Source organism: Bufo bufo, chromosome 1 (genome assembly GCF_905171765.1).
Source record: "Bufo bufo chromosome 1, aBufBuf1.1, whole genome shotgun sequence".
Classification (NCBI taxonomy): Eukaryota; Metazoa; Chordata; class Amphibia; order Anura; family Bufonidae; genus Bufo; species Bufo bufo.
This window is the reverse complement of record NC_053389.1, coordinates 826332637-826398829: the sequence shown is the minus strand read 5'-3', so window position 1 is coordinate 826398829 and position 66193 is coordinate 826332637. Positions and strand designations below refer to the sequence as shown.

The 66193-nt window shown below is 42.3% G+C and overlaps 2 protein-coding genes across 2 annotated transcripts; both read left to right on the top strand.

Moving 5' to 3' along the window:
* Positions 1–13915: 13915 nt before the first annotated feature.
* On the top strand, positions 13916–24945 carry LOC120989766 (olfactory receptor-like protein I9). Its single transcript, XM_040418072.1, has 3 exons — positions 13916–14050; positions 15715–16579; positions 24875–24945. The coding sequence occupies exons 1-3, from the start codon at positions 13916–13918 to the stop codon at positions 24943–24945; spliced, it is 1071 nt and encodes a 356-aa protein (XP_040274006.1).
* An 18597-nt stretch (positions 24946–43542) lies between these two features.
* On the top strand, positions 43543–44289 carry LOC120989762 (olfactory receptor-like protein I9). The gene has a single exon (XM_040418059.1). The coding sequence runs from the start codon at positions 43543–43545 to the stop codon at positions 44287–44289; it is 747 nt and encodes a 248-aa protein (XP_040273993.1).
* The last annotated feature ends 21904 nt before the right edge of the window (positions 44290–66193 follow it).

The window sequence follows — 66193 nt, the reverse complement described above, 5'->3', positions numbered from 1 at the left end:
TTTTATGGGGGATCTGTGGATGACACACTGTTATAAGGGATCTTGGATGACACTGTTATGGGGGATCAGAGGATGACAGTGTCATCCACAGATCTCCCATAACAATGTCATCCTCTGATCCCCCATAACAGTGTCATCCAAGATCCCTTATAACAGTGTGTCATCCACAGATCCCCCATAACAGTGTGTCATCTACAGATCTTTCATAACAGTGTGTCATCTACAGATCTTTCATAACAGTGTGTCATCCACAGATCCCCCATAAAAATGTCATCCACAGATCCCCCATAACAGTGTCATCCACAGATCCCCGATAACAGTGTGTCATCCACAGATCCCCCATAACAGTGTGTCATCCACAGATCGCCCATAACAGTGTCATCCACAGATCTCCCATAACAATGTTATGGGCGATCTGTGCATGACACACTGCTATAGGCGGCTGTAGATGACACACTGTTATAGGGGATCTTGGATGACACTGTTATGGGGGATCAGAGGATGACACATTGTTATGGAAGATCTGTGGATGACACTGTTATGGGTGATCTGTGAATGACACTTACGGTGGATCTGTGGATGACACACTGTTTTGGGGGTCTGTGGATGACACTGTTATGGAGGATCTGTGGATGACACACTGTTATGAGGATCTGTGGAGGACACATTGTTATGGGGATCTGTGGATGACACTGTTATGGGTGATCTGTGCATGACACACTGCTATAGGCGGCTGTAGATGGCACACTGTTATAGGGGATCTTGGATGACACTGTTATGGGGGATCAGAGGATGACATGCTGTTATGGGAGATCTGTGGATGACACTGTTATGGGGGATCTGTGGATGACAATTATGGTGGATCTGTGGATGGCACATGTAACAGAAGCCCTCTGTTTGTCTGTTGGAATATTGTGGATTTTGGGGTACTTTTAATGTATAAAAAGAAAATGTCGTTTTACTGTCTAGAGTTGATTAGGTTACTACAGTGTCTAACCTAATTATCTCCCAGTCAGACGGGAGACATTGTGTGGGACTGTCCTGACTTGTGTGATTATTTCCATTGGTCTGTGTGGTTGTCACGCAGTTCTCAATCAAGTCCACAGGAGAGGGCCCCTTCCATGGAGACTTGTATATAAGGCCAAGGGTGGCACCAATAAATGTTGTTCTTCTTACCCTTAACTCACAGCCTCGTCTCGTGTTGTAGGGAACAGCTATATCACTACTAGCTCTTGTAAGAGCTGCATAGCTACTGGAAATCACAACTCGGCTTGGAACTCTCTGGAGCAGCTCTACAGCGCCACGCTGACCAGGGGAGAAGGACGTCTCCAACGGTTAATACCGTTACATTTAGTGGCAAGCAGTGGGATGCAGGTCGAATGGAAAGCCGATGTGAGCAGTTAAAAAGGACGACCCTCAAGGATCTACTGGAAAGCCGTGGAGGGATTGCCAGCAGTCTACCTAAGAGGGAGCTGATTGCGGAGTTACAGCAGCTGGATCGGAATTCTGCCATGGCTGAGACCCCTACCCCATTTGGAGATGAAAAGGCTCGCATAGTGAGGGAGCAGTTGGCGATCAATGGGCCAAACCCCTCTGAGGAACGGATTGCACAGATTTTTGCCCAGGTAGCAGCGGAAGCTCGAGAATAGAGGGAATACGAGCTGCAACGAATTATTGCCCAGCGATCACTAGAGCCACCCCCAGTCACCCTTACTCCGGCCATCACAGAAAAGCGGAAGGTACCGTTTGCTGCATTTAAACTGTTCCGGGAGGCAGAGTGGGAGATCGATAGCTATTTGGCGGACTTTGAAAGGCAGTGTGTACTTCACCAGGTACCCCCAAAGGAATGGGTTACCATTCTATCCGGCCAGCTCTCCGGGAGAGCAGCGGAAGCCTTCGGGGCCATCCCAGAGGACGAGGTAAAACATTACCACCTTGTCAAAGACACCTTACTTAAACGGTATGCCCTAACTCCTGAGACATACAGGCGGAAATTCCGAGATACCAAAAAACGGGGATGTGACACCCACATGGAATGGGCTAACAAATTGCACTGCACCGCTACCCATTGGATTAATGGATGCCAGGCAGTATCTGCCGAGGAGGTGCTACAATTTTTTCTCTTGGAGCATTTCTTCGATATTCTACAGCCGGACTTAAGCAACTGGGTAATAGACCGACGTCCCCACACCCTCACAGGAGCGGCCCACCTGGCCAATGAATATGCGAATTCCAGGCGACTGGATCCAGCATTATCCCGACCTAATCCTCGAGCAGATCCAGACCCGCTCCTCGACCGGAGTTTAGGGCACCTGTTCCGCCCGGCCCCCCTCGTTTTGCTGGTCCTTCCAGGAATAGTTCAGAGTATTCCGCAAAAAACAAGCCTCAATGTAATGACCGGCGTCATGCACAGGGAGGGAAAAGGGAAAGCCCTGCACAAGGGAGAGGGTAAGGTGGTGACCCCTGACTCACCTTGCAGCTGGCACCTGACTGCCCTGACGTCCCTGGACGGGTTCCTCACCCGTGCGGCGATCACGTGCCTAAACCCTGGCTTTCCCTGAAATGAGCCCTAGATAGTGAACGGGCCGGTGGGATCGCTAGTCCGCACCACTGAACTAAGAGGGAAACACCAGGGATAGGACAGACAATACAGACAAACACATACACCCAGGTGGGCGACCACAGCAGTCCACAAAGGTCCAACAGGGATCCGGAGGGTAGCGTTCTGGACCAACAACCAGAGAACGCAGCAACACAGCTCCAGAGGGTCAGAATAGATGTCCAGGCAGGAAGTTCTATATCTGGCAACCAGAGAAGTGTGAGAGGGGAATATAAGGAGGTTTGGGAGTGCTGGACAAGGAACAGCTGAGGAGAAGGAGCTACGGATCCCTGAGTGTGCCAAAAGGGTTGCAAAGCAAACCCAGAAAGCTACCATAAGGAAACAGCCCTATCTTACATAGAGCGCGCAGTCAACCGCTGCGACCTCCTGACCCCGGGTACAACGGAGTCAGGCATGGCTCTTGACACCCTCGTGACACTCATAAAAAAAAAGTTATGGCTTTGGGAAGGCAGCACAAAACGAAAACGCAAAAACGGAAACCCCTCTTGGTAACATAGTAACATAGTACATAAGGCGGAAAAAAGACATTTGTCCATCCAGTTCGGCCTGTCATCCTGCAAGTTGATCCAGAGGAAGGCAAAAAAAAAAACTGTGAGGTAGAAGCCAATTTTCCCCACTTAAGGGGAATACAAAATTCCTTACCGGCTCCATTCAGGCATCAGAATAACTCCCTGGATCAACGACCCCTCTCTAGTAGCTATAGCCTGTAATATTATTACGCTCTAGAAACACATCCAGGCCCCTCTTGAATTCCTTTATTGTACTCACCATCACCACCTCCTCAGGCAGAGAGCTCCATAGTCTCACTGCTCTTACCGTAAAGAATCCTCTTCTATGTTTGTGTACAAACCTTCTTTCCTCCAGACGCAGAGGATGTCCCCTCGTCACAGTCACAGTCCTGGGGATAAATAGATGATGGGAGTGATCTCTGCACTGACCCCTGATATATTTATACATAGTAATTAGATCTCCTCTCAGTCGTCTTTTTTCTAAAGTGAATAACCCTAATTCTGATAATCTTTCAAGGTACTGTAGTTGCCCCATTCCAGTTATTACTTCAGGTGCCCTCCTCTGGACCCTCTCCAGCTCTGCTATGTCTGCCTTGTTTACAGGAGCCCAGAACTGTACACAGTACTCCATGTGTGGTCTGACTAATGATTTGTAAAGTGATAGGACTATGTTCTCGTCACGGGCATCTATGCCCCTTTTGATGCAACCCATTATCTTATTGGCCTTTGCAGCTTAGTTTGCTGTTTATTAAAATTCCTAGATCCTTTTCCATGTCAGTGTTACCGAAAGTGTTTTACCCTTTAGTATGTACGGGTGACTTGCATTATTCCTTCCCATGTGCATAACTTTACATTTGTCAGTGTTAAACCTCATAGAAACATAGAAACATAGAAACATAGAATGTGTCGGCAGATAAGAACCATTTGGCCCATCTAGTCTGCCCAATATACTGAATACTATGGATAGCCCCCGGCCCTATCTTATATGAAGGATGGCCTTATGCCTATCCCATGCATGCTTAAACCCCTTCACTGTATTTGCAGCTACCACTTCTGCAGGAAGGCTATTCCATGCATCCACTACTCTCTCAGTAAAGTAATACTTCCTTATATTACTTTTAAACCTTTGCCCCTCTAATTTAAAACTGTGTCCTCTTGTGGTAGTTTTTCTTCTTTTAAATATGCTCTCTTCCTTTACCGAGTTGATTCCCTTTATGTATTTAAAAGTTTCTATCATATCCCCTCTGTCTCTTCTTTCTTCCAAGCTATACATATTAAGGTCCTTTAACCTTTCCTGGTAAGTTTTATCCTGCAATCCATGTACTAGTTTAGTAGCTCTTCTCTGAACTCTCTCTAGAGTATCTATATCCTTCTGGAGATATGGCCTCCAGTACTGCGCACAATACTCCAAGTGAGGTCTCACCAGTGTTCTGTACAGCGGCATAAGCACTTCACTCTTTCTACTGCTTATACCTCTCCCTATACATCCAAGCATTCTGCTGGCATTTCGTGCTGCTCTATTACATTGTCTTCCCACCTTTAAGTCTTCTGAAATAATTACTCCTAAATCCCTTTCCTCAGATACTGAGGTCAGGACTGTGTCAAATATTCTATATTCTGCCCTTGGGTTTTTACGCCCCAGGTGCATTATCTTGCACTTATCCACATTAAATTTCAGTTTCCAGAGTTCTGACCATTCTTCTAGTTTTCCTAAATCCTTTTCCATTTGGCGTTTCCCTCCAGGAACATCAACCCTGTTACATATCTTTGTGTCATCAGCAAAAAGACAAACCTTACCAGCGAGGCCTTTTGCAATATCACTTATGAAGATATTAAACAAAATCGGTCCCAGTACAGATCCCTGTGGAACCCCACTGGTAACATTACCTTGTTTTGAATGTTCTCCATTGACTACAACCCTCTGTTGTCTGTCACTCAGCCACTGCCTAATCCACTCAACAATATGGGAGTCCATGCTCAATGACTGCAGTTTATTGATAAGTCTTCTATGTGGGACAGTGTCAAAAGCCTTACTAAAATTTAGATATGCGATGTCTACTGCACCTCCACCGTCTATTATTTTATTCACCCAGTCAAAAAAATCTATAAGATTTGTTTGACATGATCTCCCTGAAGTAAACCCATGTTGTTTTTCATCTTGCAATCCATGGGATTTTAGATGTTCCACAATCCTATCCTTTAATAGGGTTTCCATTAATTTGCCTACTATTGATGTCAGACTCACTGGTCTATAGTTGCTCGATTCCTCCCTACTACCTTTCTTGTGAATGGGCACGACATTTGCCAATTTCCAATCTTCCGGGACGACTCCTGTTACTAATGATTGGTTAAATAAATCTGTTAACGGTTTTGCCAGCTCACCACTAAGCTCTTTTAATAATTTTGGGTGTATCTCATCAGGCCCCTGTGACTTATCTGTCTTCACCTTAGACAGCAAACTTAGAACATCTTCCTCTGTAAAGATACATGCATCAAACGATTTAATAGTCATTCTTTCTAGTGGAGGTCCTTCTCCTTTTTCTTTTGTAAAAACTGAACAGAAGTATTCATTAAGGCAGTCGGCTAGCCCTTTATTCTCTTCTACATACCTTCCGTCCTTTGTTTTTAATTTAGTTATTCCTTGTTTTAATTTCCTTTTTTCATTTATATATCTGAAGAATGTCTTATCCCCTTTTTTCATAGACTGAGCTAGTTTTTCTTCTGCCTGCGCTTTAGAAGTTCTTATAACTTGCTTGGCCTCTCTCTGCCTAATCTTGTAGATTTCCTTATCTTCATTGCTCTGGGTTTTTTTATAATTACAAAATGCTAGCTTTTTATTTTTAATGATTTGGGCCACTTCTGCTGAGTACCACATTGGTCTCCTCCTTTTTTTGCTTTTACTGACAAGTCTAATGCAATTTTCTGTTGCCTTCAATAATGCACCTTTTAAGTAGTCCCATTTCTCCTGGACTCCATGTAATCCGTTCCAGTCTGATAAGGACTCATTTATGACTAATTTCATTTTTGAAAAGTCTGTTTTTCTAAAATCTAAAACTTTTGTTTTTGTGTGGTGGGACTCTTTCACAGTTCTTATATTAAACCACACTGACTGGTGATCACTAGATCCCAAGGTTTCGCCTACAATGACATCATATACCGAATCCCCGTTTGTGAATACCAAATCCAAAATGGCCTCCCTCCGGGTTGGCTCCTCAACCACTTGTTGTAGAGATAACCCCAGTAGGGAATTTAGAATATCTGTACTCCTGGTAGAACTTGCTATTTTGGTTTTCCAGTTTATATCTGGAAGATTGAAATCTCCCATAATGATAACTTCTCCTTTCATTGTCATTTTAGCTATTTCTTCAACTAGTAGATCATCTAGTTCTTTAACTTGACCAGGTGGTCTATATATCACACCTACACGAGTTACTGCATGGTTAGCAAACTGCAACGTAACCCAAACTGACTCTATGTTGGCCTCACCAACTTGTATTAGGTTAGATTTAGTGCTATCTTTCACATACAGGGCCACTCCTCCTCCTTTCTTGCCTTCTCTGTCTCTTCTGTATAAAGAGTACCCTGGTATGGTTATGTCCCAGTCATTTCTTTCATTAAACCATGTCTCCGTAACAGCCACTAAATCTACATTCTCAGATGCCATTATTGACCCAAGTTCATTGATTTTTTTACCTAAACTGCGAGCATTTGTAGACAGGACTCTGAGCTTATCATTTCTTAACCTCAGTGCTTCTGGCCTGTTCTGGCATTGTTTCGGGGGGCAATTGGACTCTTTTATTTTCACTCTTTTGCCCCCCCTTCCTAGTTTAAATACTCTTTCGCAAATTCTTGGAGTTGTTCACTAAGTACATTTGTTCCTTTGAGAGAAAGATGCAAACCATCTTTTTTGTACAGTTCCTTTCTATTCCAAGTAGAGCTATCATGAGAAACAAAGCCAAATCCTTGCTCTTGACACCATTTACCAAGCCATATGTTGAACTCCTTTATGCGCCTCTGCCTATCATTCTGAACATTATGCACAGGCAGAACTTCAGAAAATGAAATGGTGGATGCAAAATCCTGTACGTCATTACCAAGTGTGATAAAAGATTTTTTCACCTCTGACACTTCATTGCAAGCCAGGTCATTTGTCCCTAGATGGACAAGAACATCCACGTCCCCTTCCTGCTTTGCTTGCTTAACAATATTAATAATACGTCTTCTATCTCTTCTAGCAGTAGCCCCAGGGAGACATCTCACAAAACCATTTTCTTTAAGCTCCACACTTCTTATGATTGAATCACCCAGCAACAGCTGCATCCTTTGAGACTTCACTTTATCTTTTTTGTTGCATACATTAGACATAGGAGTCGATGGTTTCTCACCCTCTGTGCTTGAGTCCATATCCATGTTGTCCTTACATTCTGAGAGTGCTGCAAATGAATTATGGAGAACCACCGACTGTGGGACATGTCTTCTATCCACCACTCTAAGACTTCCAGAACCTACATTAACCCATCTGCCATTTCTGGGGGTCCTCTGTGGCAGTGGCATTGCAGCAGTCCTAGCTGGAGTTTGTTTAACAGATAATTTAAATATTTCAGCTTTCAAAAATGCAATTTCCTGCTGCAGTAAGGAGAACTGTCTACAGATCTGACAGCATCCGAATCTCCAAAGAGTGGAACATGAAATAAATGCACAACAATTCCTGCACTGAACCAAGTCTGCCATTTTAAAGAGGAGAAAAAAAATAAAAAAAAATAAAAAAATAAAAAAATAAATTTGTAACTTTAAATCAAACAAATCAAACAAATCTTACCTTTTTTTTTTGTATTGTTTCCACCTTCCAGCCTACCTCCTGACTATCTCCTGCAATATCTCTTTACTAGTACTTAATGTAGTACTTGAAGCTAGTACTTTCAGCTAATGAATCATCTGCCACTTATCTGCCCAAGTCTCCAATCTATCCAGATCCCTCTGTAGTAGTATACTCTCCTCTGTAGTATATATACAGTATACTGTCCTCTGTAGTATATATACAGTATACTGTCCTCTTCAGTGTTAATTACTTTACACAGTTTAGTGTCATCTGCGAAAATTGATATTTTACTATGCAAGCCTTCTACAAGATCATTAATAAATATATTGAAGAGAATAGGGCCCAATACTGACCCCTGAGGTACTCCGCTAGTGACCCAATCTGAGTGTGTAGAAAGCGTTAATAGTATTAAAGGGAACCTGTCATCAACTTTATGCTGACCTCACTGTGAGCAGGATCAAATAGTGACAGAAATGCTGATCTCAGCGGTGTGTCACTCATGAGCTAAACGTAAATGGTTGCCGAGAACCAGCATCATAATCATTGCGGCCCAGGCCTTGAAAAGAGTCAAATCTACTTGAGAAGAGTCCTGGTTATTCATCATCTCCTGCTCTCCTGTCCATCTGCTGATGATTGTCAGTTCCCTCTTAGAGAGAAAGAGAGAAAACTAGGTAGAAGACTGTCAGTCATCAGCAGGTGGGCGGGAGAGCAGGACTTCATGAATAACCAGGACTCTTCTCAGGTGGCCGGGACTCTTTTCCAGGCCCAGTCTGCAATGATTTTGATGTTGGTTCTCGGCAACCACTTACTTTTAACTTTTAAATGGCAGACCGCTAAAATCACCTGTCTCTACGTTATTCTGCCGTTAGTATGGACAGCATAAAGTTGATGACAGGTTCACTTTAAGACTAAAGTTTAGTGGAAAAATATTATTGACCATTTCTGTCTCTGATCTTGTTCCGGTGCTTGTTCCTCTGTAATGTCTGATGTTACTACATATTCTTCTTTCAATAACAAGAATAGTGAAGCACTTTTACAATATGTATCAAAGGAATAATTAAAATGAATTCAGTATTAACTAAATCTATTCACAGGGGAAGCTGAGGAGCCCTCTCATGAACCTCCAGATGTAAATCACTCTTCACATGAAGGTATAAAATGTCCGTATTAAGACGCTTTATCTAATTATCTGAATATTCCACTGGCTGCGCTCTGCACCTCTACGTGTGAGATTTATTTCTTTTATATTAGTTGAAATGATTTATGCTTCAAGGATTTAAGATTATTATAGATTTTTATCTCCACGTTTACAGCATGAAGGTTCTACACAAGACAGATAAAGCTGAGGTGAGCGTTCATGTCACTCACAATCTTCTCACATGAAATCATCTTCCTGAAGAACATCACAGTGAAGCAGCTCCAATAGATAAGTGCAGGATCTGCTCCCAAATATTGTTTCACCATGGAAACCCAAGGACACAGATATAAAAAATGTTTGCCCCTTTATACTGCATGTACAGTAGATACTGGATTTCTCCATTCTCCTTTAGGTGTTCACTTACTTTTCGATTCATCTATCAGTAAATATTGCTGACTCTTTCATATGTCCATAATGATGTAAGTGTTTGTTCTGTCAAGATGTCTGTGAAAGGTCCATGTTTGGTGCGAGTGTCATTTACTTGACCTCCGTGTGTCAACCCTGTCACGAAATCGGCTTGTGACTGACGAAGATAGGCACTGAGCAATAGGAGTTGTCATCAGTGAGCCGTCTATTGGAGGTCACACATGAAATTGCAGGTAAAGTTACAGATATTCCAAGTTCCCATACTGAAGCAAATGCTGGAGGAGTGAACGCCTTAGCTTGTTTTCACATCTCCCAACATCTGACTACTACCCCCAGTCTCATAGATATCCAGAAACACATCCCCGCCCTCACTCCAGCGGAGAGGAATGCTTTGAAGCATGGCCAGACACCTGTAGAAGTGTAGAGTTCCCAAACCTAACATTTCCTGAGGGTCTCAGAGATCATAAGCAGTGGCGTAGCTATAGGAGTCTCAGCGGTCGCAGTTGCGACGGAGCCCCTAAGCAGTGCATCCTATAAAGGGAATACTAATAAGCACTTCAATAATGGAAGCGCTAACTATTATGTAGAAGGAGGAGGCGGGGGTGAAGCCCTGCGAGTGCTGTACTTACCCCTCCTCCTGCTTACTCTTATCAGGTCCCGCACTGCTGTGTCCTGGCTGCCTGCAGTGTCAGGACGTACAGAGCGCACTCTGACCTGACGCTGCAGGAGGTCAGATGATTATGCAGTTCGGGATCTGAGAAGAGAACCACGACAAGGAGAGTGGCGGCAGGAGACAGGAGAGGTAAGTTATTTTATTATTTTACAGTCTGATCTGAGGTCTGATATGGAGGTCTTATTGGGGGTCTGGAGAGGTTTATTGAGGAGTCTGGAGGTCTTACTGGGGGTCTGAAGTGGTTTGACTGGGCCTGGAGAGGTCTCACAGGGGGTCTGGAGGTCTGGAGAGGTCAAATAGGGGTTCTGGAGGTCTCATTATGGTTCTGGAGTTGTCTCACTGGGGGGTCTGGAGTGGTCAGATTGGGGGGTCTGGAGATCTGACTGGGGGTCTGGAGAGGTCTAATGGGGGTCTGGAGGTCTGACTGGGGGTCTGGAGGTCTGACTTGGGGGTCTGGAGGTCTGACTGGGGGTCTGGAGAGGTCTATTGGGGGTATAGACATCTGATTGGGGGTCTGGAGAGGTCTAATGGGGGGTATGGAGGTCTGACTGGGGGTCTGGAGAGGTCTAATGGGGGGTCTGGAGGTCTTACTGGGGGTCTGGAGAGGTCTATTGGGGGTATAGACATCTGACTGGGGGTCTGGAGAGGTCTAATGGGGGGTCTGGAGGTCTTACTGGGGGTCTGGAGAGGTCTATTGGGGGTATAGACATCTGATTGGAGGTCTGGAGAGGTCTAATGGGGGTATGGATGTCTGATTGGGGGTCTGGAGGTCTAATGGGGTTCTTAGACGAGGTGCTGCTGAAAGAATTATCTATGGTGGTCTGGTCTAACAGGAAAAGAAGAGAAAAGAGAATATCTACATCAGAGAAGAGAAGTCACTGAATGGAAGAGGTACATATGTGGCGCTGTATAACCCTGTATGTTCGCTTGTCCACTTTTTCTTTGTATGAGCGCTGCCTTCTCTGCTCTGTTTACATGCTCATCACTGCAAATGCTACGGCGAGCGGGTGAACAGAGCAGAGAAAGAATCTCTCATATGAGCGCTGCCCTCTCTTCAAACAGCTGATCGGCGGGGGTGCTGGGGGACCCTGCCGATCTGATATTGATGACCTATCCTGGGGATAGGTCATCAGTAGTAAAAAGAGGACAACCCCTTTAACAGTAGGACTGGAGGGAAGGGGTTAGGTTGAGATTTTGGTATAGGGGGGCGTTTAAATTTTTGCCTCGGGCAGCAGAAAGGCTAGGTGCACCAGCGCTGAGTGAAGGAAGGGGGGGAGGGCAAGCTGAACTCTTGCACCAGGGCCCATGAGCCTTTAGCTACGGCCTTTTATTGTGGGCAGTCTACCACACCTGTGCAATATTCATGCTGTCTAATCAGCACCTTGATATGCCACACCTGTGAGGTGGGATGGTTTATCTTGGCAAAGGAGAAGTGCTCACTAACACAGATTTAGACAGATTTGTGAACAATAATTGAGAGTAATGGGTCTTTTGTGTATGTAGGAAATGTTTCAGATCTTTGAATTCAGCTCATGCAAAATGGGAGCAAAACCGAAAGTGTTGCATTTATATTTTTGTTTAGTGTATATTGAACTCCCTAGATTGAAAAGGCACAATTGATATTGCAGTTACAATTATCTCAAATCAATCTGGATCCTGCAACAAACAATATGGTGCATTTGAATAAATATATATATATATATATATATATATATATATCTATATATATATATGGCTAATTAGTTGCCTAATATACAAACAGAAATGTATACAATACAAGAAATTCAGGATTGATCTGTCTGGAAGAAATCAGCATCAAGGTTCAGAAATGAAGTAAGATCAGGTCCTATTTTTCCTCTGATCTCTCCTCCTTTCTCTTGTGTGTCTCTATAGTCTTGTTGCGGCCTTCTGGATTGATCTGATAGATTGATCTCATGTCCCCCTTGCTGGCTCCTGCTAACTTTTATCTCTCCCTGGAAGGTGGGCTTGGTTTAGTCTTTCACGTGACTAATGAGATCATAGTTCCACACTTTGCCACTTCTCTCTTACTCACCACCACCACAAGGGGACACTAGCGTGCTATGTAAAAATTTGTGTAATTACACTTAATTCTCCTATTTTCCCCTAATTTGACAAAAAAGATAACCTTTGACCAAAGTCTTAGACAGAGCTTTAAATAAGATAAGAAAGACACTGATGTACCAATCCGTCAGACATCTCGTCTGCTATAAAGATATATGAGTCTTAAACAAACTCTACCCCAGCACTTAATTTGCTTATCTCCACATTCTTCAGACCTGAGGTAATTAGCTCCAACCACGACTCTTTAACGCTTAACAAGATACACCAGTATCCCCCCTAACTTTATATACTCAATGGATATATAATTTTGGATTACAGTCTTATATTTGACTTCAGTTTCTTAAAACATACAAATATAGGATAAATCATAAAATATCACTCACATCAAGGTTACTATAATTATATAATGAAAAGTAAAATTATCTCCTTCTATTTATTGGGAGAAAAAAAAAAAAAACTTTGCACATTCAGTCCATTGTTGTGCAAGGGTCTGCAGTCTTATTGTATGTCTCTGCCTCCCCTAACTCTTTGCTTGCAATCCTCTGTCTTGAGAAATTCAACTAACTTTGGCCTTTTAGAAACTAGACAAGATGGCTACCATAATGTTCATATATGAATCTGCAATGTGATCTGTTTAGGCCTTCACAATATGGATTCCTTTCTGTCCAATGGTTCTGACAACTGAAATAGCAAAAAATTTTAGAGTGGCATAAATAGCTATGGCTAAACGCATGGTTGATGGTAACAAATACTATGTTCAAAAACACACTGTTCTGTTGCTTACGAAAATTGTCCATTATTGGGGGCAGACAGTGTTTAGGCAAACAGTATGGGAAAAAACAGTGACTTGCTGGGACCAAGTGTCCAAAAATGTGGTGTTAATGGGAGTAGAATGCCTGCCTATATTTATACACACACAAGTTTTAATTGGAAGAAGAAAGAGTGACTTGTTCTGAATGAGCATGGAAAAAATATCTCTTATAATTAGAAGCAGGAGCATTACAGTGCAGATGTGGAAAGGGTAAGGTAATAGTGACATGTGGACACAATACTAGTAGTAGCAGTATAAGCATAGCAAGGAACAGATGAGGCAGTAGATGTGTGTGTTATGTTGGGTAATAGTAGTTGCTGTGTAGTGGTAATGGCAGTGGCAGTACGGGTAATGGAAGTGGCATTAGGGGAATTAGCAGTAGGGAGTAGCAGCTGCAGCGTGGTGGCAGCAGCAACTATACTTGTATGGAGAATGATGGTAGGTAGGTAGACAGCAGAATTTGCATGATGGAGGCAATAGCAGCCAAACAATATGGAACATGATGGTAGACAAGCGGACAGTAGCATCAGTAGTCATAAAAAAGGAAATGTTTGTGTGGCTGTTTAGGCGTAATAGTAGTAGTGGTGGCTGTGTAGAAGCAATGGAAGTGGGAGTATCAGCTGCAGTGGTGGCGGCAGCAGCAGTAGCCATACATTACGGAGCATGATGGTAGACAATCAAACAGCGGCAGTAACATGATGGCGACAGGAGCAACCATACGGTACGGAACATCATGGCAGGCAGGCAGACAGCGACCGTAGAATATCTCAGCAAGGGCAGATCTGTTCATTGGCCTCAGCTGGAGAAGTGTGAAAGTATTCACGGATCCATTTCACAATGGCATCTGCAGCTCTGAAAACCTTCTCTGAGATGATACTGGAAGCCAAGAGAGAACAGAGAGAGCATTCTAAGCCAGTTCAGGCCACTGTTTCAAATCTGCCTACCCAGATGCCCATGGGGTCAAGAAACAAAGTATGCACTTGAGAAAGGCCAGAGTCTAGGTAGGACTGTACCTGACTGTTTGTTGATTTGCACCAGCATGGTGCGGCACATAAAAAAATAATAATTCCATCATGTTGATAATACTAAACTTTCTGCTGCTCCTTATGGAAGCGGAGTTGTCAGGTGGCAGGAATCTGCATACTGAAAGTTGAGGCAAGCTATGTACACAGTGTTTCCTGGTAATAAATTTATTTGGCCTCCGTTTTGGCAACATGGAAACATTCCCCCATTTTGCTTTGATGGCGAGGGTCAAAAAGTAGGGTTGAGCGAACCCGAACTGTAAAGTTCGAGTTCGTACCGAACTTTACAGTGTCCGGCACCCGAACCCGAACATTTCAGTAAAAGTTCGGGTTCGGTGTTCGGGTAATATTAATATACCATAGGATCGGAGTTTTCTCCAATCCGATGGTATATTTTAACTTGAAGCATCCCCATCACCACCTCTATGTTAGAATATACCATCGGATTTGAGTTAGATTGTGAAAACTCAGATCCGACAGTATATTCTAACACAGAGGCATTCCCATAGTGATGGGGACGCTTCAAGTTAGAATATACTGAGAACTGTGGACATAACGGCCCCCTGCTGCCTGGCAGCACCCGATCTCTTACAGGGGGCTGTGATCCACACAATTAACCCCTCAGGTGCCGCAGACCGCCCTCCCTCCCCAGTATTAAAATCATTGGTGTCCAGTGCGGCCCCCCTCCCTCCCTCCCCAGTATTAAAATCATTGGTGGCCAGTGCGGCCCCCCCCCTCCCTATTAAAATCATTGGTGGCTAGTGCGGCCCCCCACCCCCTATTAAAATCATTGGTGGCTAGTGTGGCCCCCCATCCCCTATTAAAATCATTGGTGTCCAGTGCGTTCTCCTCTTTCCCCCCATCATTGGTGGCAGTGGAGCAGCAGTTCCGATCGGAGTCCCAGTTTAATCGCTGGGGCTCCGATCGGTTACCATGGCAGCCAGGACGCTACTGCAGTCCTGGCTGCCATGGTTACTTAGCACTTTTAGCAGTATTATACTTACATGCGCTGTCTGTGGCCGGACGGGCTCTCCTCCTACTGGTAAGTGACAGGTCTGTGCGGCGCATTGCTTATAGCACAGACCTGTCACTTACCAGTAGGAAGAGCGCCGGCCGGGCACAGACAGCGCACGTAAGTATAATGCTGCTAAAAGTGCTAAGTAACCATGGCAGCCAGGACTGCAGTAGAGTCCTGGCTGCCATGGTAACCGATCAGAGCCCCAGCGATTAAACTGGGACTCCGATCGGAACTGACGCTCCGCTGCCACCAATGATGAGGGGAGGGGGGTTGTTAACCAATGATTTTAATTAGGGGGGGAGAGGGGAGGCCGCACTTGACACCAATGATTTTATTAGGGGGGGCCGCACTAACCACCAATGATTTTGATAGGGGGGGTGAGGGGGGGGGGCACACTGCAATACAGGAAAATGGTTGGGGGAAGTATGACATATTGTCGACTCTTACCAGACTGAGACAACAGTGCAAAATCAGAAGTCAGCAGTGGAGTCAGAAATCAACAGTGAAGAGGTTTTTGAGACTGGACAATCCCTTTAATGTATAAGAATTTAATTTGGCATCAGCTCAGTTTTCAATACTTTTTGATCTTCTTGCAGGAAAACAATGTTACTGCCATCACAGAATTTTTCCTCTTGGGATTTCAAGTCAGCCAAGATTTAAGAATTTTGCTTTTTTGCCTACTACTCTGGGTTAACTGTTGCACACTATGTGGAAACCTCCTGATCATCATCCTGGTGTCCACCAGCAAGAAGCTCCACACTCCAATGTATTTATTCATCTCACAACTGTCCATCAATGACATGTTATTGACAACAGTTATTGTCCCCTTTATGCTCCACATTCTACTGAACAATGGGGGGACCATTGGTTTTACTGACTGTATCATTCAATTTTATTTTTTCTGTACTTTGGAAATATTTGAATGTCTACTCCTTACGGTGATGTCTTATGACAGATATGTGGCCATCTGTAATCCCCTCCATTACTCCTCTATCATGACAAATGAATATTGCGTAAAACTACTCATATCCTGTTGGTTGGCTGTTTTGTTCATAGCAGCTATGGACACTGTAACAATATTAATGTTAAAGTTTTGTAAAAAAAATGTTATTGACCATTTTTTCTGTGATATTGTTCCATTGCTAGAAATTGCCTGTTCAGGTACTCAGTTTGTGGAGTTAGAAGTTTCTGCACTAGGACCCCCTGTACTTTGTATCCCGCTCATAATAATAATAGTGTCATATAGTAATATTATTGTCACAATATATAAGATTCCATCCAATATCAGTAGACGAAAAGCCTTTTCCACCTGTAGCTCCCATCTAATTGTGGTCTCCATATTTTATTGCACTTTGTTCAGTGTCTATGTTGTCCCAACAAGTGGACAATCATTGACCATCAGTAAAGTCCTATCTCTGATATACACTGTGGTGACTCCTTTCATAAACCCCATAATATACAGTATGAGAAATAAGGACATTATGAAAGCTATTAAAGAAACCATTAGTTCAGACCCCCAGAAGTTGAAGTCGCAGAGTGTGACGAAAAAAAAAAAGTAAAAATAAAAATGTGTTTTCCATAATAAAAAAATAAGGTTTCAAGTAAAAAAAAAAAACGCCCCTTTCACAAAATAAAACATAAAATAGTCAAATAAAATAGAAAAAATAAAATAGAAAAATAGACATATTTGGTATCGCTGCGTTTGTAACGTCCGTATAACATGACCTAACCCCTCAGATGAACACCGGCAATTTTTTTTTATAACCTTACATCACTAAAAATGCAACACCAAATGATCAAAAAGGCGTATGCCCCCCAAAATAGTACCAATAGTACCAATCAAACCGTCATCTTATCCCGCAAAAATGAGACCTAATACAATCACCCAAAAAAATTAACTATGGCTCTCAGAAAATACAGACACTAAAACATGATTTGTTTCAAAAATGCATTTACTATGTAAAACTTAAATAAATAAAAAGTATACATATTAGATATTGCCACATCCATAAGAACCTGCTGTATATAAATATCACATGAGCTAACCACTAAAAATAAAAAAAATAAAACAGTTAAAAAGCCATTTTTGTCACCTTACATCATAAAAAGTGTAATACCAAGTGATCGAAAAGTCATATGCACCCTAAAATAGTACAAATCAAACCGTCATCTTATCCTGGAAAAAAATGAGCTCCTACATAAGACAGTCGCCCAAAAAATAAAAAGAAAACTATGGCTTTCAGAATATGGAGACTCTAAAAAAATATTTTTTTCAAAAATGCTTTATTATGTAAAATTTAAACAAACAACCAGAAAATGTAGTCATATTTGGTAATGTCGTGTCCGTAACATCCTGATCTATAAAAATAGCACATGATCTAACCTGTCAGATGAACGTTGTAAATAACAAAAATAAAAACAGTGTCAAGACAGCTATTTTTTGTTACCTTGCCTCACAAAAAGTTTAATATAGAGCAACCAAAAATCATATGTACCCTAGAATAGTATCAACAAAACTGCCATCCTGTAGTTTCCAAAATGGGGTCACTTTTTTGGAGTTTCTACTCTAGGGGTGCATCAGGGGGTCTTCAAATGTGGCATGGCAGCTTAAAATTAACCCAGTGAAATCTGCCCTCCAAAAACCATATGGCGTTCCTTTCCTTCTGTGCCCTGCTGTGTGCCCGTACAGCAGTTTATGACCACATATGGGGTGTTTCTGTAAACTACAGAATCAGGCTAATAAATATTGCATTTTGTTTGGCTGTTAACCCTTGCTTTGTTACTGTAAAAATTGAATTAAAATGGAAAATCTGCCAAAATAATACCTTAAGGGGTGTAGTTTCTAAAATGGGGTCATTTATGGGTAGTTTCTAATATGTAAGCCTCACAAAGTGACTTCAGACCCAAACTGGTCTTTAACCACCTCCCGACCGCCTAACGCACGGATGCGTCCTGGAGGCGGTCGATTCATTCCTCATGGACGCATCCGTGCGTCATCTCGCGAGACGCGAGATTTCCTGTGAACGCGCGCACACAGGCGCGCGCGTTCACAGGATCGGAAGGTAAGCGAGTGGATCTCCAGCCTGCCAGCGGCGATCGTTCGCTGGCAGGCTGGAGATGTGATTTTTTTAACCCCTAACAGGTATATTAGACGCTGTTTTGATAACAGCGTCTAATATACCTGCTACCTAGTCCTCTGGTGGTCCCTTTTGCTTGGATCGACCACCAGAGGACACAAGCAGCTCAGTAATAAGTATCACCAAACACCACTACACTACACCCCCTCCGCTGTCACTTATTAACCCCTTATTAACCCCTGATCACCCCTGATCACCCAATATAGACTCCCTGATCACCCCCTGTCATTGATCACCCCCCTGTCATTGATCACCCCCTTGTAAGGCTCCATTCAGACGTCCGTATGATTTTTACGGATCCCCTGATACATGGATCGTATCCGCAAAACACATACGGACGTCTGAATAGAGCCTTACAGGGGGGTGATCAATGACGGGGGTGATCACCCCATATAGACTCCCTGATCACCCCCCTGTCATTGATCACCCCCCTGTCATTAATCATCCCCCTGTAAGGCTCCATTCAGACATTTTTACAAATCTTACAGTCTCATATTCCACTAACTTGTGTTAAAAAATAAAATATCACATAAACTCACCATACCCCTCACGGAATCCAAATGCGTAAAAATTTTTGGACATTTATATTCCAGACTTCTTCTCACGCTTTAGGGCCCCTAAAATGCCAGGGCAGTATAAATACCCCACATGTGACCCCATTTCGGAAAGAAGACACCCCAAGGTATTCCGTGAGGGGCATATTGAGTCCATGAAAGATTTAAATTTTTGTCCCAAGTTAGCGGAAAGGGAGACTTTGTGAGAAAAAACAAAAAAAAATCAATTTCCGCTAACTTGTGCCAAAAAAAAAAAAAATTCTATGAACTCTCCATGCCCCTCATTGAATACCTTGGGGTGTCTTCTTTCCAAAATGGGGTCACATGTGGGGTATTTATACTGCCCTGGCATTTTAGGGGCCCTAAAGCGTGCAAAGAAGTCTGGGATCCAAATGTCTAAAAATGCCCTCCTAAAAGGAATGTGGGCCCCTTTGCGCATCTAGGCTGCAAAAAAGTGTCACACATGTGGTATTGCCGTACTCAGGAGAAGTTGGGGAATGTGTTTTGGGGTGTCATTTTACATATACCCATGCTGGGTGAGATAAATATCTCGGTCAAATGCCAACTTCGTATAAAAAAAATGGGAAAAGTTGTCTTTTGCCAAGATATTTCTCTCACCCAGCATTGGTATATGTAAAATGACACCACAAAACACATTCCCCAACTTCTCCTGAGTACGGCAATACCACATGTGTGACACTTTTTTGCAGCCTAGGTGGGCAAAGGGGCCCACATTCCAAAGAGCACCTTTAGGATTTCAAAGGTCATTTTTTACAGATTTTGATTTCAAACTACTTACCACACATTAGGGCCCCTAGAATGCCAAGGCAGTATAACTACCCCACAAGTGACCCCATTTTGGAAAGAAGACACCCCAAGGTATTCCGTGAGGGGCATGGCGAGTTCCTAGAATTTTTCATTTTTTGTCACAAGTTAGCGGAAAATTATGATTTTCTTTTTTTTCTTACAAAGTCTCATATTCCACTAACTTGTGACAAAAAATAAAAACTTCCATGAACTCACTATGCCCATCACGAAATACCTTGGGGTGTCTTCTTTCCAAAATGGGGTCACTTGTGGGGTAGTTATACTGCCCTGGCATTTTAGGGGCCCGAATGCGTGAGAAGTGGTTTGAAATCAAAATCTGTAAAAAATGGCCGGTGAAATCCGAAAGGTGCCCTTTGGAATGTGGGCCCCTTTGCCCACCTAGGCTGCAAAAAAGTGTCACACATCTGGTATCGCCGTACTCAGAAGAAGTAGGGCAATGTGTTTTGGGGTGTCTTTTTACATATACCCATGCTGGGTGAGAGAAATATCTTGGCAAAAGACAACTTTTCCCATTTTTTTATACAAAGTTGGCATTTGACCGAGATATTTATCTCACCCAGCATGGGTATATGTAAAATGACACCCCAAAACACATTGCAAAACTTCTACTGAGTACGGCAATACCAGATGTGTGACACTTTTTTGCAGCCTAGGTGGGCAAATGGGACCACATTCCAAAGAGCACTTTTCGGATTTCACCAGCCATTTTTTACAGATTTTGATTTCAAACTACTTCTCACGCATTCGGGCCCCTAAAATGCCAGGGCAGTATAACTACCCCACAAGTGACCCCATTTTGGAAAGAAGACACCCCCAGGTATTTCGTGATGGGCATAGTGAGTTCATGGAAGTTTTTTTTTTTTTGTCACAAGTTAGTGGAATATGAGACTTTGTAAGAAAAAAAATAAAATAAATAAATCATCATTTTCCGCTAACTTGTGACAAAAAATTTAAAATTCTAGGAACTCGCCATGCTCCTCACGGAATACCTTGGGGTGTCTTCTTTCCAAAATGGGGTCACTTGTGGGGTAGTTATACTGCCCTGGCATTCTAGGGGCCCTAATGTGTGGTAAGTAGTTTGAAATCAAAAAGTGTAAAAAATGACCTGTGAAATCCTAAAGGTGCTCTTTGGAATGTGGGCCCCTTTGCCCACCTAGGCTGCAAAAAAGTGTCACACATGTGGTATTGCCGTACTCAGGAGAAGTTGGGCAATGTGTTTTGGGGTGTCATTTTACATATACCCATGCTGGGTGAGATAAATATCTTGGTCAAATGCCAACTTTGTATAAATAAATGGGAAAAGTTGTTTTTTGCCAAGATATTTCTCTCATCCAGCATGGGTATATATAAAATGACACCCCAAAAAACATTGCCCAACTTCTCCTGAGTACGGCAATACCACATGTGTGACACTTTTTTGCAGCCTAGGTGGGCAAAGGGGCCCACATTCCAAAGAGCACCTTTCAGATTTCACCGGCCATTTTTTACAGATTTTGATTTCAAACTACTTTGCACGCATTTGGGCCCCTAAAATGCCAGGGCAGTATAACTACCCCACAAATGACCCCATTTTAAAAAGAAGACACCCCAAGGTATTTTGTGATGGGCATAGTGAGTTCATGGAAGTTTTTATTTTTTGTCTCAAGTTAGTGGAATATGAGACTTTGTAAGAAAAAAAAAATAATAATAAATCATAATTTTCTGCTAACTTGTGACAAAAAAATAAAAACTTCTATGAACTCACTATGCCCATCAGCGAATACCTTAGGGTGTCTACTTTCCAAAATGGGGTCATTTGTGGTGTGTTTGTACTGTCTGGCCATTGTAGAACCTCAGGAAACATGACAGGTGCTCAGAAAGTCAGAGCTGCTTCAAAAAGTGGAAATTCACATTTTTGTACCATAGTTTGTAAACGCTATAACTTTTACCCAAACCATTTTTTTTTACCCAAACATTTTTTTTTATCAAAGACATGTAGAACAATAAATTTAGAGAAAAAATTATATATGGATGTCGTTTTTTTTGCAAAATTTTACAACTGAAAGTGAAAAATGTCATTTTTTTGCAAGAAAATCGTTAAATTTTGATTAATAACAAAAAAATGTCAGCAGCAATGAAATACCACCAAATAAAAGCTCTATTAGTGAGAAGAAAAGGAGGTAAAATTCATTTGGGTGGTAAGTTGCATAATCGAGCAATAAATGGTGAAAGTAGTGTAGTGCAGAAGTGTAAAAAGTGGTCTGGTCATTAAGGGTGTTTAAGCTAGGGGAGCTGAGGTGGTTAAAAAGTGGGTATTGGAAATTTTCTGAAAAATTTCAAGATTTGCTTCTAAACTTCTTGGCCTTCTAATGTCCCCCCCAAAAAAAAAATAATTTACAAAATGATCCAAACATGAAGTAGACATATGGGGAATGTAAAGTAATAACTATTCTATGAGATATCACTATCTGTTTTAAAAGCAGAGAAAAAGAAATTTGGAAAGTTGCTAATTTTTCAATTTTTTTTGTAAATTTGGTAAATAAAAAGGAAAAATATTGACTGGAATTTACCACTATCATAAAGTACAATGTGTCACGAGAAAACAATCACAGAATGGCCTCGATAAGTAAAACCGTTCCAAAGTTATTACCACATAAAATGACACGTGTCGCATTTTAAAAAAACGGCCTGGTCCTTAAGGTGAAAAACTGAAGTACATAGCATCATAGATTACAATGATAGTACAAAATAGGATTGTGCTGAAAATACTCCTGAAGTTCTCTTTCACACAATGCGGTTATACATCAACAAATCCAGACATGGAACGGAATGTAGTGCACATAAATATTCCTCCCCTCATTCAAAACCTATAAAAACCAAGGGGTCGCAGAATAGTGAAGCACTTTCACATATATATCCTATAAAAAGGTTTATTGTACTTGTAATCAGCATGTCACAAATCTAAAACTTCCACGCTGCCCGACCCGGGTTTCGGGCTTGATCTTCGTCTGGGGCGTCTGCTTAGCCTACAACACGGCTGTTCTTAATCCATTCATTAATTCTCCCTCTCCCAGCATTCCAGCGTGTAACATTCTAATACTATCAATACATAATACAAAAATGTATAAAATAAACCACTAAAAACTTTAAACTTCTTTTATAAAACTAGTTACTTAATTTGTATGCAACCACTACATACTGGATCACATGACCGGACCTCTGTGACCCAAAATTTAGTTCGCCTGGCCACGATCACATGGAAATGGTAACCACTCACAGAATTGCCCCGCCCACATAAAGGTCCTCTATCCAACCTACCTATGTGTTACCTAAATGGTCCGTAAACCGGTAAGAACAAGCAATACATTGTCTAATATTGCACTCTATATTCAAACCACTCGGTTGAAGAGTTCCGAACCTATACATCCATTCGACTTCTCATCTATTAATTCTAGCCACAGGGTCACCACCCCGCACCGGAACTTTCACACTCTCCACCCCCATAAATCGCAATCCTCTAGGGTTCTTTTGGTGTACATTTTTTAAATGCAAAGACACACTATGCGTCTCCAGACCTTTTTTTATGTTGTGGATGTGTTCCTGTATCCTGTTTTTTATACTGCGGGTGGTTCTTCCAACGTACTAGAGACCACACGGACACTCCAGTACGTATACAACACCAGTATGGTTGCATGAAAGATTATCTTTTATTTTGAACAACTGATTTTTACTATTACTATTGGAATGCACTAACTCAACTGTCCTTATTCTCTTATCAGATGCCGTATTTTTACAAGGTATACAAAACCCACACCAAGTATATTTGCTCTTAATTTGACCATTAGTCTGTATCTTTGTGGTGGTGGGTCCCATACTATGTACCAGACTATTCCGCACATTTTTTGCTTTTAAAAAAAATATCATTGGCTGGTTGGGAATCTCTTTACCTATTATAGGATCATTTTTTAAAACATTCCAGTGCTTCTTGATCATATTTTTGTGTCATAAACATAAATCTGAAGTCTTTCTGATGTTCTGCATTATTTCTTCTTCCCTGTTTATCTATACCTTCTTCTATATTCACCCTACATTTTTCTAAATTCTCTTTAGTATACCCCTTCTCTAAAAATCTACCCTTAATCAACTGGCTATAATCCTTCGCTTCCGTACAATTTCTGTAAATTCTTTTAAACTGTCACTTTGGGATGTTGTTAAGCCATGGGCCATAGTGACAACTACCTATGTCGATATACGCGTTGACGTCGGTGGGTTTAAAAAATGTTGTTGTCTTGAAATGACCATCTTCTACAAAGATGGTTAAATCTAAAAAATTTACCGAAGTGGAGCTGATATTATTCGTAAAGTTAAGGTTCCAACAGTTTTTATTAAGGTCTTCCAGGAAGCTTTCCAAACCTTCTCTTTCACCGCTCCAAAAAAGCAGGCAGTCGTCAAAATAACGACGCCAAACAATAAGCCCTCCACATTCCTCCCCTCTATTCAGGATTGGATCAATGTTCTCTGCCTCCCACAATGCCATAAAAAGATTTGCAAGGCTGGGGGCGAATTTCGTCTCCATCGCAACACCTCTGGATAGAAAGCATTAATATTCATTATTTTTTATTATTAACAATTTTTATTGTTTTAAGGATATTCACCAATTATGTAAAATATACATTACATCAATTATGTAAACAAAGCGACTGATCAGTGTAGAGACAATCATAGATCGGTTATGGCAACACATTAGATTACAAAAATTATAGCTTTGATGATTGAGCCTAAGGTGAGGTTCATATTTAAAGTTAACATGACATAGTGTAATATTTCAAAACAGAACAAAAGGGAACATAAAATAACAAGAGAACAAAAGGGCACGATTAATGCGATGTAAGCCATTTAGCCACAGATACGGGTTATTAAAGTGAGAAAAGCTTAATGGATATGTTGGTTTGTAAGGGTGCTGGGTCAAAAGAATCCTCAGTATTTTTTCCAAGGGGACCAAATAGCCAGAAAAGAAGACCGAGAATGTAGTTCCCAGTGGGAGTGTTCTTCTAATCCATTTAGCTACATCTAGGACCTCTGTGGAAAGCCAGGAGGATGCTACCAGGATTCTGGCTGCAGCAAGCAGTATAAGAAATAAAGATCTACGCCATTTGTTTAGACCTTTGAGGCCCAAATTGAGGAGGGTTAGGTCTGGGGAGCAGGAGAGTGTGGTTTGGCAGATATGATCGCATTTTTTTATTATTTTACACTACCAGTCATTAATGGCCTGACACTTCCACCAGATGTGGAAGAAAGAGCCTTTGGAAGTCTTGCATCTCCAACATAAGTCAAAACTGCTTGGAAAGTAAAGAGAGTAATTGATTCTGGAGTTTTATACCATCTCATCAGAATTGTTTAGCCGTTCTCTTGTATACGAATATATCTAGATATTTTGTGAGGGGTCGTAAAGACCGTTGAAATCTCTGTAGGAGACAAAGAGCGGCCCAAATCTTTCTCCCAGGTTCCAATTATTGCTGGTTTAATGAGAGATATGGGTGTTTTCAAACGGCCATATAGGGTTGAGATGACTCTTTGGGGGGGTTGTTTTGCACCAAGTGTTGTGTCAAACCAGGAAGACAGGGGTTGTAATGGAGATGTCTTAAAAAGAGATGTGACCTCGGAGTTGAGGAAATTTTGCATGAAGGTAAGAACAGTGGAGTTCCCCAGGCCTTCAAAGAGGTTTGGCAGGGGTCTGACACAGCCTTCTTTGTTCAGTAGTTCTGATATAGGTATAGTTGAGAGTCTAATTGGAAGAGGGCACATCTCTTTCAAAGCCGTAGGGACTAAATCTATTAGTTCTCTGAAGGTGAGGAGAGGTGAGAGAGTTGTTAATAGTTTATTATATGAGGAGAACCAGTCCCAGACTGATAATGTGCTCCCTATCATGGGATTCGGAATTTGTTGAGGTAATGGGAGGGGTTTGCCTGATAGTAAGAGGGCTCGGGTAGAAGAGGGGAGGAAGTTTTTTTCCATGTGGACCCACACTTTATGTGGGGGTCCTTTATGTGGGGGAGATCTGATCCAGTCCACTACTCTGGCTAGATGTATGGCTTTCATATACATTTCTGGGTCAGGAAGACCAATTCCCCCCAGTCGTTTAGGCTTGGTAAGAGTGTCGAAGGAGATTCTAGGACGCCGTCCTTTCCAGATGAACTTACGGTTTGCTTTATTGAAATGAATAGAGGAAGGATTTCGGTATTTTGATTGGGAGGGATTGCATTATATAAGTCAATCTGGGCAAAACCAACGCAGAAACCATGTTTTTCCTGCCAAACCAGGAGAGGTATGGGAGGTCCAACGAGTCCATCTGAGAGATCATAGAGTGTAGGAGTGGTAGGTAGTTGAGTTTGTATAAGTCTGCAGTGTTAGGGGAGAGTTTCACGCCAAGGTAAGTTAGCTGTTGTGTGGACCAATTAAATGGAGAATGAGATTGGAGGGACTTAAGTGCTGATAGGGTGAAGCTCCTGTGTAGGAGTTGGGATTTAGCAGGATTAACTTTAAAATTAGATAGGGAGCCAAACAATTCTAATAAAGATAGGATAGCTGGGAGCGATTTTTTCGGGTTAGTTGTAAGGATCAAAAGGTCATCGGCAAAGGCTGCCAGTTTGATTTCTCGATCCCCAACACGGAGACCTATAATATTTTTTTGTTGTCTTAAGGCCTGCAGTAATATTTACATGACCAGTACGAAGATGAGGGGAGATATGGGGCAGCCCTGTCTAGTACCATTTGTAATGCGGAAGCAAGGGGATAGAATGCCATTTACTGACACAGATGCCGAAGAAGAGTGGTACATAGCCGTAACTGCGTTAGAGAATTGTTCCGGGATATTAAACTTAGCAACCAGTCAATTCTGTCAAAAGCTTTTTCGGCATCTGTGCCAAGCATGACTAGTGGGACCGCCTTTTGGGATGAAAAGTATAGAGCATTCAAAATTTTCATTACATTGTCTTTCAGCTCTGAAATATGGCCAAACTGGTGGCAAGTGGCATCTTGGCCGCTGCACGCTTGACTTTTCTCAGTTCATGGGCAGTTATTTTGCGCCTTGGTTTTTCCACACGCTTCTTGCGACCCTGTTGACTATTTTGAATGAAACGCTTGATTGTTCGATGATCACGCTTCAGAAGCTTTGCAATTTTAAGAGTGCTGCATCCCTCTGCAAGATATCTCACTATTTTTGACTTTTCTGAGCCTGTCAAGTCCTTCTTTTGACCCATTTTGCCAAAGGAAAGGAAGTTGCCTAATAATTATGCACACCTAATATAGGGTGTTGATGTCATTAGACCACACCCCTTCTCATTACAGAGATGCACATCACCTAATATGCTTAATTGGTAGTAGGCTTTCGAGCCTATACAGCTTGGAGTAAGACAACATGCATAAAGAGGATGATGTGGTCAAAATGCTCATTTGCCTAATAATTCTGCACGCAGTGTATAGGATACTACATTTAGGTCTGTCATGATTTGTCTGGGTAAAGGCAGAAGACAAAGCTGAGAATAGGTATTGTGGCAATTATGGAGAGCCCAACATTATAACTAAAGAAAATAAAAACTAAAACTGATAACCTTATTGAAGAGGTTAGTACCATAGTAAATGATTGCACAGTTATTAATAAGAGACTATTAGGGGGAAAGTGAATAATAATTCACATGTAACCTGCAGCAAAGTGGGGAATTGTAATCATAAAAGATAACATATCACAACGTGGGGATTGGAAAAGAAGGCAATGGGGAAACCAAGATTGTAGTAAGTGGACGTAGGTGGAAAGGAACAGTTAGGAAGGAAAGAAATACTGAGGGTAGCAGAGAAAAGGATGAAGGATAGGGAAATATTGCCAACTGTATACCCAGCAATGGTATATAGAGGAGGTGGACAGAGGTAGAATCAAGACAGATTACAGAGTCCTGATGAGATTGAATACTGATTCAGATGAGGGTAAATCAGGGACCGTCATGAGAAGTATGCGGCTTCTTGGGAGTTGCTGAGTCCTTGTTCTTCTTGAACCTTTGCTTCTTTGGAGTAGTAGAAAGTTCCCAAGGTTAAAGGACTGGAAGAGGTGGCAAGGAAGAAATGTCTTGTACTTTATCCCAGTCTGATATATCCAACGGAGAAGTATCTAGCGCGTTGTAAGCCTCTGGGAGATCCGAAAAGGAGGAGATGGTAATCCTTTAACTGGAGACAATAAATGAAAGTCCAAATGGAAAGGACCATCTGTAGGGAATCTGTTTCTCTTTATGGAGAGATGTGAGAGGCCTTAAGATTCTTCTTTTTTGTAAGGTGGATGGAGATAGGTCCTGGTAGATCTGGATATGGACCTCGTCCAGGAGGATGGATGGCGCAGCTCTGGCCGCTTTTAGAATCGCTTCTTTATCCTGAAAATTCAGGAAACGGCTAATAATGTCCCTTGGAGGATCATTTTCTTTAGGACGTGGGCATAGTGCTCGGTGTCCCTTTCAATAATTTGTATGGAAGGATCAAAGTCCCCTAGTAGGGATGCGACTATCTTCATGATAGCGGCTGGGATGTCAGTGGCTGTGACCGATTCAGGGATCCCCCTGAAACGGAGGTTGTTTCGCCTGCCACGGTTCTCCTGGTCTTTCAGGGATGCATAGAGCTGGTTTATATGTGTTTGACATATTGAGAGGGTTTGCGTGACCGCAGCGCTGTGATCTAGGGTCGCAGCTTGCGTGGTTTCTAGTGAGTCCACCCTGTGGCCTATCTGTTGGATTTCATGGGTCACCTCCTGCAGCTTGGAGTAAATAGGGTGTAAAGCCTCTTCCATGGCTTGTTTAATAAAGCGACGGGAGATCGTGAGGTTCTGTGACTCACCGGCTTCTCCTGAATCATCTTCACAGTCGGAATGGCCTGGTGTGCGGGAACATGCAGTACTGTTGAGAGCCGCGGCCATCTTGGGATCCTTGGTCGGTCCGGCTGCTTGTTGTTTTTTTAAGAATTTGGTCATATCTGACACAGCAAGGGATATTTTAGCTTGTGGGGTGGGATCCCCATGCTTAGGTCCACCGTATTTGACCATTTTGCGATCTGTTGGCTTAAGAATGCCGTCCTTACAGCAGGTTGAAAGCAGGAGCTTCAGCCGGATGCAGCCATTCAGCACAGGCGCTAGCTCTGACCCCCAAGAAAGCATTAATATTCTTAACCACCTCTGCTCCCCTACCTTAAACACCCTTAATGACCAGGCCACTTTTTACACTTCTGCACTACACTACTTTCACCATTTATTGCTCGGTCATGCAACTTACCACCCAAATGAATTTTACCTCCTTTTCTTCTCACTAATAGAGCTTTCATTTGGTGGTATTTCATTGCTGCTGACATTTTTTATTTTTTTGCTATTAATCGAAATTTAACGATTTTTTTTGCAAAAAAATGACATTTTTCACTTTCAGTTGTAAAATTTTGCAAAAAAAACGACATCCATATATAAATTTTTCTCTAAATGTATTGTTCTATATGTCTTTGATAAAAAAAAATGTTTGGGTAAAAAAAAATGGTTTGGGTAAAAGTTATAGCGTTTACCAACTATGGTACAAAAATGGGAATTTCCGCTTTTTGAAGCAGCTCTGACTTTCTGAGCACCTGTCATGTTTCCTGAGGTTCTACAATGGCCAGACAGTACAAACACCCCACAAATGAACCCATTTCGGAAAGTAGACACCCTAAGGTATTCGCTGGTGGGCATAGTGAGTTCATAGAACTTTTTATTTTTTGTCATAAGTTAGCGGAAAATGATGATTTTTTTTTTTTCTTACAAAGTCTCATATTCCACTAAATTGTGACAAAAAATAGAAACTTCCATGAACTCACTATGCCCATCACGAAATACCTTGGGGTGTCTTCTTTCCAAAATGGGGTCACTTGTGGGGTAGTTATACTGCCCTGGCATATTAGGGGCCTAAATGCGTGCGAAGTAGTTTGAAATCAAAATCTGTAAAAAATGGCCGGTGAAATCCGAAAGGTGCCCTTTGGAATGTGGGCCGCTTTGCCCACCTAGGCTGCAAAAAAGTGTCACACATCTGGTATTGCCGTACTCAGGAGAAGTTGGGGAATGTGTTTTGGGGTGTCATTTTACATATACCCATGCTGGGTAAGAGAAATATCTTGGCAAATGACAACTTTTCCCATTTTTTTTATACGAAGTTGGCATTTGAAAAAATGGGAAAAGTTGTCTTTTGCCAAGATATTTATCTCACCCAGCATGGGTATATGTAAAATGACACCCCAAAACATATTCCCCAACTTCTCCTGAGCACGGCAATACCAGATGTGTGACACTTTTTTGCAGCCTAGGTGGGCAAAGGGGCCCACATTCCAAAGAGCACCTTTAGGATTTCACAGGTCATTTTTTACAGATTTTGATTTCAAACTACTTACCACACATTAGGGCCCCTAGAATGCCAGGGCAGTATAACTACCACACAAGTGACCCCATTTTGGAAAGAAGACACCCCAAGGTATTCCGTGAAAGGCATGGCGAGTTCCTAGAATTTTTTATTTTTTGTCACAAGTTAGTGGAATATGAGACTTTGTAAGAAAAATAAAATAAAATAATCATCATTTTCCGCTAACTTGTGACAAAAAATAAAAAATTCTAGGAACTCGCCATGCCCCTCACAGAATACCTTGGGGTGTCTTCTTTCCAAAATGGGGTCACTTGTGGGGTAGTTATACTGCCCTGGCATTCTAGGGGCCCTAATGTGTGGTAAGTAGTTTGAAATCAAAATGTGTAAAAAATGACCTGTGAAATCCTAAAGGTGCTCTTTGGAATGTGGGCCCCTTTGCCCACCTAGGCTGCAAAAAAGTGTCACACATCTGGTATTGCCGTACTCAGGAGAAGTTGGGCAATGTGTTTTGGGGTGTCATTTTGCATATACCCATGCTGGGTGAGATAAATAACTTGGTCAAATGCCAATTTTGTATAAAAAATTAGAAAAGTTGTCTTTTGCCAAGATATTTCTCTCACCCAGCATGGGTATATGTAAAATGACACCCCAAAACACATTCCCCAACTTCTCCTGAGTACGGCAATACCAGATGTGTGACACTTTTTTGCAGCCTAAGTGGGCAAAGGGGCCCACATTCCAAAGAGCACCTTTCTGATTTCACCGGCCATTTTTTACAGATTTTGATTTCAAACTACTTTGCACGCATTAGGGCCCCTAGAATGCCAGGGCAGTATAACTACCCCACAAGTGACCCCATTTTGGAAAGTAGACATCCCAAGGTATTTTGTGATGGGCATAGTGAGTTCATGAAAGTTTTTATTTTTTGTCACAAGTTAGGCTACTTTCACACTAGCGTTCAGAGCGGGTCCGTCTGATGTCTGCACAGACGGATCCGCTCCTATAATGCAGACGTTTGTATCCGTTCAGAACGGATCCGTCTGCATTATAGTTTAAAAAAAATTCTAAGTCTGAAAGTAGCCTGAACGGATCTATCCAACTTTACATTGAAAGTCAATGGGGGACGGATCCGTTTGAAGATTGAGCCATATTGTGTCATTTTCAAACGGATCCGTCCCCATTGACTTACATTGTAAATCTGGACAGATCCGCTTGCCTCCACACGGCCAGGCGGACACCCGAACGCTGCAAGCAGCGTTCAGGTGTCCGCTTGCTGAGTCGAGCTGAGGCTGAACGCTGCCAGACTGATGCATTCTGAGCGGATCCACGTCCACTCAGAATGCATTAGGGCAGTACGGATGCGTTTGGGGCCACCTGTGAGCTCCTTCAAACGGAGCTCACAAGCGGACACCCGAACGCTAATGTGAAAGTAGCCTTAGTGGAATATGAGACTTTGTAAGAAAAAAATATATATATAAAATCATCATTTTCCGCTAACTTGTGACAAAAAATAAAAATTCTAGGTACTCGCCATGCCCCTCACGGAATACCTTGGGGTGTCTTCTTTCCAAAATGGGGTCACTTGTGGGGTAGTTATACTGCCCTGGCATTCTAGGGGCCCTAATATGTGGTAAGTAGTTTGAATTCAAAATGTGTAAAAAATGCCCTGTGAAATCCTAAAGGTGCTCTTTGGAATATGGGCCCCTTTGCCCACCTAGGCTGCAAAAAAGTGTCACACATGTGGTATTGCCGTACTCAGGAGAAGTTGGGGAATGTGTTTTGGGGTGTCATTTTACATATACACATGCTGGGTGAGAGAAATATCTTGGCAAAAGACAACTTTTCACATTTTTTTTATACAAAGTTGGCATTTGACCGAGATATTTCTCTCACCCAGCATGGGTATATGTAAAATGACACCCCAAAACACATTCCCCAACTTCTCCTGAGTACGGCAATACCACATGTGTGACACTTTTTTGCAGCCTAGATGCGCAAAGGGGCCCACATTCCTTTTAGGAGGGCATTTTTAGACATTTGGATCCCAGACTTCTTTGCACGCTTTAGGGCCCCTAAAATGCCAGGGCAGTATAAATACCCCACATGTGACCCCATTTTGGAAAGAAGACACCCCAAGGTATTCAATGAGGGGCATGGTGAGTTCATAGAATATTTATTTTTTTTGCCACAAGTTAGCGGAAATTGATTTTTTTTTTGTTTTTTCTCACAAAGTCTCCCTTTCCGCTAACTTGGGACAAAAATTTCAATCTTTCATGGACTCAATATGCCCCTCAGCGAATACCTTGGGGTGTCTTCTTTCCAAAATGGGGTCATTTGTGGGGTGTTTGTACTGCCCTGGCATTTGAGGGTCTCCGCAATCATTACATGTATGGCCAGCATTAGGAGTTTCTGCTATTCTCCTTATATTGAGCATACGGGTAATGAGATTATTTTTTTTCATTAAGCCTCTGGGCTGAAAGAAAAAATGAACGGCACAGATTTCTTCATTCGCATCGATCAATGTGGATGAAAAAATCTCTGCCAAAAAAAAAAAAAGGAGGGGAAAGGCGTCTGCCAGGACATAGGAGCTCCGCCCAACATCCATACCCACTTAGCTCGTATGCCCTGGCAAACCCGATTTCTCCATTCACATCAATCGATGTGGATGAATAAATCATTGCCGGGATTTATTTTTATTTTTTTTATATACAAAGTGTTTGCCAAAGTATATGAACACCGCCGCCTCCTCAGCTCATATGCCTCGGCAAACGTATCTTTTACTGCAGAGGAGAAATCTCGTCTTGCAGCGCCGCATACACCGACTTTTGTGTAATCTGACAGCAGCGCAATGCTTCTGTCCGAATGCACATCAGTGCTGCAGCCTGTCTTACAAATGGGAGGCTAGCGAAGTACCGGAGGACGCTGCGATTGCTAAAAAATATCAAAACAGATTTTTTTTATCGCCGCAGTGCTTGTAAAGTGATTGTGCAGTGATCAAAAAAATATATATTTTTGTCACTGCGGTGGGGCGGGCGTGGGTGAACGCACGTGTGGGCGACCGATCAGGCCTGATCGGGCAAACACTGCGTTTTGGGTGGAGGGCGAGCTAAGGTGACACTAATACAATTATAGATCTGACCGTGATCAGTTTTGATCACGTACAGATACTATAAAAGTACAAATGCTGATTAGCGATACGCTAATCAGCGAATCAGTGACTGCGGTGCGGTGGGCTGGGAGCTAACTGACGCTAAACTACCTAACCAAGGGACCTAAACTATCCTAAAACCTATCAGTCAATACCAGTGAAAAAAAAAAAGTGACAGTTTACACTGATCACTTTTTTCCCTTTCACTAGGTGATTGACAGGGGGCAATCAAGGGGTTAATTGGGGTGATGGGGGTGATCTGGGGGCTAAGTGTAGTGTTTGGTGTACTCACAGTGATGTCTGCTCCTCTGCTGGAACCAACCGACCAAAAGGACCAGCAGAGGAGCACAGAAGCCATTTAACACCTTATATTTATAAATATAAGGTGTTAGATGGCTTCTGATTCGATTTTTAAAAAATCAGCAACCTGCCAGCGACGATCATTGGCTGGCAGGTTGCTGACGAAATAATCCTTGAACTTTTGCCGGCCCGCGATGCGCATGCGCGGGCCGGCTCTGCCTGAAATCTCGCGTCTCGCAAGAGGATGCGTATATGCGTCCAGGAGGAATGAATCGACCGCCTCCAGGACGGGTCGCTGCGTTCGGCGGTCCGGAGGCGGTTAAAGAGAACCTGTCATCAACTTTAGGCTGACCTCACTGAGAGCATCAAATAGTGACAGAAATGCTGATTTCATGGATGTGTCACTCATGAGCTAAAAGTAAGTGGTTGCCGAGAACCAGTATCATAATCATTGCAGCCCGGGCCATTAAAAGATTCAAATCTACCTGAGAAGAGTCCTGGTTATTCATAATCTCTTGCACTCTCACCCATCTGCTGATGATTGTCAGTTCCCTCCTAGAGAGAAAGAGAGAAAACTAGGTAGAAGACTGTCAGTCATCAGCAGGTGGGCGGGAGAGCAGGAACTTATGAATAACCAGGACACTTCTCAGGTGGCCGGGACTCTTTTCCAGGCCCAGTCTGCAATGATTGTGATGTTGGTTCTCGGCAACCACTTACTTTTAACTTTTAAATGGCAGACCGCTAAAATCACCTGTCTCTACGTTATTCTGCCGTTAGTATGGACAGCATAAAGTTGATGACAGGTTCCTTTTAAGACTAAAGTTTAGTGGAAAAATATTATTGACCATTTCTGTCTCTGATCTTGTTCCGGTGCTTGTTCCTCTGTAATGTCTGATGTTACTACATATTCTTCTTTCAATAACAAGAATAGTGAAGCACTTTTACAATATGTATCAAAGGAATAATTAAAATGAATTCAGTATTAACTAAATCTATTCACAGGGGAAGCTGAGGAGCCCTCTCATGAACCTCCAGATGTAAATCACTCCTCACATGAAGGTATAAAATGTCCGTATTAAGACGCTTTATCTAATTATCAGAATATTCCACTGGCTGCGCTCTGCACCTCTACGTGTGAGATTTCTTTCTTTTATATTAGTTGAAATGATTTATGCTTCAAGATTTTAAGATTATTATAGATTTTTATCTCCACGTTTACAGCATGAATGTTCTACACAAGACAGATAAAGCTGAGGTGAGCGTTCATGTCACTCACAATCTTCTCACATGAAATCATCTTCCTGAAGAACATCACAGTGAAGCAGCTCCAATAGATAAGTGCAGGATCTGCTCCCAAATATTGTTTCACCATGGAAACCCAAGGACACAAATATCAAAAATGTTTTAACATATTATAAATGAATGCTATAACATTGCCCTTGTTCATGGCTTCTGCCCCTTTATACTGCATTTAGATACTGGATTTCTCCTTTCTCCTTTAGGTGTTCACTTACTTTTCGATTCATCTATCAGTAAATATTGCTGACTCTTTCATATGTCCATAATGATGTTAGTGTTTCTTCTGTCAAGATGTCTGTGAAAGGTCCATGTTTGGTGCGAGTGTCATTTACTTGACCTCCGTGTGTCACCCCTGTCACGAAATCGGCTTGTGACTGACGAAGATAGGCACTGAGCAATAGGAGTTGTCATCAGTGAGCCGTCTATTGGAGGTCACACATAAAATTGCAGGTAAAATTACAGATATTTCAAGTTCCAATATTGAAGCAAATCTAGGAGGAGAGAACGCCTCAGCTTGTTTTCATATTTCAGAACATCTGACTACTACCCCAGTCTCATAGATATCCAGAAACACATCCCCGCCCTCACCCCTGTGGAGAGGAATGCTTTGAAGCATGGCCAGACCCTTGTAGAAGTGTAGAGTTCCCATACCTAATATTTCCTGAGGGTCACAGAGATCATAAGCATACCTTATCTTTGGTACCAGGGAGATGTGACGTCCATCACTACAACCCCCACTATGTAATACAACACACATTGACCAGATATACACTCACCTAAAGAATTATTAGGAACACCATACTAATACGGTGTTAGACCGCCTTTTACCTTCAGAACTGCCTTAATTCTATGTGGCATTGATTCAACAAGGTGCTGATAGCATTCTTTAGAAATGTTGGCCCATATTGATAGGATAGCATCTTGCATTTGATGGAGATTTGAGGGATGCACATCCAGGGCACGAAGCTCCCGTTCCACCACATCCCAAAGATGCTCTATTGGGTTGAGATCTGGTGACTGTGGGGCCATTTTAGTACAGTGAACTCATTGTCATGTTCAAGAAACCAATTTGAAATGATTCGAGCTTTGTGACATGGTGCATTATCCTGCTGGAAGTAGCCATCAGAGGATGGATACATGTTCTCATTCTGTTTACGCCAAATTCGGACTCTACCATTTGAATGTCTCAACAGAAATCGAGACTCATCAGACCAGGCAACATTTTTCCAGTCTTCAACAGTCCAATTTTGGTGAGCTCGTGCAAATTGTAGCCTCTTTTTCCTATTTGTAGATGAGTGGTACCCGGTGGGGTCTTCTGCTGTTGTAGCCCATCCGCCTCAAGGTTGTGCGTGTTGTGGCTTCACAAATGCTTTGCTGCATACCTCGGTTGTAACGAGTGGTTATTTCAGTCATCGTTGCTCTTCTATCAGCTTGAATCAGTCGGCCCATTCTCCTCTGACCTCTAGCATCCACAAGGCATTTTTGCCCACAGGACTGCCACATACTGGATGTTTTTCCCTTTTCACACCATTCTTTGTAAACCCTAGAAATGGTTGTGCGTGAAAATCCCAGTAACTGAGCAGATTGTGAAATACTCAGACCGGCCCGTCTGGCACCAACAACCATGCCACGCTCAAAATTGCTTTCTTTCCCATTCTGACATTTAGTTTGGAGTTCAGGAGATTGTCTTGACCAGGAGCACAACCCTAAATGCATTGAAGCAACTGCCATGTGATTGGTTGACTAGATAATTGCATTAATGAGAAATAGAACAGGTGTTCCTAATAATTCTTTAGGTGAGTGTATATACAAAATCATATGAAAATGACATAGTCCACTGTGACAATCCCTATTCCATGTGCACTGCTAGGCTGAAAATTGATTTACAGTGCATCTCCTCCCAATGGTCAGTGAAAACCACGGACAGAACATAGATGCAATCTGTGCCCTGTCAATGGTTTTCACAGACTCATGTTTCCATGTTTTTTGGGACACTGGGGCCCATTTATTTTAGTTTATACATTTGATATATAAACCACAATAACTACAAGTAATATGGTGATTGGGTGCTTACAGTAAATCTACAGAAATTTTGAGTTCCTTACTCCAAAGTCCCAACACATTAGGCAATGGTTCATCAGGGGACAATGGGAAATGCCATACATAGGACAGTGGTGTATAATGCATATTACGAAAACATATATAAGAAATACATACGTAAAACTAACTAGAGGTGGTACAAGGTATCAAGAAGCATATGAAGTCCATTGGGGTTATGTTAAACAAGGAGGTGGAGTACTTCATGGAAGCCTCAGATTTACTGTTGATATGCAATATAAGACATGTTAATAATATGGTTTGTTTGGTATATTAAAATTCCTATCTCTCATTGCCACAATCACTAAAGATATACTGAGAGAGAGAGGGCAAATTAAGGCCTTATTCACACATCAATATTTGGTCAGTGATTTCCATCAGTGATTGTGAGCCAAAACCAAGATTGGAGCCTCCACAGACACAAAGTATAAGGGTAAATAAAATTGGACAAATGTGGCGCACAGGAGTGACCCACAAACCAATGATAGAGGTGCACACAGTTAAGAGGAATCACCCTTCCTCTTGAAAAGAAAAACTGGCATGATATAGGGTAGCCGGGCACACTCAATATACTGGGAACATATAGAATTTAATATAGTCATAAAATCATAAAATATGACCATACATATAATCTGCAACAATGGAAGAAATATAATAGCCTATCATCAAAAATTGATGATAAGAAAATGCGGTGTATGAATAAATAAGACGGTACAGTAGTCCTATAATGTGCATCTGCACTAGGGACAATACCCCCAAAGTCAACCAGTAATGGTCGCTTAGTAGTAAACTTCGCTTCCAATAGTGGTACGTATCGGCATCAAGCCTGTGTTACTGTTTCCAGAATGCTCATGGATGGTAAATTAGGGATGGGTAAATTAGCACACGGAAAATTTGTATCCAATAGAGTTCCCCCAGACATATTGGAACTTTATTGGATGCAAATTTTCTGTGTGCTAATTTACCAACAAGAAATTGTCCAGCGCGCGATGAGTGGAGATTTACTGCACTACCACAAGCTACAGCATCAGTAGACACATGCAAACAGCCACCAGCGCGGAAGTCGTACGGATAGAGCTTGCAAGACACCGGTCTCCAGCTTTACAAGAGAGGTGTCCAGAGCGACAAAGGGGTATTCAGCAGGCACGGTAAGCACTTTTCCGAACAGTACGCCAACAAGATCATACATTGGAAAAGCGCAGCATTCAGAGCAGTTCAGCGGGACGCCGATGACTTGTAAGTACAGCGGGACGCCGCTAAACTTTTACTTACCGAGATTATACCTATGCAATATATCGGGAGTATGTACTATTGACTAAGACTGTCTATACCATCCATGAGCATTCTGGAAACAGTAACACAGGCTTGATGCCAATACATACCACTATTGGAAGCGTAGTTTACTACTAAGCGACCATTACTGGTTGACTTTAGGGGTATTGTCCCTAGTGCAGACGCACATTATAGGACTACTGTACCGTCTTATTTATTCATACACCGCATTTTCTTATCATCAATTTTAGGCTGTTTATTTTTAGACTATTATATTTCTTCCATTGTTGCATATTATATGTATGGTCATATTTTATGATTTTATGACTATATTAAATTCTATATGTTCCCAGTATATTGAGTGTGCCCGGCTACCCTATATCACAAAGTATAAGGGAAAGATCTGCACCTGTTCTGTCTTTAGAGCTGCACCTGGCTCAAAATCACTGATGGAAATCACTGACCGAACAATGACTGTGTGAATAAGGCCTTATACGTATGTAGGTTGGAAATTCCAGGATGGGCAGAGTTGCAGAAACAAGGATCACAAGGAAGGCCATAAGCCTCCTAGAATACTCAGTGTGGAATACCAGGATTCTACAAGGAAAATAAAACATTATTCTAGATGTATATTCATATAGAGTGATATAAACTAAGATAATCGACTCACTATGTACAGTAATTATACTTTAGATATTTGTGATGGGATAGGGCAAACAACTTTTATGGGTAATAAAATGCAAAAAAAAGCAAACAAACCAAGCCCACCTTCCAGGGGGGGATAAAAGTTATCAGAAGCCAGCAAAGGGGACATGAGATCAATCCATCAGATCAATCCAGAAGGTCACAACAAGACTATAGAGACACACAAGAGAAAGGAGGAGAGATCAGAGGAAAAATAGGACCTGATCTTACTTCATTTCTGAACCTTGACACTGAATTCTTCCAGACAGATTAATCCTAAATTTCTGGTATAGTATACATTTCTGTTTGTATATTAGGCAACTAATTAGCCATATATATATTTATTCATAATACGGGCTTGGTTTGGTCTTTCACGTGACTAATGAGATCATAGTGCCTCACTTTGCCACTTCTCTCTTACTCACCACCACCACAAGGGGACACTAGCGTTCTATGTAAAAGTTTGTATAATTATACTTAATTCTACTATTTTCTCTTAATTTGACAAAATAATAACCTTTGACCAAAGTCTTGGACAGAGCGTTAAATAAGATAAGAAAGACACTGAGGCATACAATCCGTCAGACATCTCGTCAAACTCTACCCCAGCACTTACAGTCGTGGCCAAAAGTTTTGAGAATTATATAAATATTGGAAATTGGAAAAGTTGCTGCTTAAGTTTTTATAATAGCAATTTGCATATACTCCAGAATGTTATGAAAAGTGATCAGATGAATTGCATAGTCCTTCTTTGCCATGAAAATTAACTTAATCCCAAAAAAACCTTTCCACTGCATTTCATTGCTGTCATTAAAGGACCTGCTGAGATCATTTCAGTAATCGTCTTGTTAACTCAGGTGATAATGTTGACGAGCACAAGGCTGGCGATCATTATGTCAGGCTGATTGGGTTAAAATGGCAGACTTGACATGTTAAAATGAGGGTGATGCTTGAAATCATTGTTCTTCCATTGCTAACCATGGTGACCTGCAAAGAAACATGTGCAGCCATCATTGCGTTGCATAAAAATGGCTTCACAGGCAAGGATATTGCGGCTACTAAGATTGCACCTCAATCAACAGTTTATGGGATCATCAAGAACTTCAAGGAAAGAGGTTCAATTCTTGTTAAGAAGGCTTCAGAGCGTCCAAGAAAGTCCAGCAAGCGCCAAGATCGTCTCCTAAAGAGGATTCAGCTGCGGGATCGGAGTGCCACCAGTGCAGAGCTTGCTCAGGAATGGCAGCAGGCAGGTGTGAGCGCATCTGCACGCACAGTGACTTTTGAAAGATGGCCTGGTATCAAGAAGGGCAGCAAAGAAGCCACTTCTCTCCAAAAAAAACATCAGGGACAGATTGATCTTCTGCAGAAAGTATAGTGAATGGACTGCTGAGGACTGGGGCAAAGTCATATTCTCAGATGAAGCCTCTTTCCGATTGTTTGGGGCATCTGGAAAAAGGCTTGTCCGGAGAAGAAAAGGTGAGCGCTACCATCAGTCCTGTGTCATGCCAACAGTAAAGCATCCTGAGACCATTCAGGTGTTGCGTTGCTTCTCATCCAAGGGAGTGGGCTCACTCACAATTTTGCCCAAAAACACAGCCATGAATAAAGAATAGTACCAAAACACCCTCCAACAGCAACTTCTTCCAACAATCCAACAACAGTTTGGTGAAGAACAATGCATTTTCCAGCACGATGGAGCAAAAATGTTAGTGAAAGTAGGTTTTACTTGTTCTGAAGAGCTGGTTCATAGTGGGCGCCTTTCGGGCTACTCACATACTCCAAGTCGACCAGGGCATTAAGAGCAGATCTGCTGTAACCGCTGGGTCCGCCAGATGAAAGACAATCAAAACGCCATAGCATGCCGCTACCAGTGCATGCGCACATGCGTTCTCCACGGCGTCTCTGCCACCCAGCCGAATCCAACCCAGACAGGGAAAAGTGGGGCCAGGAAAGCTCCGCGGCCACCGGACAGCACCCCACCGCCCGACCAAACCAGTGCCAGCTCCTCCGCTCAGGTTTCCTCCGTCGCAAGCCTCCAGCCTCCCTCTGGTCCGGCCAGTCCTTCTCATCCAGCATCAAGCCAAGAGCGGGGCAGCGGGGACGCCGACTAAAGGCAAAGACCGATAGTCTGGCACATGGAGACAGGTAGCAAGGGGGAGGAGGGTGGGAAGAAGCGCGGCACGCCTATGTCATCACGTCATGCCGCTTGCCCCCTGCATAAGACTCCAAATTCTAAATTATTGTTACTATAATTATATAATGAAAAAAATATATAAAGTATCCCCTTCTATTTATTGGAAGGAAAAAAAAAAGCCCTTAGCACATTCAGTCCATTGTTTTGAAAGAGTCTGCAGTCTTACGGTATGTCTCCCTCCTCGATTTACGACATAAGAAATGTTTATACAAGCATTCCTAACTCTTTGCTTACAATCCTCTGTCTTGAGAAATTCAACTCACGTTGGCCTTTTAGAAACCAGACAAGATGGCTACTATAATGTTTATATACGAATCTGCAATGTGATCTGTTTAGGCCTTCACAATATGGATTCCTTTCTGTCCAATTGTTCTGACAACTGAAATACTGTAGCAAAAAATGTCAGAACGACATAAATAGCTATGGCAAAACGCATGGTTGATAGTAACAAATACTATGTTCAAAAACAGACTATGCTTTTGCATGTGTTAAAGCTTACGAAAATTGTCCATTATTGGGGGCAGACAGTGTTTAGGCAAACAGTATGGGAAAAAACTGTGACTTGTTGGGACCAAGTGTCCAAAAATGATGTGTTAATGGGAGTAGAATGCCTGCCTATATTTATACACACAAGTTTTAATTGTAAAAATAAAGAGTGACTTGTTCTGAATGAGCATGGAAAAAATATCTCTTATAATTAGAAGCAGGAGCATTACAGTGCAGATGTGGAAAGGGTAAGGTAATAGTGACATGTGGCCACAATACTAGTAGTAGCAGTATAAGCATAGCAAGGAACAGACGCGGCAGTAGATGTGTGTGTTATGTTGGGTAATAGTAGTTGCTGTGTAGTGGTAATGGCAGTGGCAGTACGGGTAATGGAAGTGGCATTAGGGGAATTAGCAGTAGGGAGTAGCAGCTGCAGCGTGGTGGCAGCAGCAACTATACTTGTATGGAGAATGATGGTAGGCAGGTAGACAGCAGAATTTGCATGATGGAGGCAATAGCAGCCAAACAATATGGAACATGATGGTAGACAAGCGGACAGTGGCATCAGTAGTCATAAAAAAGGAAATGTTTGTGTGGCTGTTTAGATGTAATAGTAATAGTAGTAGTGGTGGCTGTGTAGCAGTAATTGAAGTGGGAGTAGCAGCTGCAGTGGTGGCGGCAGCAGCAGTAGCCATACATTATGGAGCAGGATGGTAGGCAATCAAACAGAAGCAGTAACATGATGGCGGCAGGAGCAACCATACGGTACAGAACATGATGGTAGGCAGGCAGACAGCAGCAGTAACATGATGGCGGCAGGAGCAACCATACGGTACAGAACATGATGGTAGGCAGGCAGACAGCGGCCGTAGAATATGTCAGCAAGGGCAGATCTGTTCATTGGCCTCAGCTGGAGAAGTGTGAAAGTCTTCACAGATCAATTTCACAATTGCATCTGCAGCTCTGAAAACCATCTCTGAGATGACACTGGAAGCCAAGAGAGAACAGAGAGAGCATTCTGAGCCAGTTCAGGTCACTGTTTCAATCTGCTTGCCCAGATGCCCATGGGGTCAAGAAACGCAGTATGCACTTGGGAAAGGCCAGAGTCTAGGTAGGACTGTACCTGAGTGTTCCCAGATTTGCACCAGCATGGTGCGGCACATAAAAAAAATATCCCATCATGTTCATGATACTAAACTTTCTGCTGCTGCTTCTGCTGCTTATGGAAGCGGAGATGGCAGGAATCCATTTACCTAGTGTTTCCTGGTAATACATTTTTTTGGCCTCCGTTTTGGCAACATGGAAACATTCCCCCATTTTGCTTTGATGGCGAGGGTCTAAAAGCATGCTATTGGGTATTCATCAGATTGCTTGACAGTAAGGACACAGTGGTCATTACGTAATCAAGCAAGCAATCAGCTTGCCATTCGGGCCTGTGTGCCCAAGGACCTAGTTCTTTCCATCTCTGCCTTTCACTAAAATGACTGTTCATCATGACCGGTGTTATCATCATCATCATCAGCCTTCTGCTACTCCACCACGCATTCCTCCTTCTTTAGTGTGTCTGTTTAGTAACTAAACTTATGAGTGACATTTTATCTCCCCCTTTCTGAGGCAAAAAATGCTATAGCTTCTGATTGCACCTTGTTGTTTCAGATCCCCCCCTTTCCCAAATGTTTCCTCTGATGCAATACAGGAAAAGGGTTGGGGAAGTATGACATATTGTCGACTCTTACCACCCAGAGACGACAGTGCAAAATCAGAAGTCAGAAATCAACAGTGAAAATGTTTTTGAGATCGGACAACCCCTATAATGTATAAGAATTTAATTTGTCATCAGCTCAGTTTTAATACTTTTTGATCTTCTTGCAGGAGAACAATGTTACTGCCATCACAGAATTTTCCCTCTTGGGATTTCAAGTCAGCCAAAATGTAAGAATTTTGCTTTTTTGTCTACTACTCTGGGTTAACTGTTGCACACTATGTGGAAACCTCCTGATCATCATCCTGGTGTCCACCAGCAAGAACCTCCACACTCCAATGTACTTCTTCATCTCACAACTGTCCATCAATGACATGTTATTGACAACAGTTATTGTCCCTTTTATGCTCCACATTCTACTGAACAATGGGGGGACCATTGGTTTTACTGACTGTATCATTCAATTTTATTTTTTCTGTACTTCGGAAGCATTTGAATGTCTACTCCTTACAGTGATGTCTTATGACAGATATGTGGCCATCTGTAATCCCCTCCGTTACTCCTCTATCATGACAAATGAATATTGCGTAAAACTACTTATATCCTGTTGGTTGGCTGTTTTTTTCATAGCAGCTATGGACACTGTAACATTATTAATGCTAAAGTTTTGTAGAAAAAATGTTATTGACCATTTTTTCTGTGATCTTGTTCCATTGCTAGAAATTGCCTGTTCAGGTACTCAGTTTGTGGAATTAGAAGTTTCTGCACTGGGACCTCCTGTACTTTGTATCCCGCTCATAATAATAATAGTGTCATATAGTAATATTATTGTCACAATATATAGGATTCCATCCAATATCAGTAGACGAAAAGCCTTCTCCACCTGTAGCTCCCACCTCATTGTGGTCTCCATATTTTATTGCACTTTGTTCAGTGTCTATGTTGTCCCAACAAGTGGACAATCATCGACCATCAGTAAAGTCCTATCTCTGATATACACTGTGGTGACTCCTTTCATAAACCCCATAATATACAGTATGAGAAATAAGGACATTATGAAAGCCATTAAAGAAACCATTAGTTGACTAATAGCTTTTTGCTTTTCTGATCCTCTTATTCCCTTTAACCCCTTAAGGTCAAGTACGGCGCTGGTGGACGTGACTTAAGGATTAGCGCTGTACATGTACGGCGGGCTGATTGGGCGGGTGCAGTCACTGACAGCCGGACCCCTGCTGCATACGCCGGCATCGGTGAAAACTGACCGCAGCATGCACCGAGTTTACGGAGGGTGTGAGTGCCCTCCTCTTCTCCATCGGGTCCCTACGCTGCAGTTACGGGGACCCGATGGCAGAGAAGGTAGCCCGATGCCTTTCATAGGCTGGGTCTCACAGGCAGGCTGTCAGCATAGAAGCTAACATGCAATGCATTACAATCCAGGTTGTATTGTAATGCATTGCAGAGGGGATCAGAACCCCAGAAGTTTAAGTCCCAGAGTGGGACAAAAAAAAGTAAAAAAAACAAAAAACAAATAGCCCCTTTCCCAAAAAAAACATAAAATTGTAAAACAAAATAGAAAAATTTACATATTTGGTATTGCAGAGTCCGTAATGACTGGCTATCACATGACCTAACCCCTCAGGTGAACACCGTCAAAAAGATAAATTAAAAGCTGTGCTAAAAAACATTTTTTTTTTACCTTACATCACTAAAAGTGCAACACCAAACAATCAAAAATGCATATGCCCCCAAAAATAGTACTAATCAAACTGTCGCCTCATTTCGCAAAAAATAAGCCCCTACCTAAGATAATCGCCCAAATAAAAAGACCTGCTCTATAAAAATAACACATGACCTAACCCCTCAGGTAAACACTGTAAAAAAAAAAAGCCATTTTTTGTCACCTTACATCACAAAAAGTGTAATAGCAAGCGATCAAAAAGTCATATGCACCCCAAAATAGTGGCAATCAAATCGTCATCTCATCCCGCAAAAATGATTCCCTACCTAAAACAACTGGCAAAAAAATAAAAAATAAACTATGGCTCTCAGAATATACAGTAGAGACACTGAAACATGATTATTTTTGCTTCAAAAATGCTTTTACTGTGTAAAACTTAAATAAATAAGTAAAGTGTACATATTAGGTATTGCCACGTCCATAACAACCTTCTGTATGAAAATTTCACATGAACTTACCCCTCATGTGGACACCGTAAAAAAATGAAATAAAAACTTAAAAAAGCCATTTTATGTTACTTTAAATCACAAAAAGTGTAATACCAAGCAATTATAAAGTTATATGCACCCTAAAATAGTACAAATCAAACCATCATTTCATCCTGAAAAAAATGAGCCCCTACATAAGACAGTCGCCCCAATTTTTTTTTATAAAAAAATATGGCTTTAACCCCTTAGGGACCAGGCTCATTTTCACCTTAAGGACCAGGCCATTTTTTGCAAATCTGACCAATGTCACATGTTATGTGGTGAATACTTTACCACCTCAGCCCCCATAGCTTAAACACCCTTAATGACCAGGCCACTTTTTACACTTCTGACCTACAGTACTTTAACCGTTTATTGCTCGGTCATGCAACTTACCACCCAAATGAATTTTACCTCCTTTTCTTCTCACTAATAGAGCTTTCATTTGGTGGTATTTCATTGCTGCTGACATTTTTACTTTTTTTGTTATTAATCGAAATTTAACGATTTTTTTGCAAAAAAATGACATTTTTCACTTTCAGTTGTAAAATTTTGCAAAAAAAACGACATCCATATATAAATTTTGCTCTAAATTTATTGTTCTACATGTCTTTGATTAAAAAAAAAATGTTTGGGTAAAAAAAAAAAATGGTTTGGGTAAAAGTTATAGCGTTTACAAACTATGGTACAAAAATGTGAATTTCCGCTTTTTGAAGCAGCTCTGACTTTCTGAGCACCTGTCATGTTTCCTGAGGTTCTACAATGCCCAGACAGTACAAACACCCCACAAATGACCCCATTTCTGAAAGTACACACCCTAAGGTATTCACTGATGGGCATTGTGAGTTTATAGAACTTTTTATTTTTTGTTACAAGTTAGCGGAAATTGATGATTTTTTTTTTTTCTTACAAAGTCTCATATTCCACTAACTTGTGACAAAAAATAAAAAGTTCTATGAACTCACTATGCCCATCAGCGAATACCTTGGGGTGTCTTCTTTCCAAAATGGGGTCACTTGTGGGGTAGTTATACGCATTTGGATTCCGTGAGGGGTATGGTGAGTTCATGTGAGATTTTATTTTTTGACACAAGTTAGTGGAATATGAGACTTTGTAAGAAAAAAATAATAATAATTTCCGCTAACTTGGGCCAAAAAAATTTCTGAATGGAGCCTTACAGGGGGGTGATCAATGACAGGGGGGTGATCAATGACAGGGGGGTGATCAGGGAGTCTATATGGGGTGATCACCCCCCTGTCATTGATCACCCCCCTATAAGGCTCCATTCAGATGTCCGTATGTGTTTTGCGGATCCGATCCATGTATCAGTGTATCCGTAAAAATCATACGGACATCTGAATGCAGCCTTACAGGGGGGTGATCAATGACAGGGGGGTGATCAATGACAGGGGGGTGATCAGGGAGTCTATATGGGGTGATCACCCCCCTGTCATTGATCACCCCCCTATAAGGCTCCATTCAGATGTCCGTATGTGTTTTGCGGATCCGATCCATGTATCAGTGGATCTGTAAAAATCATACGGACATCTGAATGCAGCCTTACAGGGGGGTGATCAATGACAGGGGGGTGATCAATGACAGGGGGGTGATTAGGGAGTCTATATGGGGTGATCACCCCCCTGTAAGGCTCCATTCAGATGTCCGTATGTGTTTTGCGGATCCGATCCATGTATCAGTGGATCCGTAAAAATCATACGGACATCTGAATGCAGCCTTACAGGGGGGTGATCAATGACAGGGGGGTGATCAATGACAGGGGGGTGATCAGGGAGTCTATATGGGGTGATCACCCCCCTGTAAGGCTCCATTCAGATGTCCGTATGTGTTTTGCGGATCCGATCCATGTATCAGTGGATCCGTAAAAATCATACGGACAACTGAATGCAGCCTTACAGGGGGGTGATCAATGACAGGGGGGTGATCAGGGAGTCTATATGGGGTGATCACCTCCGTCATTGATCACTCCCCTGTAAGGCTCCATTCAGACGTCCGTATGTGTTTTGCGGATCCGATCCATCTATCAGTGGATCCGTAAAATTCATACGGACCTCTGAATGGAGCCTTACAGGGGGGTGATCAATGACAGGGGGGTGATCAATGACAAGGGGGTGATCAGGGAGTCTATATGGGGTGATCAGGGGTGATCAGTGGTTAATAAGGGTTTAATAAGTGACAGGGGGGGTGTAGTGTAGTGTAGTGGTGTTTGGTGCTACTTTACTGAGCTACCTGTGTCCTCTGGTGGTCGATCCAAACAAAAGGGACCATCAGAGGACCAGGTAGCAGGTATATTAGACGCTGTTATCATAACAGCGTCTAATATACCTGTTAGGGGTTAAAAAAAAATCACATCTCCAGCCTGCCAGCGAACGATCGCCGCTGGCAGGCTGGAGATCCACTCACTTACCTTCCGATCCTGTGAACGCGCGCGCCTGTGTGCGCGCGTTCACAGGAAATCTCGCGTCTCGCGAGAGGACGCGCCGGCGCGTCCAGGAGGAATGAATACACCACCTCCAGGACGCGTTGCTGCGTTCGGCGGTCCGGAGGTGGTTAAAACGCTTTGACTTATCCAGGCCATTCTGAGATAGTTTTTTCGTCACATATTGTACTTCATGACACTGGTAAAATGGAGTAAAAAAAAACATTTTTATTTATAAAAAATACCAAATTTACCAGAAATTTTGAAAAATGTGCAATTTTTAAGTTTCAATTTCTCTACTTCTATAATACATAGCAATACCTCCAAAAATAGTTATTACTTTACATTTTCCATATGTCTACTTCATGTTTGGATCATTTTGGGAATTATATTTTATTTTTTAGGGATGTTACAAGGCTTAGAAGTTTAGAAGCAAATCTTGAAATTTTTCAGAAATTTTCAAAAACCCACTTTTTAAGGACAAGTTCAGGTCTGAAGTCACTTTGTGAGGCTTACAAAATAGAAACCACCGAAAAATGACCCCATTCTAGAAACTAAACACCTCAAGGTATTCAAAACTGATTTTGCTAACTTTGTTAACCCTTAGGTGTTCCACAAGAATTAATGGAAAATAGAGATACAATTTCAAAATTTCACTTTTTTGGCAGATCTTCCATTTTAATAATTTTCTTCCAGTTATAAAGCAAGGGTTAACAGCCAAACAAAACTCAATATTTATGGCCCTGATTCTGTAGTTTACAGAAACACCCCATATGTGGTCATAAACTGCTGTACGGGCACACGGCAGGGCAAAGAAGGAAAGGAATGCCATATGGTTTTTGGAAGGAAGATTTTGCTGGACAGTTTTTTTGACACCATGTCCCATTTGAAACCCCCCTGATGCACCACTAGAGTAGAAACTCCAAAAAAGTGACCCCATTTTGGAAAGTACGGGATAGGGTTGCAGTTTTGTTGGTACTATTTTAGGCTACATATGATTTTTGGTTGCTCTATATTACACTTTTTTTGAGGCAAGGTAACAAGAAATAGCTGTTATTTACAACATTCATCTGACAGGTTAGATCACGTGCTATTTTTATAGAGCAGGTTGTCACGGATGCGGCAATACCTAATATGCATACTATTTTTTTATTTATGTAAATTTTACACAATGATTTCATTTTTGAAACAAAAAAAATCATGTTTTAGTGTTTCCATAGTCTTTTCAGTTTATGGGCGATAATCTTGGGTAGGGTATGATTTTTGCGGGATGAGATGATGGTTTGATTGGCACTATTTTTGGGTGCATATGACTTTTTTATCGCTTGCTATTACACTTTTTGTGATGTCACAAAAAATGGCTTTTTTTACACCGTTTTAAAAAAAAATCATGCTTTAGTGTCTCCATATTCTGAGCGATAGTTTATTTTTATTTTTTGGGCGATTGTCTTAAGTAGGGGCTCATTTTTTGCTGGATGAGGTGATGGTTAGATTGGTATTATTTTGGTGGGCATACGCTTTTTTGATCGCTTGCTGTTGTACTTTTTGTGATGTCAGTTGACCAAAAAATGAGTTATTTAGCACTGTTTTTATTTTTTACGGTGTTCATGAATTGACCTGTGGTTTGCGGCGATCTTCGACACGGGGAGGGGTCACGGGACCACCCAATGCATTGACCCAAGGTACCTGCTCAATGATTTGAGCAGGCACCTTGTTCCGATCACCGCCCGCCGCGTGGCGGTGATCGGAAATACACAGAACGCACAGGTATGCCCTGTGTCCTAAAGTACCAGGACATCAGGGCATACCTATACGCCCTGTGTCCTTAAGAGGTTAAGACTATTGAGACCCAAAATTTTTTTTCAAAAATGCTTTATTATGTAAAACTGAAACAAACAACCAAAAAAAGTCATATTTGGTATTGTCGCATCTGTAAAGACCTGCTCTATAAACATAGCAAAAGAGCTAACCTGTCAAATGAACGTTGTAAATAACAAAAAATAAAAACAGTGCCAAACAGCTATTTTTTGTTACCTTGCCTCACAAAAAGTGTAATAGAGAGCAACCAAAAATCATATGTACCCTAAAATAGTACCAACAAAACTGCCACCTTATCCGATAGTTTCCAAAATGGGGTCACTTATCTGGAGTTTCTACTCTAGGGGTACATCAGGGGGTCTTCAAATTGGACATGGTATGAAAAAAACCAGTCCAGCAAAATCTGCCTTCCAAAAACCATATGGCGTTCCTATCCTTCTGTGCAATGCCATGTGCCCGTACAGCAGTTTACGACCACATATGGGGTGTTTCTGTAAACTACAGAATCAGGGCAATAAATATTGAGTTTTGTTTGGCTGTCAACCCTTGCTTTGAAATTCGGAAATTTCATCTCCATTTTCCATTATTTCTTGTGGAACAACTAAAGGGTTAACAAAGTTTGCAAAATCAGTTTTGAATACCTTGAGCGGTATAGTTTCTAAAATGGGGTCATTTATGGATGGTTTCTGTTATGTAAGCCTCACAAAGTGACATCAGACCTGAACTGGTCCTTAAAAAGTGGGTTTTGGAAATTTTCTGAAAAATTTCAACATTTGCTTCTAAACTTTTAAGCCTTCTAATGTCTGCAAAAAATAAAATGGCATTAACAAAATGATGCAAACATGATGTAGACATATGGGAAATGTAAAGTAATAACTATTATATGAGGTATCACTATATGTTTTAAAAGCAGACAAATTTAAATTTGGAAAGTTGCTAATTTTTCCAATTTTTTTCTAATTTTTTTTAAATAAAAATGAAAAATATTGACTGAAATTTACCACTATCATGTGTCATGAGAAAACAATCTCAGAATGGCTTGGATAAGTATAAGCGTTCCAAAGTTATGACCACATAAAGTGACACATGCCAAGCGCCATCTTGTAATGGAGTTTTCACTAACGACAAAAAAGCATATACAGTCAGGTCCATAAATATTGGGACATCGACACAATTATTACATTTTTAGCTCTATACACCACCACAAGTGATTTGAAATGAAACAAACAAGATGTGCTTTAACTGGAGACTGTCAGCTTTAATTTGAGGGTATTTACATCCAAACCAGGTGGACGGTGTAGGAATTACATCAGTTTGCATATGTGCCTCCCACTTATTAAGGGACCAAAAGTAATGGGACAATTGGCTTCTCAGCTGTTCCATAGCCAGGTGTGTGTTATTCCCTCATTATCCCAATTACAATGAGCAGATAAAAGGTCCAGAGTTAATTTCAAGTGTGCTATTTGCATTTGGAATCTGTTGATGTCAACTCTCAAGATGAGATCCAAAGAGCTGTCACTATCAGTGAAGCAAGCCATCATTAGGCTGAAAAAACAAAACCAACCCATCAGAGAGATAGCAAAAACATTAGGCATGGCCAAAACAACTATTTGGAACATTCTTAAAAAGAAGGAACGCACTGGTGAGCTCAGCAACACCAAAAGACCTGGAAGACCATGGAAAACAACTGTGGTGGATGACCGAAGAATTCTTTCCCTGGTGAAGAAAACACCCTTCACAACAGCTGACCAGATCAAGAACACTCTCCAGGAGGTAGGTGTATGTGTGTCAAAGTCAACAATCAAGAGAAGACTTTACCTGAGTGAATACAGAGGGTTCACCACAAGATGTAAACCATTGGTGAGCCTCAAAAACAGGAAGGCCAGATTAGAGTTTGCCAAACGACATCTAAAAAAGCCTTCACAGTTCTGGAACAACATCCTATGGACAGATGAGACCAAGATCAACTTGTACAAGAGTGATGGGAAGAGAAGAGTATGGAGAAGGAAAGGAACTGCTCATGATCCTAAGCATACCACCTCATCAGTGAAGCATGGTGGTGGTAGTGTCATGGCGTGGGCATGTATGGCTCCAATGGAACTGGTTCTCTTGTATTTATTGATGATGTGACTGCTGAAAAAAGCAGCAGGATGAGTTCTGAAGTGTTTCGGGCAATATTATCTGCCCATATTCAGCCAAATGCTTCAGAACTCATTGGACGGCACTTCACAGTGCAGAGGGACAATGACCCAAAGCATACTGCAAAAGCAACCAAAGAGTTTTTTTTAAGGGAATGAAGTGGAATGTTATGCAATGGCCAAGTCAATCACCTGACCTGAATCCGATTGAGCATGCATTTCCCTTGCTGAAGACAAAACTGAAAGGAAAATGCCCCAAGAACAAGCAGGAACTGAAGACCGTTGCGGTAGAGGCCTGGCAGAGCATCACCAGGGATAAAACCAAGTATTTAGTGATGTCTATGTGCTACAGACTTCAGGCTGTGATTGACTGCAAAGGATTTGCAACCAAGTATTCAAAAGTGAAAGTTTGATTTATGATTATTATTCTGTCCCATTACTTTTGGTTCCTTAACAATTGGGAGGCACTGTTGTAATTCCTACACCGTTCACCTGATCTGGATGTAAATACCCTCAAATTAAAGCTGACAGTCTGCAGTTAAAGCATATCTTGTTCGTTTCATTTCAAATCCATTGTGGTGGTGTATAGAGCCAAAAATGTTAGAATTGTGTTGATGTCCCAATATTTACAGACCTGACTGTATGACGTAGCAAGGAGGTGTGTTCTCTTCGGTACGATGGAACATTTGTGCTCTGAAGAAGATGAGGTGTTGTCTGAGAGCTAAAATATGTGGGAGCTTTCTTAGCTGAATCAAATAATGTAGTCCATATCTCTATCAGTCCCCCCTTGGACATCATTCTTTCCCTAGTCTTCTCTTGATTGTTGACTTTGACACACATACACCTACCTCCTGGAGAGTTTTCTTGATCTGGCCAACTCTTGTGAAGGGTGTTTTCTTCACCAGGGAAAGAATTATTTGGTCATCCACCACAGTTGTTTTCCGTGGTCTTCCTGGTTTTTTGGTGTTGCTGAGCTTACCGGTGCGTTCCTTTTTTTTAAAGAATGTTCCAAACAGTTGTTTTGTCCACGCCTAATGTTTTTGCTATCTCTCTGATGGGTTTGTTTTGTTTTTTCGGCCTAATAATGGCTTTCTTCACTGATAGTGACAGCTCTTTGGATCTCACCTTGAGAGTTGACAGCAACAGATTCCAAATGCAAATAGCACACTTGAAATGAACTCTGGACCTTTTATCTGCTCATTGTAATTGGGATAATGAGGGAATAACACACACCTGGCTATGGAACAGCTGAGAAGCCAATTGTCCCATTACTTTTGGTCCCTTAATAAGTGGGAGGCACATATGCAAACTGTTGTAATTCCTGCACTGTTCACCTGATTTGGATATAAATACCCTCAAATTCTCAAATTAAAGTTGACAGTCTATAGTTAAAGCACATCTTGTTCGTTTCATTTCAAATCCATTGTGGTGGTGTATAGAGCCAAAAATGTTAGAATTGTGTCAATGTCCCAATATTTATGGACCTGACTGTATCTCTATCAGTCCCCCCTTGGACCTCATTCTTTCCCTAATGAAAGCCTAGCACATCTGTCCCGATGCTCCGAATCCTCTTCGCCAGCTTCCATGACAACCTATCCTAGTGTATAGCCTCCCATGACACTGGACTTAGCAGGGGGAAGTCAGATGTCATGGGAGGCTATACACTAGGATAGGTTGTCATGGAAGCTGGTGAAGAGGATCGGATCAAACACCCTTCACAACAGTTTGCCAGATCAAGAACACTATCCAGGAGGTAGGTGTATGTGTGTCAAAGTCAACAATCAAGAGAAGACTTCACCAGAGTGAATACAGAAAGTTCACCACAAGATGTAAACCATTGATGAGCCTCAAAAACAGAGTACCAGAGTGATGGGAAGAGAAGAGTATGGAGAAGGAAAGGAACTGCTCATGATCCTAAGCATACCATCTCAGCAGTAAAGCATGGTGGTGGTAGTGTCATGGCGTGGGCATGTATGGCTGTCAATGGAACTGGTTCTCTTGTATTTATTGATGATGTGACTGCTGACAAAAGCAGCAGGATGAATTCTAAAGTGTTTTGGGCAATATTATCTGCTCATATTCAGCCAAATGCTTCAGAACTCATTGGACGGCGTTTGACAGTGCAGATGGACAATGACCCAAAGCGTACTGCAAAAGCAACCAAAGAGTTTTTAAGGGAAAGAAGCAGAATGTTATGCAATGGCCAAGTCAATCACCGGACCTGAATCCGATTGAGCATGTATTTCACCTGCTGAAGACAAAACTGAAGGGAAAATGTCCCACTGTAGCGTGTTTATAACCGGGGGAGCAATTCCTCTGCATTTGATCTGTTGCTAACGGAGCAAAAATGCATACAATTCCTCAGCATTTGATCTGTTGCTATCCCCAGCAAAAATGCATACAATGGAGGATGTCGGCAGCGGACCACATGCATCCTACACAAGATGGGATAATGTGTGGATGCAAATATAAAAATACATAAATCACTGTGAAAGGTGCACCATAATGATATGCAACTTACAACACTGGCTAATCCCTCAAGCTGATGTTAAGAACTGAGACTTTAGCCAATGTATTCCAGTCAGGAACACATCGGAGACCTTTTGCACCACCGTCAAGGTATCTCAGCGTGGCATGGGTTCCTACCACTAAGCTACCTACGGATTGTGAACAACTGTCTGAGAGGTGCCAAGATACAACGTACAGCCAAGCTCCCACATACCTCCATAGTGAGATCACTCAGGCAGTGGGAGAGATGATAAGGCTGTAAGCCCCACCTATAACAGGACATGTTACACAGGCTACCAGGTGCAACAGAATGCTACCAGCAGTACGCAATGGCACATTCTAAACATGTCAAGAAAAATAACTGAAATAAATTGGCCATGGGAGGAAATGTTCAAAGACCCCAAACACTGTAGCGTGTTTATAACCGGGGTAGCAATTCCTCCACATGGGATCCATTGCTAACGGCAATCCCCAGCAAAAATGCATACAATGGAGGATGTCGGCAGCGGACCACATGCACCACAATGGCATCCTACACAAGATGGGATAATGTATGGACGCAAATATAAAAATTTATATATCACTGCGAAAGGTTCACCACAATGATATGCAACTGACAACATGCGGAGGAATTGCTTCCCCGGTTATAAACACTCTACAGTGTTTGGGGGTTTTGAGCATTTCCTCCCATGGCCAATTTATTTCAGTTATTTTTCTTGATATGTTTCTCCAATGTGCCATTGCGTACTGCTGGTAGCATTCTGTTGCACCTGGTAGCCTGTGTCACATGGCCTGTTTTAGGTGGGGCTTACAGCCTTATCATCTCTCCCACTGCCTGAGTGATCTCACTATGGAGGTATGTGGGAGCTTGGCTGTAAGTTGTATCTTAGCACTACTCAGACCGCGTTCACTATCCGTAGGTAGCTTAGTGGTAGGAACCCATGCCACGCTGAGATACCTTGACGGTGGTGCAAAAGGGCTCTGATGTGTTCCTGCCTGGAATACATTGGCTAAAGTCTCAGTTCTTAACATCAGCTTGATTAGCCAGTGTTGTCAGTTGCATATCATTGTGGTCACCTTTCGCAGTGATCTATCTATTTTTATATTTGCGTCCACACATTATCCCATCTTGTGTAGGATGCCATTGTAGTGCAAGTGGTCCGCTGCCGACATCCTCCATTGTATGCATTTTTTCTGGGGATTGCCGTTAGCAACGGATCACATGCGGAGGAATTGCTCCCCGGGTTATAAACACGCCACTTTATTTCAGTTATTTTTTTTAGTTAAGATGGCCACCATAGTGGATGTTGAGACGTAGGTAGTGTCATCTTGTGTGATAACCGGATACAAAGAGATGGGCCTAGGGCGTTGTTTTGGCACTGATGTACAGATGTAGTAGAGTTAACACTCATGTTTTATGAGACGTGTTATCTAAACTAAATGCGGTAAGCAAACACCTTCAATAGCTTTTCGATGGCTTTTGTTTCAAGATAACACAATGAGTTATGAAATTTGAGTTAAGAGTTTAAGTGTTAACCCTGCTACATCAGTCTTTTTCAGTTCCACACCTCTGGACTCGGTGAGGGATGTGTCTCTGTGCTGAGCTGATTTCTTTTATTCTCAACTTAGCCCTTACTTCGTAGAACTGTCTTTGCTCACCATCAACTTGGGTGCGTGACCTTCCTCTACTAGTCAGTTTTCTAGTTGGCAACACACTAGGTCAGATTCCCAGTCCACACAGACATAACATTCAATGTTGAACAGACCTAGAAACAGACAACATATAGAACCCTTTCTCATACTTTTACATACAAAAGTCTTTGAACTTATTAACAAATAACATACATACGTGCTCCATACACACGCACACTCAGTACCTCACGCACTTTTTTTTATTATATCCAATATATCTTAGTATTGCAGTGTTCTCGCTATCACACATTCCAATGTCATGACGTCACTCCCCCCGTGCAGCTATGGCCCCCGCGCTCTCTCTTTATTCACCGGGCAACAGAGACTTGCACGGTGCGGGGCACACAGACAGACAAGACACAATACTTACTCAGCGCTGCAGCTGCACTGCATCATCACTCAACTTTCCACAATGCTTCACATGCTAACTTCCATGTACTCAATTTTCCATTTAAAATCACATAACACAATGTGTCTTTCTGAATCTTTCCCAGACTAGCTTCCTCGAAGCTTCCTTCCTAAATCAGGGTGCCACCGTACTAGTACTCTTAGGGTTAATATTCCCCAAACTTCGGATACTTCTCCCGAACCCCACGTTGGGCGCCAACTGTCATCAGAGGGGCATTCCCCCTGAGGCATGTGGCATCATTACCTTGGCTAAAATATGAAAATATGAAAAGAGATGACACTTGGCATCTGCCGATTGTGCATTGTTTTACTAACTGTGTTATGTGAACTATGTAAATATCTAACTACAAAAAAGCATATATGACGTAGCAAGGAGGTGTGTTCTCTTTGGTAGGATGGAACCTTTGTGCTCTGGAGAAGATAAGGTGTTGTCTGAGAGCTAAAGTATGTGAGAGCTTTCTTAGCTGAATCAAATAATGTATTCCATATCTCTATCACATTTTAGGGTGTTTAAATTGTTTTAACCAAATCACGGAAAAAATAAAAATAAAACATCCTGCACGATATGATAATAAATGTTGCGGATGTACATGGCTACATTTATACAGTCACGTAATTTTATAGTGCATTATTTTCTGTGACTGTTTAAATTATTTTTCACTTAATTTGATGCGTCAATCAGTAGTTGCGATCTGATACTATTGCTCTTTTACCCTTCCAGTTAATGTTACAGTACAGTATGTCCGACAGACAGGTGAGGAGGAGAGATCTGCTGCTTCCTCCGGTAGGCTGGCAAGTAGCGACAATCATAGTAGTGTAGATGCTGGTGTTGCAAACTGTCAGGCACGTGTTCCTGAGACTGGTGAGGGTGACATCAGTGATATGCAGACAGTGGCGGATGATAATGTGGCCGATCGCACATGGGAGCCGGGTGAAGAGGGGGCTTCATCATTGTCATCAGGAAAAGAGGGTGGCAGCTCGCGCATGAGGCAGCGGCTTAGCCAGCAGGGTAGTCCAGTGGCCGTGGGTCAGCAGGGTGGCAGAGAGTGTGATATCTGTACCCGGGGTAGATCGCCTGTTATGCAGGAGCCTACCTATCTGGAAAGAAGTAGCGGTGCACGGAGGATGATCAGCATGGCACACTCTGTGACTGGGCCACCATGTTGACGACTCATGCGATTCCTCATGCAATTCCCAACTGTTTTGACTCCCCATGCTGTTGCCACCTCACCACTCGGTCATGGGGCACTACTTGTTTCAGCGTGTAAAAGAACAGGTTCTGTAGAAATCCATGTTAAATCAGCTGATGACGGTGTAAAAGGAGTGCACTTCTTGACGTTAACAGTGACCTGTAAGGCTGAGTTCACACTTCAGTTTGGCCCCGTAAATGACCAAATAAGTGAATTGTCAAGTAATTCTAACAGTAATGCCTGTCAACTGCATGTCATACTGACTCACAGTACTGTTTTACTAGCGCAGCAGACTCCCTATGCATGTTTCTGCAATGCAGTGTTCTACATCACTTTACAGGGTCACAGCAGCCAGGAAATAGCTGTTATTTAAAACGATTTGCCACGAATAAATTCAGATCTAATAGAATATTTTGGGGAAATTCAGCAAACCGACCAAATCAAATTTTTGAGAAATTCGCTCATCTCTAGTTAGGAGTTATGCTGACATACATAGCTATGGGTTAACATATGTTTGATGGTGTTAACATACAATATGTTTAATATAACACCACACCGGCACATGTCTCATGTTTTTTCATATTACAAAACTTCCAAAAATTGTCCCTTATCATGGGCAGATAATTTTTAAGCACACAGTGTTATGAGATAAAAAAAGAAAGGATAGTGGCTTGTTGTGGGACCAATTCTTCAAAAATGATGCCTTAATAAGACATGCACAAGGATTAATTGTAAGAGGGAAAAGTGTCTCGTTATGAACCAGACTAGAAAAATTCTCCCTTTTAATCAGCAGCAGTTCAGTGTGGATGAGGAAAGGGTAGTGTAATAAGAGGCTGCAACAGTATCAGCAGCAGAAGCAGCACAGCATGGAACATACAAGTCAGTAGATCGTCTGTCTAGGTGAAGTAGTGATAGCAGTAGTACCGGCCGATGCATAGTAGTAGCAGCAGGGGACTAGCAGCAAGGAGTGGCAGCTGCGACGGTGGCAGCAGCAGCCATATGGTACATTTTGGCAGGAAGACAGACAGGAGTAGTAGCATAATGTCAGGGGAAGCAGCAGTAGCAGCACTATTGAACATAATGGTAGGCAGGCAGACAGCAACGGTGGAGAGATGGGGCACTATCAGCAACTCCAGATAATTAATCCAGAGGAGTGTGAAAATCCTTCTAAATTCAAGCGGCTTAGTTCATTTTGACAAAAGTGATATTTTGCATACTCGTCTGTTAGGTGTCACAGCCCTATATAACCTTCATCCCATGTGGTCTCCGCCATTTCACTGTAAGCTAAGCATAGGGAGAGATTTGACTGCGTGCATCTTGTCCAACTGCTGCGACATTCATAGTTAATCCATTATTTTACAGATAGACTAACTGTGCTTCAGTATTAAAGGGCAGTCTAATATATCACAGTGTTCGTCTTGTTCAACTGCTGTCACATTCAATCCGTTATTTTACAGATACAGTTACAGTACACAATGGCCAACAGACACGTGTCTGAGCCCTCAAAAGAAATGGTCAGTGGCGAAAATGTTGCTGTAGCCGGCACAAGTAGCAGCAGAAGAAGGGGTGGTGGTAGCAGCCGCAGCAATAGGCCACTGTCATCCAGCGGTTATGTTTTCACCAACAATTCAGCTGTACTGGAATGACACGCTCTTCAACATCATCTCAAGTGTGAATAGATACACACACAGCCAGGAATCGGTGGGTTTATCTGACACCATGCTTAGTTGACATGGCACAGGAACTGGCTCTATGCCCTTTACCTGTCCTGAACCTGCCTCTTGCTTTTGCTGCTCCTTCTGCAAGCGAAGTAATAGTAGACACTGGGCCTGCTCCGCTTTTCAGTGAGGATGAGCTTTGTGAAGAGAGTCGGCAGTTACAGGCCAGCACAGATTTGGAGAGGTCAACTGCAGACTACTCTAGGTGTGCAACTACCGCTGATGACAGTTGAGTGGGAGCAATGTTGCGAGAGTTCAGGGACATGTCCAAAAGAGAGGTGAGGGTAACATAAGTGATGACCAAACAGATTTTGTGATGTAGCTGATGGCATGTGGGATCCGGGTGAAGAGGGGGCGTCATCACCATCAGGAGGCGAGGGTGATAGCATGCCCATGAGACAGCAGGGTGGAAGCAGTGGGAGATCTTCAGCCAAACAGGGGAGTGGTAGACCGTCTGCAACTTGGGAGACTACCTGTCAGGAACCCAATAGCAGTGCACGGGTTAATCAAAGCAGTGACATGCAGGCATCAAATAGTGGTGGTGGGAAAATCACATACTCGGCAGTGTGGGAATTTTTCATCAAGTCACTGAGGGATATTACCGTGGTTGTATACAGGATATGTGGACAGAAGGTGAGGCACGGCCAGGGTGCTAATGTTGGCATGACAGTCCTGCGTCAACACGTGGAGCGTCACCATAAAGTGGTGTGGGAAAACTGTGCCACTCATTTAGTTTTACAGACTGATGCAGCAACTGCTGCATCTCCCATGGGCCTGCACCCCCTCTCCAGCAGTCAGGACTCGACAACGTCAGCAGTAGTGATGGACGAACATCTACCGGGACGGTTCACGAACACGATTGCGCAAACGCGATAAAATGTTTGCGAACCGCAAGTTTGCGGCGGGTCCCATTCATTTTAATGGCAGGCGAACCTGAAAAACCTTCAGCTCATATTTGCAGCCAAGAAATAATTACCAGAAGTGCACAAATAGTCCCACAACATGGACAGTGACACCAGATGTATTATTCGAATTTGTGATCTCCATTCATTATTTTTTTCAATGCAAAATATTGGCAATATAGTTTTCACGTACGCACAAGCGGAAATGCACTATACAGTACCCAAATGCACTATAACGAAAGTATATTGGTATATAACACCCCGCTTCAATCAGTTTTTTTGGGGGGCGACTGGTATATCACACCAGTTATAATTATTTTTTCCGGTACCGTTTGTCACTGTGTGTAGCAGAGGGAACACAACAAAACCGCAAACAAATGCTGCAGTACCCAAATGCACTATATAGAAAGTATGTTATTGGTATATAACACCCCGATCCTATCAGTTTTTTTGGGGGGGCGACTGGTATATCACACCAGTTATAATTATTTTTTCTAATTGCGTTTGTCACTCTGTGTAGCTGCAGTATCGCAGCAGAACCGCTCACCAGTCACCACCACTGCTGCACAATACAAATCCACTATAATATGCTTTCTATGTTAGAAAGTATATTATAAGTGTATTACACCCCTGTGTACTGCACACCTATCAATAGCACACCTATACCAGTCCTTAAAAGGACTTTTGTGGCCCTATTAGCTAGCGTTTGGTGTCCCTAACAGTCTGTCCCTGCTCCACACAGCAACCTTTTCCTACACTGACAAAAGACTGAATGGAAAATGGCGGCCAGATCGGGTCTTTTTATAAGGTAGCGGGTATGTCCATGGGCTGAAACGTCTCAATTGGCTGTCCTGTACCACCTGATGGATGTGTCATGGGTCAAAGTTCTTCACAATGTAAACGAATATAGCACGCGCGAATATCTCCATATGTTTGCATGTTCGGCGAATCGCGAACTCGCAAAGTTTGCCGCGAACCGACAGCCGGGCGAACCGCAAGGCCATGTCTAGTCAGCAGAAGGAAGCAGTTGTTCCTTCCCATTGACTTCAATGTTGTCTATTGCTCCTGATGCTTCACTTGTTTTGACAGCAATCGGTCACCGAGGCAATTGCAAAAAGACAACAGTATGCGCGCAGAAGCTGAACCTGATCCTGCACCTGGCCAAATTGCTGGTACTACAGTCCCTCCTTTTCCATGTAGTTGACTCTAAACATTTCAGAGAACTGATGGCTTGTGCCCACCCAAGATGGAGATCCCTGCATACGTACGTTCAATAAGTGGGCCAGCCCTCTCTGCGCAAATGTCCTCCTCTGCCTCCTTATCCTACACCTTGTCTTCACCCTCCCCTCTATATACAGTTCACAGTGGTCCTCCATCATATCACCTATGCAAAGCTAGGCTTTGTCATGCGATTCTGGCTGTTTCCTCGTCAACTAAAGATAGGTACCATGGTTACTGTTAATGAGAAGAACATTTTAACTGCGATGTGTCCGGGAGAGCTGACCCATGAGGTCTGTATGGCGCACGTCTTCAATATCATTGTCTACCAGCTCCTCAAGTCTTCCACTGAACTGCAAGAGCTGTTAGAAATGTCCGGGCAACTGTGCATGCACTTCAGCCACTCTTACCATGCAAAACACGCCATCCTTGAGCTTCAAAGGCTAAATGCTCTTCCCCAACATGGCCTGATATGCAATATTAACACCTGAAAAAAGGAATAAAGCTGCACCAATGCGTCAAGAATCACGATGTTGTTTTTCACAGTCAGATAGAATCACCCCTTCTACATAAGTTAAAGATTACAAAGTAAAAAAAGGGCACTCACTGACAATAGAGAAAAATTAAGAGCAATTTATTGAACAAATAAGATAAAATATAAGTATATGGGATACAGTAGATAGCAGCAGTCCTGTATAATACTTCAGAAGAGGTTTTCGAAAGTACTCTTGAATACAGTAGCATGCAATATATATTGTTTTTGTGAGAGTTATATAGCACACTTCAGTGCACTCGTTTAACTCACGGTTTGGCGTCCTCACTACTTCTTTTTCCCACGCTTAGCTAGCACCGCACTCTGACCTTTGTTCGTGTTCCGGTGCCGGTCCACTTAGGACCGAAGCTTTCTTGCACGTAGGTAGGTCTATATTGAAGAAGTAAGGAAGCTTTTTTTAATGACTTTTTCGATCGCAAAGAGTTCTTAATGAATAAAACCAGCAATGTTTAAAGAGCGAATCTTCTTAATCTTTCATGGGGGATGTACCAAACGCATCTCGGGACTACGGTCCCTTCCTCAGTGGTAATTTTCTTCCCATGATGCCTCCTTATTTATAGGAAATTCAGTAATCCTCAAACTATGGTATGGATTCGATTCATCAACAATAGTCCTTCAAAGAACATTATAGAAATCTTGAAATTAGTCAAGAGGACATACAGTTGTATAAGATAAGGTGTAGTGTCCAAATCTGGAAAAAACGCACCAAACCTCAGGATGCGGTTCTAGTGCGTTTTTAATGCTTTTCCTGCAAAAACTCATGTATTAGCCTCCTTGAACCCTTTCTTTTACTAATAAATGAATTATTCATAATAAAAATATATAAATATACTTAAAATCAAAAATATTTAAAATATATTATAAAATATACATTGTCAGATACTTCATAAAAAAAAATAATAATAAAAAATAAAAAATAACAATTATATTTATATAAATATATGAGAAATTACCATTTAATACGGGGACAATTAAAAACATAGGCTATATTGCATGCTACTGTATTCAAGAGTACTTTCGAAAACCTCTTCTGAAGTATTATACAGGACTGCTGCTATCTACTGTATCCCATATACTTATATTTTATCTTATTTGTTCAATAAATTGCTCTTTTTTTTTTTTTAATTTAATTAGGACGCCACTTGTATATCTAGAGTAGCGGGATGCCGCTAACTCGTGCAAACTTCTTTTAACCATACAAATTTATTTCCTCACATCAATATTTTTGAACGTTGAAGATATTTTCGCAAGAACTTTCGAAAGGATCCGAATATTATGACTATTACTTCTATTTACTCAGTAATAGCAATTAGCCTTTTAGGTCCCTGATTACCTTTTGATTGTCATTTGCCCTATTTTGCACAGATTTTCGAATTGTTCTATGTAGCAACCGATTTTACTCAGTATTATTCGACTTATCGATTTATTGATTTTTTGGGAGTGTTGTATGCTGCTAATGATTTAGCATTTTAGAGACCCTCTTCTGAAGTATTATACAGGACTGCTGCTATCTACTGTATCCCATTTACTTATATTTTATCTTTGTTCAATAAATTGCTCCTAATTTTTCTCCATTGTCAGTGAGTGCCCAGTTTTTACTTTGTAATATTAACACCTGTTGGAACTCCACACTTCATATGTTCGATCACCAGTACAAGCAGAGGAAGGTGGTGAACAATTTCTTAATGCTGCAGGAGGACAGGTCTACTCCCCTGTGTAACATCCATGTTAGCCAGTGGCAGCTCATGCATGGCACGTGCCATTTGCTCAGGTCTTTTGAGGAGGCCACTTTATTTGTCAGTCGGCAGAACTACAGGATAAATGATGTCATTTCACTCCTTCACGTCCTTGGGGGGGACGGGTTGCTGACAAATCTGATTGGCGAGGGTACAAAAAAACGTGGCACCTCCATTTTATGTCCACTTGAGCCTTGAGTAGTGATGAGCGGCAGGGACAATATTCGAATTTGAGATATTTTGCAAATATTTGGGTGAATATTCGCCATATATTCGAGAATTCGTGATCTCCAGTCATTATTTTCTAGATTGCGAAAATTCGCATTACGTGAAAAAATTTGCATTACGAAAGTTCGCAATCAACACAACACCTAAAATCAAAGATATTGCAGCCATCTCATTGGCCCACAAGCTAGAAGCAGGGAGGGATCATGTGTACTGTTTTAAAAAAAATCTTGAATATTCGAAATTACGAATATATCACTATATTCTAAATATTCGCGAATTCTCGAAGTGCAAATATTCACAATAAAAATTAGCAATTCGAATATTAGTGATCAACACTAGCCTTGAGGAGGATGAACTGGCAGTGGGGGAGGAGGATGACGAGGAGGACATAAACGCCCAGGAATTTTATACTCAACTAGGTGGTTTATCTGTCTAAGTGACAGGAGAGGAGCATGAGGAGCTGGAGGGTGATGACTAGAGTTGGATGTTCGGGCTCGACAGGTTCGGCCGAACTTCACGAAAAAGTTTAAGTTTGGGACCCGAACTTGACCTCAAACCCGAACCCCATTGAAGTAACAGACAAATTAGTGACATTTTTTACCTGTCTACTAGGTATAGCAGTGGTATATCACACCCAAAAATTTGTGAATTTCACCCGAATATGTAACAGACAAATAATTTTTTTTTTTTACCTGTCTACTACGTAGAGCAGGGGTATATCACACCCAAAAATGCGGCTGCGCTTGTCTGTGATGACGCCCCCTGCCGTGCTAAACACATGTTCAGACAATACACTGGCTGCATGGCAGGCCAGCGCCTCCAAGGCGTAAAGGGCAAACTCAGACCATGTGCCCAATTTGGAGACCCAGAAGTTGAAGGGGGCAGACCTGTCATTCAGTACGTGTAGACGTGTGCACACATACTGCTCCACCATGTTGGTGAAATTCTGCCTCCTGCTAAGACGTTGCATATCAGCTGGTGGTGCTGGTTGTTGTGGCGTGCTGACAAAGCTTTCCCACATTTTGGCAATGCTAACCCTGCCTTCTGAGGTGCTGGCAGTGCCGCAGCTGCGTTAGCGACCTCTTCCTCCTCCTCTGCCTTCGCCTTGTGCTTCCACTGTGCCCCCGCTGTCAGGTGGGAATGCCACCAGCAGCGCATCCACCAGAGTGTGCTTGTACTCGCGCATCTTATGATCACGCTCCATTAAAGGAATTAAGGACGGTCCGTTGTCCTTGTAACGGGGATCCAGCAGCGTGGCCACCCAGTAATTAGCACAAGTTAGAATGTGGGCAACTTGGCGGTCGTTGCGGAGACGCAGCATGAGAGTGCAGCATGTAATCGCTTATGTGTGCCAGGCTGCCCAGAAGCAACAAAAAGTCCTCTGTGGGAGGTGTATCGTCTGTGTCCTCTGTATCCCCCCAGCCACGCACCAGTGAAGGCCATGAGCTGGTTTGGGTGCCACCCTGCTGTGAACACGGTTCCTCCTCGTCCATCTCCTCATCCTCCACCTCATCATCCTTCAGAACTGTGCCCTGTCTGGACAATTGTGTACCTGGCGTTTGTGGGTGCAGGAACCCACCCTCCGAGACACTTGCGAATGACTGGCCAGAAACCCAATGAAATGATCCCTCTTCCTCCACCTCCTCCTGTGCCACATCCGCTTCCATCATCGCCAGCAGCGTTTTTTCAAGGAGGCATAGAAGTGGGATTGTAACGCTGAGAACGGCGTTATCAGCACTGGCCATGTTGGTGGAGTACTCGAAACAGCGCAACAAGGAACACAGGTCTCACATGGAGGCCCAGTCATTGGTGGTGAAGTGGTGCTGTTCCGCAGGGTGTCTCACCCGTGCGTGCTGCAGCTGAAACAACACAGTCTGGCCAGCATGTGAAAGGTGGAGTTCCACCTTGTAGGCACGTCGCATATGAGGCGGTGAGCGGAAAGGCCGAAGTTACGCTGCAGCGCTGACAGGCAAGCAGCAGGATGAAAACGCCGAAAGTGCAGACAGACTGCCCGCACTTTCTGCAGCACCTCTGACATATCGGGGTAATTTTTAAGGAACCTCTGCACCACCAAATTCAGCACATGCACCAGGCAAGGCATGTGCGTCAAACCGGCTAGTCCCAGAGCTGCTACGAGATTTAGACACCACCAGGCCGGGCTTGAGGCTCACTGGCAACAAACACTCATCGGTCTGTATTTCAAGGCCCGTCCACAGCTCCTGCGCGGTGTGGGGTTTG

Coding starts and splice junctions, on each gene's coding strand:
- LOC120989762 (XM_040418059.1), top strand. CDS start 43,543: ATGTACTTCTTCATCTCACAACTGTCCATCAATGACATGTTATTGACA.
- LOC120989766 (XM_040418072.1), top strand. CDS start 13,916: ATGGCATCTGCAGCTCTGAAAACCTTCTCTGAGATGATACTGGAAGCC. Junction 14,051..15,714: donor CCATGGGGTCAAGAAACAAA/GTATGCACTTGA, acceptor ATCTTCTTGCAG/GAAAACAATGTTACTGCCAT. Junction 16,580..24,874: donor CATAAACCCCATAATATACA/GTATGAGAAATA, acceptor TTACACTACCAG/TCATTAATGGCCTGACACTT.